Here is a 72,089-nt window from a genome sequence, read left to right on the forward strand (position 1 = left end):
ACAACACGGAAATCATTCTCCACTGCGCTTGAGTCAGGTGCATACCCCCTCCTTTGCCTATGTCATAGGTGGATGTATAGGCTTGTATAGCCTTTTGCTGCTCCTCCATCCTCTGAAGCATATAGAGGGTTGAGTTCCACCGCGTCACAACCTCTTGCTTCAGGTGATGGCGGGGCAGGTTCAAGAGTGTTTGCTGGCGCTCCAGTCTTCGGCACACAGTCGCTGAATGGCGAAAGTGGCCAGAAATTTTTCGGGCCACCCAAAGCGTCTCCTGCACGCCCCTGTCGCTTTTCAGAAAATTCTGCACCACCAAGTTTATTGTGTGAGCAAAACATGGGACGTGCTGGAATTTGCCCAGATGTAATGCCCGCACAATATTGGTGGCGTTGTCAGATATCACAAATCCCCAGGAGAGTCTAAGTGGGGTAAGCCATTGGGCGATGATTTCCCTCAGTTTCTCTAAGAGGTTGTCGGCGGTGTGCCTCTTACTGAAACCGGTGATGCACAGCGTAGCCTGCCTTGGAACGAGCTGGCGTTTCTGAGATGCTGCTACTGGTGACGCTGCTGTTGTTGCTGCGTAAGGTGATACATCTACCCAGTGGGCTGTCACAGTCATATAGTCCTTAGTCTGCCCTGTTCCACTTGTCCACATGTCCGTGGGTAAGTGGACATTGGGTACAACGGCATTTTTCAGGACACTGAGGACACTTTTTCTGACGTTTCTGTACAGTCTCGGTATCGCCTGCCTAGTGAAGTGGAATCTAGACGGGATTTGGAACCGGGGACACACTACCTCCATCAATTGTCTAAATCCCACTGCACTAATGGCGGATACCGGACGTACGTCTAACACCAACATAGCAGTCAAGGCCTCAGTTATACGTTTTGCTTCAGGATGACTGCTGTCGTACTTCATCCTCCTCGCTAAGGACTGTTGGAGGGTCAATTGTTAAAAGTAGTGGTGTTCCTACTTCCTCTCTGGGATGAACGACTCCCAGCAGCAGCAACAGCAGCAGCGGCAGCAGGAGGCGTAGCAATGCAGGATCCTCCGGAGGAATCCCTGATAGGAGAGTCAGTCATGCCAGTGACATGGCCTGCAGGACTACTTCCGATCCTGACTAAGGAGGATATTGACGAGGAGGGAGTTGACGGTGTGGTTTGCAGGCGCTTGGATACCACAGGACAACGGGATTTAGGTGTCCCTGGACTGCTTACGGTCTTAGCCAAAGTTTCTGAACTTGACAGTAACTTATTATGAACACGCTGCAGGTGCCGTATAAGGGAGGATGTTCCTAGGTGGTTAACGTCCCTACCCCTACTTATTCCACCTTTACATATGGTACATATGGCAAGACAGTTGTTGTCCGGATTTGGATAGAAATATTGCCAGACCAAAGAGGTGGAATGTTTGGTCTTCTGCCCAGGCATGACCGTGATGGGCTTTTTCATCCCACGGACAACAACTGTCTCCCCCGGAGCCTGATTTAAACAAACCACATCACCATCAGAATCCTCCTCGCCAACTTCCTCCTCAGCGCCAGCTACACCAGTATCCTCATCCTGTTGTACTTCAACAGTGACATCTTCAATTTGCATATCAGCAAGTGGACTGTGGGTGCTCCTTTCAGCACTTGCAGGGGGTGTGCAAATGGTGGAAAGAGCCACCTCTTCCCGTCCAGTGCTGGGAAGGTCAGGCATCGCAACCACCACCACACTTGGACTCTCCTTGGGGATTTGTGATATCTTCTTAGAAAGCACAGTTCTTCGCTGTGCATTTGCCAGCTTAACTCTTTTGATTTTTTTAGTGGGAGGAGGGCTTCCATCGTCATGTGAAGCTGAACCACTAGTCATGAACATACTAGGGATCGACCTTAGCCGTTCCTTGCCACTCCGTGTCGTAAATGGCATATTGGCAAGTTTACGTTTCTCTTCAGATGATTTAAATGTTTTTTTCAAGGTCATTTTCCTGAACTTTGTCATTTGGGATTGTATGTGCCCTCTACTATGACATTGGGCATCGGCCTTGGCAGACGACGTTGATGGCATGTTATCGTCTATGTCATGACTAGTGGCAGCAGCTCAGCACTAGGAGGAAGTGGTTCTTGATCTTTCTCTATTTTATTTTTATCAGAGAAAGTTTGGTGCTCCATTTATGTTATATCGATTTGATATATACGTGCGGCTAAACACAGAAAATATTTTTTTATTTTTGCTGGAGAGTAGTGCACTTTGTGGGTTACACCACCCTTTAAGAAATGAGCCAGCCGGCTCTTCACTTATGGGACATAGGCGCACGCTTGGCGCTGCTCCTTTGTTGATGCACGTGTGGCTACTGCGCACACAATTCACAAACACAGAAAAAATATTTTGTTATTTGCTTTGGAGTGTACTTTGGGGGTTACAGCACCCTTTAACGGTCAAGCCAGCCAGCCCTTTACTTATGACACAGGCGCATGCTTGGCACTACTTTGTTGATGCACGTGCGGCTACTGCGCACACAATTCACAAACACAGAAAAAATATTTTGTTATTTGGTTTGGAGTGTACTTTGGGGGTTACAGCACACTTTAACGGTCAAGCCAGCCGGCCCTTTACTTATGACACAGGCGCACGTTTGGCTACTCCTTTGTTGATGCACGTGCGGCTACTGCGCACACAATTCACAAACACAGAAAATATTTTTTTTTTGGTTTGGACTGGAGTGTACTTTGGGGGTTACAGCACCCTTTAATGGTCAAGCCAGCCGGCCCTTTACTTATGACACAGGCGCACGCTTGGCACTACTTTGTTGATGCACATGCGGCTACTGCGCACACAATTCACAAACACAGAAAATATATATTTTTTTGGTTTGGACTGGAGTGTACTTTGGGGGTTACAGCACCCTTTAATGGTCAGGCCAGCCGGCCCTTTACTTATGACACAGGCGCACGCTTGGCACTACTTTGTTGATGCACGTGCGGCTACTGCGCACACAATTCACAAACACAGAAAATATTTTTTATTTTGGTTTGGACTGGAGTGTACTTTGGGGGTTACAGCACCCTTTAACAGTCAAGCCAGCCGGCCCTTTACTTATGATACAGGCGCATGCTTGGCACTACTTTGTTGATGCACGTGCGGCTACTGCGCACACAATTCACAAACACAGAAAAAATATTTTGTTATTTGGTTTGGAGTGTACTTTGGGGGTTACAGCACCCTTTAACGGTCAAGACAGCCGGCCCTTTACTTATGACACAGGCGCACGCTTGGCACTACTTTGTTGATGCTCGTGCGGCTACTGCGCACACAATTCACAAACACAGAAAATATATATTTTTTTGGTTTGGACTGGAGTGTACTTTGGGGGTTACAGCACCCTTTAACGGTCAAGCCAGCCGGCCCTTTACTTATGACACAGGCGCACGCTTGGCACTACTTTGTTGATGCACATGCGGCTACTGTGCACACAATTCACAAACACAGAAAATATTATTTTTTTTGGTTTGGACTGGAGTGTACTTTGGGGGTTACAGCATCCTTTAACGGTCAAGCCAGCTGGCCCTTTACTTATCACACAGGCGCACGCTTGGCACTACTTTGTTGATGCACGTGCGGCTACTGCGCACACAATTCACAAACACGGAAAATATTTTTTATTTTGGTTTGGACTGGAGTGTACTTTGGGGGTTACAGCACCCTTTAACGGTCAAGCCAGCCGGCCCTTTACTTATGACACAGGCGCACGCTTGGCACTACTTTGTTGATGCACGTGCGGCTACTGCGCACACAATTCACAAACACAGAAAATATTTTTTTTTTTGGTTTGGACTGGAGTGTACTTTGGGGGTTACAGCACCCTTTAACGGTCAAGCCAGCCGGCCCTTACTTATGACACAGGCGCACGCTTGGCACTACTTTGTTGATGCACGTGCGGCTACTGCGCACACAATTCACAAACACAGAAAAAATATTTTGTTATTTGGTTTGGAGTGTACTTTGGGGGTTACAGCACCCTTTAACAGTCAAGCCAGCCGGCCCTTTACTTATGACACAGGCGCACGCTTGGCACTACTTTGTTGATGCACGTGCGGCTACTGCGCACACAATTCATAAACACAGAAAAAATATTATTTTTTTAGCACTTGGGGGGAGCACCCCTGATGGACAGAGCACCCCCTGGACAACACTACAGCACCCCTTTAGGACTGGGACACTGCACAGGACTTTGGAGTGGACACAGCCCCTATGGAGAACTGACTGCACAACACAGTCCAGCCAGCCCCTATGGACTTTGAAGTAGTGGACACAGCCCCTATTAACAACAGCAGCACAGCACAACACAGCCAGCCCCTATGGACTTTGAAGTAGTGGACAACAACAGCGCAGCACAGCACAGCACAACACTACTCTGCACTACACTACACAGCCCTCCAGCCCTAACTCCCACCCTCCCTCTTCACTGTCCACAGCCGAGTGAGAAAATGGCGCCGACGCGGGTACCTTATATAGGATCCAAAACCCGCGAGACCCGGAAGGCGGGATGATGACGTTTTGCCTCGATTTCAGATCCGAGTCAGGCGGGAAAAGTCGAGCCTGACTCGGATCTGACTCTGAACGGGGGGGCTCGGGGGGGTTCGGATTTCAGAAATCCGAACCCGCTCACCCCTAAATATAAGAATGGGATTCCACTATAAATTGTACATACAGTATGCAGGCTGGTGTGGCGTTATTTTAATCTTGTCTTCAATTGTTTCATTCCCCTTGTCACACCCACCACATATTTTCGCCAGGTTAGGTATAGGATGCCAGCAGTCGGGATGCCAGCAGTCGGGATCCCAGCGGTCAGAATCCCAACGCCAGCATCCCACAGGGTTAGCATACCGACACCTGTTGGTCGGTATGCTTACATTACCCTCCCTAGTGCCTGCACCTAACCTCCCCCTCCCCGCACCCTTTTCTTACCATCCCCCCTTAGTGCCTAACCCTAACCCTCCCCCCAACCCTGCTACTTACCTTCGATATCCTGGTGGTCGGGATGCCGGCGCTGGGATGCCGAATGTATCCCATTTCCGCCTTTACACTTTGTCTAGTATTTTTGTATTTTAATTGCCTATAAATATACTGGACTCCTGATCCACAGGCTTAATTACATTCAGCCCAGATATTTCATTATGCCTATATTTGTTATATATATGTTCATTGAGGTTAGTCCAAACATAAAATTAATTGTTTTTAGCAATACTACATTTAGGCTCCCATTTATTAATGATCGCAATTGCAATGCGATCTGGGCATGACAGTACCACCTATGATTGCACTGCAAAATGTGATTATAGTGCCTGTACGTATCATCCGGCACATGCAGGGACAGGGGCTCTGAAAGGAGCCTGTCCCTGCTATGTGCCCAGAGAGCTGCAGGGGCTGCTGTGAATGCGCAGTCCCACTAGCTGCACATGCACGGCTGCCAGTGCCAGAGAGGGATCTGGAGGAACCCACTGCCTACTGATTATGCGCAGTGTAGCCCATAGGCTACATCAGGCAACACCGTCTTCAGATGGCGTTAGCTGTGGGGGCCAATCTCCAGAATGCATCGTACTTCGGATGTTGGTAAATTTAGCAGCATCGCATCCCCCATAGAAACCTGTCGGGGATACGGCTGCCAGCGGGAATGGAGGGATAACTGCTGCAGTCCCTCCTTCATGCAGCGGAAACTTAATATTTGCAGTTAACCCCCGATGATGTTTTTGGGGATGTAGCCGCAAATATAGAATGATAAATGGGCCCCTAATTCTTCTTAGTATGCCTCATAGAGACGTACTCCTCCTCTTTTTCGTTTTCACTGTACCATTTACTTCTGGGTGCACCTATCCATATGCATATTGATTGATAGGAATTTCACTTACATAAACAATTATAACCCCCATTCTAGTACTGGGACCAGTCCTTCTCTCTTTTCTTCTATCCATCTCAGTCAATGGTGGGAAAGAACTAAGTTGTGTGACTTTATAAGGGGCATTACAGTGTGTGGCATAATGTATTATAAGGGGCATCTCTGTGTGTGGCATAATGTCTTATAATTATTATTATTATTATCCTTTATTGATATGGCGCCACAAGTGTTCCGCAGCGCCTTACATAGCACATAGAACTAATAGGTGAACAAGAAACAAGTAACTTACAGTACATTACAGTGCAGGACAAGGACACAACTTATATACATTGCAGAAATAGTGATTAAAGCACTCACAATAAGCTGCTGGGAGTTGGCAGTCCCGTGTTAGGTGCCCTAATGGGGAGTAGAGAGTTGAAGAAAATGTAAAGAGAAGCACATGAGGGAAGAGGTCCCTGCTCATGAGAGCTTACATTCTAAGGGGAGGGGCAGACAGACAGGCGTGACACAGAAGGGGAAGATAGGAAGGAAAGAGCATGAGGTGGGTTAGGATGAGTGCTGAAAGGCCTTGATGAAGTAGTGGGTTTTGAGAGCCCGTTTGAAGATTTGTAGAGAGGTGGAGAGTCTGATAGGGAGAGGGAGAGCATTCCAAAGGTAGGGAGCAGCATGGGCAAAATCTCGGATGCAGGAGTGGGAGGAAGTAATCAGTTGGCAAGAGAGGCGGCATGCATTAGTTGAGCGAGTGGATGGGCGGGAGTGTGAAGGGAGAGAAGGTCAGAAATGTATTCGGGAGAGAATTTGGTGAGGGCTTTGTAGGCGAATGTAAGAACCTTGAATTGGCATCTGAAGGGGAAGGGGAGCCAGTCTAGGGCTTGAAGGAGAGGGGAAGCAGATGTAGAACGTCTGGATAGGAAGATGAGCCGAGCAGCAGCATTGAGAACCGATTGTAGTGGAGAGGTGAGAGACTGGGAGGCCAGCTAGGAGAAGGTTACAGTAGTCCAGTCTGGATATGACCAGTGAGTGGATGAGGGTTTTTAGTGGCATCCTGGGTGAGGAAGGGTCTAATCCTGGAGATATTTTTTAGGTGAAAATGGCAGGTCTGCGAGAGTTGCTGAATGTGCGGTTTAAAGGAGAGGGAGAAGTCTAGGATAACTCCAAGACAGCGCACTTTGGGGCTAGAGGAGATAGTTGTGCCATGAATAGATAATGAAATTGTGGGAAGTGATGTAGTGGAAGAGGGTGGGAAGATGATCAGCTCAGTCTTAGACATGTTAAGTCTAAGAAAGCGCTGGGACATCCACGAAGAGACAGTTGGAGATTCGGGTAAGGAGCGAGGGGGAGAGCTCAGGGGTGGAAAGGTAAATTTGAGTATCATCTGCATAGAGATGATATTGGAGGTCAAAGGAGTTAATGAGTTCACCTAAAGAGAATGTATATAGGGAGAAAAGGAGAGGTCCAAGAACAGAACCTTGGGGAACTCCTACTGTTAGTGGAAGTGGGGGAGATGAGGAGTCATGAGAGAACACAGCGAAGGAACGATCAGAGAGGTAGGAGGAAAGCCAGGAGAGGGCAGTGCCACGTAACCGAGAGAGTAAATGATTTACAGGAGGAGAGGGAGGTCTACAGTTTCAAATGCAGTAGAGAGGTCAAGGAGAATGAGCAGAGAGTAGTGGCCCTTGGATTTAGCAGCATAGAGGTCATTGCTGACTTACGTGACGGCAGTTTCAGTGGAGTCGAGAGATCGGAAGCCAGATTGAAATGAGTCAAGGAGGGAGTGGGAGGAAAGAAAGGTGGTAAGGCTGTTGTAGACAATACGCTCAAGGAGTTTGGAAGCAAAAGGGAGAAGAGAGATGGGTCTATAGTTGGAAAGTATGTTAGGATCAAGGGTAGGTTTTTTAAGAATGGGGGAGACAAGAGCATGTTTGAATGCAGAAGGGACAGTGCCAGATGATAGGGAGAGATTAAGGAGGTGAGCCAGATGGGAACAGGCAGAAGGAGACAGGTGGGAGAGGAGACGGGAAGGGATAGAGTCAAGAGGGGAGGTGGAAGGAGGGGAGGACCGGATGAGGGCCATGACTTCCTCTCCAGAATCAGGGGAGAAGGATGTCAGAGTTGGTGAGACAGAAGGGGAGGGGTGGTAAGGGCAAGGAGGGGGAGGAGTGCTAAGGGTCTGATGGGATATGATATCCTCATGTATGGAGTCAATTTTAGATGTAAAGTAGGTGGCAAAGTCGAGGGCAGAGAGCGAGGAGGGGAGGCGAGGAGGGGAAGGGCAGAGTAGGGAGTTGAAAGTGGCAAAGAGACACCGGGGGTTTGAGGACTGGGAGGAGATGAGGTTCTTGAAATATGTTTGTTTGGAGAGTGACAGGGCAGCACTGTAGGAAGAGAGAATACATTTGAAATGGAGGAAGTCAGCCTTAGAGCATGACTTTCTCCACTGACACTCTGCAATTCTTGAACACTTTTGTAGGTATCTGGTGCATTTGCAATGCCAGGGTTGTGGTGTGGATCTGGAGGGTGAGTAGTTATTGCTGGAGCAACAGAATCAAGAGCAGAAGGGAGGAATTGTACAGGGAAGTAGCTTGTTGAAGACAGGAGAGAGAAATGATAGGGGAGAGAAGAGAGTCCAGCAGGGAGGAAAAAGCAACAGTGTCAATAGCCTCAATATTACGCTTAGTAATGGTAGCCTTAGGAGTTAAAGGAGGGGAAGGAGAAAGGGATAGGTTAAAAGAGAGAAAGTGATGGTCAGAGAGGGGGAATGGGCAATTGGAGTAATCAGAAATATCACAACGGTGAGTAGAGACCAGGTCAAGTGAGTGCCCACTCACATGGGAGGGTGATTAGGTCCATTGGGCGAGATCAAATGAAGAGGTGAGGGTAAGGAGTTTAGCTGCAGAGGATTCTGTGGGAATGTCAATAGGAATATTAAAATCACCTAGGATAATGGAGGGAAGATCTGAGGAGAGAAAGTGAGGGAGCCTGAAGCGAAGTTGTCAAGGAATTTGGAGGGGCATTATTACTGTGTAAAATAATTTGTTATAAGAGACACTACTACTGTGTGGCATAACGTGAATGGGGGAACTACTACTGTGTAGTATACTATGAATGGGGAGCAATAATGTGTGGCATATTATGAATGGGGGCCCTACTGTTTGTCTTACTATGAATTGGGGGCCCTGCTATGTGCCATGCTTTGAATCGGGGGTCCTGCTGTGTAGTATAGGCCTGTTTGGTGAGGGGGTGGGCAGTGATATCACTGCAGGCTTCGGCATCAGGCCTGCTGTCTCTGTGTGAATCCCGACTCAGTGTCACACTCTGCAGCGCCTCTCACATGAGTGCAGTCAGGTCTGCTGCCCGGTGAGGAGTGTGAGTGCGGCTCTTTCCCACATGTTGCTGAGCAGGTAATACAGTAGTAAATGTGAGGTTAATTTTGTATTTTATTATTTTCTATCCCAATGTCTGTTTCCTGTGTTCTCCTTGTGTAAGTCACACTGGGCACACATTATGCTGTGGATTGGGTGTTTATGATTGAATGTTTATACTCATTCAACCATCAGCTGTCTCCTTTTCTCTTGTATGAGTAAAGGAAAGGGGGGGTTGGCGTGCCATGAGATTACACCCCTTTTCTGGTGTGCACGCAGGTGTGCCATCCATCTGTGATCACTAATGCCCTTATACAATCCTAAAGTGAACATAAAACAAGACACCAAAATGTGTAGTTATGGTTCTGCTTTAGTGCACAGATGTGTCCTCCTCTGTGTTCAGCACCCCTGCCCTAAAAAATTCCTACAGTGAACACTATCTAATCCTCTACAACTGCTAAGCTAGTGCTTATTGGGCAATTGGGTAATGCCTTCCCTTTTCTCTGTGTGTGTGACCTCCACCAATGAAGTCCCAGCTTTACTTAACATTACAGAACCAACCAAATATCTGACTATGGCACATGTTTGAATCTGCTGCAGGAAGAGCTCTATAGTGTGCGTAAATTTTAATACGGAGAATGATGTATAACTTGTATGATGTTCTAATATTAATTATATTTGTAAGAGCATAGACTAAGAAGTGGGAGGAGTCATGAATACTAAAGGGAGGAGTCGATGCAAGGAGCTGACATGAAGTGGGCCTGTATGCTTTAAATGCCAGGGCCTATTTTTAGTCCGAGTCCGGCCCTGCTCGGAGACAACCATTGTTCAGGCAACTTCCTGTAGCCTGTGAGATAAATATATGCCCAGGGGAACCCTTTGATAGGTGCACAGCAACAGCTGACAACTCACCTATCCTGGAACGGAGATACTGTCACGTGGGCAAACTGTCATGGCGGCGCCCATGTCAGCAACTCCAATCCCCGACACCGGACTGCCTGCAGTCTTCTGCATGCGGGGAGAATACTCAGCTTCTCACCCGCTGCCGCGCCAGCCGCTCGACTGCCCGGGATGTCAGAGGAAGCCGGTGGGACGGTAAGGGAGTGACAATGCCCGGCTGAACCCTGACAGCCCCTCATCATTATCCTCCTCACATGTCCCCCTTGTCATTACCCTCATCATTACCCACCTCACACACACCCCTCATCATTATCCTCCTCACATTACCTCCTCTTCATTACCCTCTTCACATCACCCCTCATTATAACCCTATTCACAGCACCTGCCCCATCATTACTCATCTCAGACCTTCCCCTTGACATTACCCTCCTCACACCACCCCCTCGTGATTACCCAGCTCACATCAACTCTATCATCATTACCTTCCTCACATCACACCATCATCATTACCCTCCTCACACTACTCCCCTCATCATTACCCTCTTCACACCACACACTCATCATTGCCCTCCTTACATCACCCCCATAGCATTACCCTGCTCACATCATCTCCTTATCAGTACCCTTCTCAAACCACCCGTCATCATTACCCTCCTCACATCACCCCCTCCTCATTACCCCCCTCACTCCCCCTCATCATTACCCTCCACACTACACCCCCTCATCATTTCCCTCCTCACACAATCCCCCTTATCATTACCCTCCTCACACTACCCCCTTATCATTACCCTCCTCACACCACCCCTTCATTATTACCCTCGCCACATCACCCCCTCTTCATTACTCTCCTCACATCACCCCTCAACATTACTCTTCTCACACCACCTTCTATCCAGCTCACATCTCTCATCATTATTCTCCCCACTTTATCTTCTCATCATTAACCTCCTCAATCCACCCCTATCATCATTACCGTCCTCACCCCACCCCTCTCATCATTACCCTCTACACACCACCCCATCATCATTACTCAGCTCACATCAACCCTCTCACCATTACTCCCTCACATCACCCCACTCATAATTACCCTCCTTAAGATCACCCCCTCATCATTACCCTCTTCGCATCACCCCCTCATCTTTACCCTCCCCACATCACCCCCTCATTATTATCCTCCTCACATCACCCCTTCATCATTACCCTCCTCACACCACACCTCAGTATTACCTGCTCACACCACCCCCTCCTCATTACCCAGCTTGCATCAACCCCTCATCATTACCCTCCTCACATCACCCCTCATCATTACCCTCCTCACATCAACCCCTCATCATTACCCTCCTCACATCACCCCTCATATCAACCCTTTCATAATTACCCTCCTCACACCACCTATTCATTATTATCCAGCTCACATAAACCCTCTCATCATTAGCCTCCTCACACGATCCCTCTTATCATTACCCTCCTTACACTACCCCCTCATCATTACCATCCTTACACCACCCTCTTCATTATTACCCTCCCCACATCACCCCTCTTCATTACTCACCTTACATCACCTTACATGTGAGGAGCATTACTCTCCTCACACCACTCCCTCATCATTACCCAGCTCACATCAACTCCCTTCACCATTATGCTCCCCACATCACCCCTCATCAATACCCTACTCACATCAACCCCCTCATAAATACCCTCCTCGCACCACCTCCTCATTATTATCCAGCTCACATCAACCCTCTCCTCATCCTTACACCACCCTCTTCATTATTACCCTCCCCACATCATCACCCCTCTTCATTACTCTCCTTACATCACCCTCAGAATTACTCTCCTCACACCACTCCCTCGTCATTCAACATTATGCTCCCCACATCACCCCTCATCAATACCCTACTCACATCTACCCCCTCATAAATAACCTCCTTGCACCACCTCCTCATTATTATCTAGCTCACATCAACCCTCTCCTCATCCTTACACCACCCTCTTCATTATTACCCTCCCCACATCATCACCCCTCTTCATTACTCTCCTTACATCACCCTCAGCATTACTCTCCTCACACCACTCCCTCGTCATTCAACATTATGCTCCCCACATCACCCCTCATCAATACCCTACTCACATCTACCCCCTCATAAATAACCTCCTTGCACCACCTCCTCATTATTTTCCAGCTCACATCAACCCTCTCCTCATTACCCTCCTCACATCACCACCTCATCATTACCCCCCTCACCCTCATCATTACCCTCCTCACACCACCCCACTCATCGTTACCCTCCTCATATCACCAACTCATCATTAACCTCCTCACACCCCCTCATCAAAACCCTCCTCATAATCACCCTCTTCACAACCCCTGCCTCATCATTTCCCTCCTCACCCCACCTCCTTGTTATTACCCTCCTCACACCACCCCCTTTATCATTACCCTCTCACACCACCCCCTCATCATTATCTTCCCCACATCCCCTCCTCATTATTACCCTCCTTACATCACCCCTCATCATTACCCATAAAGGGGTTGTCCAGTGGGCCTAAAATTTAATTCTGAAAGCCTAACACCAGTGATTTTCCCACATACCTTTTCCAATCCATCCAAAGCGGGTTACCCCACCATTGGTAAGCACCAGCAGATGAGTCCATGTGAGAATGCCAATGTATGATATTCACATGAAAACAGTAACTGAGTAATCCACGCCCCAAGTCATCTCCCCGACATAATATCCTCAAGGAGTCCATTCAATACTCCTGACTCCACCACACTTTGGGTACTGGGATGTCTCTTGCTTGTTCACCTGCCAAAGTAATATGTATCTGAACACCTGGGACCTAGGAAGCTATGGAACAAGTCAGGGCGCATTATTGTTATATATGCACCTTAGTCACCCCAGCACCGTCTTGTTTCTTACCCATACAGGCACATCAGGGTTGCATTCCCCTCACCCCACTTTTGGGTATTTCTGCCCAGATGAAGCAAAGCCAGAGGGTGTAAAATGAACTGCAGGTATGGCAGATTTAAAAAGTGCACAGATTTAGGTTAATGTATCAAGCAGTGAAAAGACTTGAGAAGTGTAGCAGTGGAGAAGTGGACCAGTGGAGAAGTGTAGCAGTGGAGAAGTGGACCAGTGGAGAAGTTGCCCATAGCAACCAATTAGCTTCCAGGTAGCATTTATCAAGTACATTCTATAAAATTATAGGTACTGTAGAAGCTCATTGGTTGCTATTGGCAACTTTTCCATTGGTCCACTGGGTGCAGTTTCATAGTATATAATGGGGGAGATGCATCAAGCCCTGAAGAGAGATGAAGTGGAAAAGTTGTGCAAAGCCACCAATCAGCTTCTAACTGCCATTTCATAGACTGTGCTGGAAAAATGACAGTTAAAAGCTGGTTGGTTGCTTTGGGCAACTTCTCCACTTTATCTCTTTCCAAGACTTAATACATATCTTCCAATGTGTCTCTACATTAATAAATTTTGTTGATATTACCTCTCCAAATGTTTGAATGTTCATTTATTGACAATATATAGGAATCTAAACGCAGACTTGAGCTTATAAAATACACTTTATTTGTCATACAACAGGTTTTATGCAGAGGCGACACAAGGTTACAATAATCACAGAGATTTAGTAATATCCGTGGCTCAGAGCAGCCACCAAGACTGCTACAAACTTCTCCCAGGCAGCCTGGACTTGAGGAGTGAATGCAGATCCCAACTTACTCGCCAAGACAATCACCAGCACTTCACCGAAACGCTGTGAATAGAGAGCAACATTATAAGTTTATCACAGATAGAATAATAAATCAGTTAAGGCGGGAATATAACAGGGAAGTGCAGGTTATACATACACATTTATGTCACACATCATTGCTTTTTCACTGCTATTATGCTGCTTAAAGCATCACATAGATGACAGAGATCCAACACTTTGCACTTCTCAGTTACATGTTTAGTATGTTTTGAACATTTCCCTTTCCTTTCATTGTGACACATTTCTGATTTATGGAAGTATATAGGCAATATGTCATAATATATTACTATTTCATAACCATAGCTATTTCTTTACAGGACAATTTAGGTACTGATCAGACTACTACATACTGGATTTCTCTCTTACTTTGTAACTTACCATAACTAACATAGCATAAACTCAGAATAATATGAATGAAAATGGAATGACAGGAAAAGAGTCTATTATCATGCAGCTAGATTACCGTACCTTGAAGTTCTCGGGATCCACATAGAGCACCTGGGCGTGGGTCTTGCTGAGGTCACTCAGGTGATGTTTCACATCATCCAGATGTTTGATGGCATTGCCAATGGCTGTGAGAACCTTCTTGCCATGCTCTCGGACCTTGGCATTACCAGTGATGGCTGTGACATTGGACAAATTTCCAAAGCTGCTGAAATACCTCTGGGTCCAGGGGTAGACATGGAGCAGCCTGACGTGCACATATATATTGGAGAGGAAGGAAGATTAATAGCATGTTCTGTCTGGACTCTGTATTTCTATGTCTGTACTATGCTATTTAAATAACTCATATATTTCTACATTTTCTACATACTTAAGAAAATAATTATAAGTGATACAATGATCACCATCTATTTTTTAAAATGTATTTCCCTTGCACTGTATAGTTTACACAATATACAATATGAATGTGTTTCCTGCTCTGTACAATATACTATCTAAGCTATGCATTACCTGCTCAGAGCCTCAAGACCTTCCCGTTCAATATTGACTTTGGCCCATGTGGAAGTGATGGCGGTTCTCTCTTCAGCTGTCCAGTGGACCATGGTGGCTTTCTGATTAGAGGTTGTAAGTACAACTATAGTACACACAAGGGGACAGTGGGTACATGACAGGCCCCTTCCTATTTATAAGAGTCCACCCATGTTACACTATTGCTGTGTCATTCTTATCCCCTTATCCACTAAAATCTGATAGGTCTGCAAAAGGAAATACCACTGTTAGCATTTTAAAACTGCATTACATACAGTACAGGATACTCATTTATCTAAAAATAAATTTGTTTTACAATAAATTGCTGTTTTTCTTTGTGCAGTTTTATGTTGTGTCTTAAAAAAAAGTTGATTAAAACCAGACATAGAGAAAGGTCTACCAGAAAATTAAATTCATTTTTAAAGATTTAGGCTACAGTAAAAGTATATAATGGTAACGGTTAAAGTGCTGCCTCTAATAATGCCTCTAATAATGATTATATTGTTTTACCAAAAGTAAGGCCTAAGCTAACTGGTATCAAGCTGTTATGGAACCACAAATCCCATCATGTTTTGTAGACTGAAGGGGCTTGTAGTTTCACAGTAGCCAAAGTGGCTCAGGATGTTTATGCAGGCACACAGCAGGCGGCACTCGGAGTCATGTGAAAAAATGTAGTGATATTTAATCAATCATCGACGTTTCGGGGTAACACACCCCTTCATCAGGATGCAGAAAACAAGTGAATCACACAAAACAAGTATGCTTAAATAACTCACCCCACCGGAAACTGTTTCTGGCTCCAGTTGCGCGCCGACACTGGACAAACCTTGATCCCGGAAGTCACATCATCAGTCCCCGCCCGGCGCACACAGTGGGCACAGAGAGATGCTTCCATAGTGGTTACCATGGTACCCACTGAAAAAAATACATGAAAAAATAACGTCACAACATCTCTATAGTGAAAAAACATATGATGCATAAAACATAAAAAAATAATGTCCATATATGCAATAACAAATGAGTGTTTAAAATTACATGTGTTAAAAAATACTTAAAAATGTATAATGAGACATCTCAAAACAGTGCACATCCTTACAGTAAATAATAGTATGAAACGCTAAAATTTAGCTAAACATATAAAATTATTCCAATAAATATATAATCAAAAACTGTGTAATAAAAGTGATACATTTTTTTTATGTGTATGTGAAAATACGAGACACAAAGAAGATGTGTTATGATCCCAAAAAAGTTACATACATCTCATAAAATTTTTTTAAAGCGCTAGTTGATATATTTTAAGGATCTGAAAGACTTCCATCAGGCATACCTAGATTGTTAAATATAAATACTTACAACTAAAGAATTATTGCTTAAAAAAAAAACAGTACAAGTTATGTATAATCCTTCTCCTACTGTATAATTCAGATTCATTGAGCCCTCTTGGATGCATTGTATCCAAACAAAATATCCATGAAGCCTCAAGCTGCAGGAGTTTATTTTATCTATTACCTCCCTGGAGTGACTGGGGAACATGTTCAATAACTTTGTATCGCAGTGTAGCAATTCCATGCTTTACTATAGCAAAATGCTGTGCCACTGGCTGTTCGCTACTTCCTGAGGCCAGCGCAACCCGGATGGCCGAACAGTGATGTGCCATGCTTTCCTTGAATAACCGCTCTGTCTTGCCCACGTAGAACAAGCCACATGGGCAGGACAGCACGTAAACAACAAATTTGGTGCTGCAGGAAAGGGGCCAATTAATTGAAAATTTCTTGCCTGAATACGGATGTGATACAAAGTTTCCCACCTGCATATAGCTGCAGGTAGTACATCCAACACACTTAAAGCACCCATTTTTACAACCAAAAAAGCTTTTAACCAGGGCATTAAATTACGTAATGTCCATCTTCATAACGATATCTTTGATATTACGGCTCCTAGTATAACAGGGCATCACTCTCGTATTATGAAGGAATTTAAAGGCCTGGGTCGGAAGACACCATTGGCCACATTTTCTTCACACCTTTTGTGGTCTGCTGGCTTTTCACATTGTATTCATTAACCCAAGGAACCACTTGATTGGGACAGTTATTATAGTTGGACTTCAACAGCTCTTATGTTGTAATCTTTGCCCATTTGAGGGTGTTTGAATTGATCATGTTTGTAGAAACCCACAACTGACGCAATTCGGGCATCTGTGGCAACCTGTTTTTTTTAAATTGAAATAGTCTGGACGGTTCCTGAGCATAATTGGTAAAATCCGTGCGTACTAGCTGGTCCCGGAGGTTTCTTCCCCATCTATAGCAGGCAATAGGTCTGAGCTGTTTAAAGTTAGGTAAGTCATGATCAGTTGTGACTATAGGCCAGAGTGCTTTTGTGGCCCGAGGTATAACTGGAGATCAATTCACACCTTCATACGGGCAACATTTACAACTTAAGACAGGTACTTAATTGCTCTTCAAAGGACATGATTTACATTATTATCGGTTCCTGTGGCAAATATTACGTGGGTATGACCTCCTGTAAATTTAAGGAAAGAAAGGCCTTACATACAGTAGGTCTTCAATAAGAATGACACTTGCTGGTAAGGACATAGACCAGCCTGTAGCAAGACACTTCAAACAAATGAACCATACTTTGACATCATTAAGATATATGATCATTGATCAAGCGTCTCCTAGACCCAGAGGTGGGGATGCAAGTAAGGACTTAGCAAGACTGGAGGCCTGCTGGATTGTTCCACTGGATACATTACAACCGAAGGGGTTAAATGAAAAAAATAATTTGAATGTTATGTAACTTGTCATTCACTCATTTGGCATCATTCCTTCCTTGTTCAGTATTTAGTACAATTTATTACTATTGTTATTATGTCTGCTTTTCTAGTAATTTATTATATGTCTGTTTATGTCTTATTCCTTGCACTACATTTTTTACAGTGTCACTGGGTGTCTTTTCAATAGCTTTTTTTTATGCAGAGCAGGAGGCAGCATCCGGCGTTACCATGGTGACAGCCGGGCGCCTACAGCTGACATCATCACTGAGGGCACTCAGGTAGGTGGGCATGCACCACCTAGCTCTGACGCTGCCGTTAGCTGCAGGGGGATATAAGGTAAGCTCTTTCATTCACACTTGTACCCACTATCATCCTAACGACAGGGCTCTCTGTAGCCCAGAAATGTTGATGGAGATTCATTGCATATAAAGCATCTTTTTACAAGTCCTGGAGTGTCAAGTTTTGGTTTGTACGGCAAGTACTTCCATGTGGGACTGTATATATATATATATATATATATATACACACACGCATACAATGCAGTAGTTCGGCACTCCCATATACCACAGAATAGCGTGCTCAGGTGCCTCCTTAATGGAACAGGTAAAGTAGCAAACAACAGAAGTGGCACTCCGAGTCTCAAAGCGTCAGATAGATAAATGTGTTTTCCATGTAAAGGAAAAACAGACCGATGTTTCGAGGCATCAGCGCCCCTTTGTCAAGGTGAGTGCTACTTTATATATATATATATATATATATATATATATATATATATATATATATATGAAATCCCAGTATATTACATGTTAATGCAAATGCAATAAACTGGAATTTCAAGTGCAAATATTTATATATATATATATATATATATATATATATACACAGATTTTTACTTATATATACACACACAGGCTCACTGCTCTTCTGCTTCACAGCCTGGGGAAATACTGGGCATCTGAGTCAGCTGCTCTGCGACTGCCTCACACCTAAACACACTGCAGGCAGTCTGGGCTCTGGTCTGCCAAATCTCAGTCTTGCGAGATTTGGCATCATAATCTCACGAGATTGTAACTGCAGTGAAGCTCATCGGCGGCCGCTGTAAGGGAACAGCTGAGCTGCGACAGCTAAATAATGTACTCTGGGCCTGATTCAGAGCTGAACGCTCTGACAAGAGCGCTCGCTCTGAATCAGGGCCCTCCTACCTAAAATTGGAGCGGCCTCCTGGCCGCTCGCATAGCTGTGGGTGACCACCCACAGCTTATGTGAGCGCCAAAAATATGGTCGCGATGGTCAAGACCATCGCGACCATCGGGCTTGCGATGAGACCCTGCGGTAGGGTCTCACTGCCGCAAGCCCAGGAGTGCTTTTGGCTCTATCAGAGCCAAAAGCAGTCCCACTGACATCACTAGTGATGTCAGTGGGGCCGGCCCCAGACGGTAGGCGTTCCCATGGGAACGCCTCCGTCTGGGCAGCAACGCCCCCGGCACGCCCACCAAAGGGGGCGTGCTGTCACTCACCATCGACAGCATGCCCCCTTTGGTGCGAGACCCATAGCGACGGCTTGGCCGTTGCTATGCGGGTTGTGCCGATGCGCACTAGGGCACCATCGACCCGCTTGCGAGCGCTCGCGAGCGGGTCTGAATCAGACCCCCTGTTTTTTTGTTAGTAGTAGTGGCTGGGAGCTAAGGACAGTGTGTGGGGGCCCCTGTCGCCCTGTCTATAATCCGGCCCTGTTCTTGTGGGGCATATCCAATGAAACCTGTGACTAATTGTCAGCGCTGCCCGATTCATTTAGCTGTGGGAATCCCATGCACTAATTCCCAGAGGTAGGATTATCCCTAATAGCCTCAGGAGCTGCAAGGAAAAATCTGTGTGAAAATGCAGACTCTGTATTGTAACGCACAGAGAACTCTATAGAGCACTCTGATTAGCACACATTTACCCATGGTTTACCGCGTGGGGAAAATGCCAATTAATTGAATAGGTACAGATGTGAATTCCCCCCCTAAATGTTTTAAATTCATAATAATTTAATTCTAATATTGAGAATATCATTGTGTATTGCATACTGTACATAACTAGAATAAAAGCGAAACTTACCCATTGGAAGCCTGGAAATGTAATGCTCCTGTTTAAAGAAAGAAACATTACATAATGTGATTTCTCAGCAAGAAGATATGCCTGAAATAACATAGAACATGCAGCATATGGCTCCCAAAGTTGAGGGAGCCATATGCCATTTACCTGCTAAACATTGTCCACCAAACACATCATGCGCTACTGTATAAGTGACCATAGTGCACTGCAATTCCGTTCATAATATCTTTACTGAGCTTTGTTATACTGTCATTATTTTCTATGTTTGATATCCCTTAATAACTAGTAAGGAACCTCCAGTGCATTTTAAACCCTCCTGGGTTTGCTTCATCTGGGCAGAAGCACCCAAAGGTGGGTGGGGTGGGCAAGAAATGCCCAGATCTCTCTGGATTCCAGGGATTGTCTGGAAGACATAACCCCCCCCCCCCTCAAAGAGTGCATGACCTTGCCCCATCTGCACTTGATGCCACATTATGGTAGTGCAAAACGTTCCGCATTGAACTCCTAGCCACCCCCTAACCCCCCACTCCCCTCTTTATTCGAGGTGTAAGCTTTTGTCTACTCTGCACTCGGGTTGGCCCTATCCCAGTCATGATGTGAATAACTAAATAAATAAATGCATCTCCAACAGAATAAAGGAAGATTGTGATAGTAATGTTAGTGAGACAGCTGGCAATATTTATGAATAAATAAAATATTTTATAATACTGTATATACCACAAAACATTGGCACAGCAGTGATTATAGAACATACATTACTACACAAGCTCCTCATTATTACCCTCCTTACATCACCCCTCATCATTACCCATAAAGGGGGTATCCAGTGGGCCTAAAATTTAATTCTGAAGGCCTAACACCAGTAATCTTCCCACATTCCTTTTTAAATCCATCCAGAGCGGGTTACCCCACCATTGGTAAGCCCCAGCAGATGAGGTCATGTGGAAATTCCAAAGTATGCTATGTTTAGACTCTAATCTGCAACAATTCACATAAAACAGTAATTGAGCAATCCACATCCCATGTAGTTTTCCCAACATAACATTTTAAGGGAGTCCAGTCAATACTCCCACCTTCACCATACACCTAGGTACTGGGATGGCTCTTGTATGTCCACCTGCCAAAGTAATTTGCAATCTACAGCTCAAAACCTGGGACCTAGAGAGCTATGGATCAAGTCTGAGTGCATTATTGTAATACATGCACCACAGTCTCTAAGCCCCAGCAACTTCCTGTTTCCTACCCATACAGGCACATCAGGTTTGCATGCCCCTTCCCCCACCTTTGGGTGCTCTTGCCCAGATGAAGCAAAGCCAGGAGTGTGTTAAATGCAGTGTACCAGTGGAGAAGAGCACCAGTGGAGAAGTTGCCCATAGCAACCAATGATCTTCCAGGTAGCATTCATCAAGTACATTCTACAAAATTATAGGTATAAGCTGATTGGTTGCTATGGGAAAATTCTCCACTAGTCCACTGGGTGTGAGTGCATAGTATATTATGGGTGGAGACGTTGTCCAAAGCTACCAATCTGATTCTAACTACCATTTCATAGACTGTGCTGGATAAATGACATAAGCTGATTGGTTGCTTTGGGTAACTTCTCCACTTTATCTCTCTCCAAGACTTGATACATATCTCCCAATGTGTGGCTACATTAATAAACTTTGTTGATATTACCTCTCCAAATTTAGAGTTTTCATTAATCGACAATATATAGGAATGTAAACGCAGACTTGAGCTTATAAAATACACTTTATTTGTCATATAACAGGTTTTATGCAGAGGCGACACAAGGTTACAATAATCACAGAGATTTAGTAATATCCGTGGCTCAGAGCAGCCACCAAGACTGCTACAAACTTCTCCCAGGCAGCCTGGACTTGAGGAGTGAATGCAGATCCCAACTTAGAGGCCAAGACGATCACCAGCACTTCACCGAAACGCTGTAATTAGAGAGACAAATGATTAAATCCTCTGCAACTAACATTTTCATTGTTAAGATTTAATTAATTGTGTTATATTTCTGTTTCGTGGTATGTAGGCAATTGGCTAGATAATATCACACTCTATAGCTACAGTATTTCATAGTAATGGCAACTTGAAGACATAGATAAGTTAATATCATATAATAAAAATAATAATAATAATAATGATAATAATAATAATATAATATTATATATACTGGTAGTATTACTAAGTTATCTTTGTTGTGTTTAACTTAATAGCATAGCTTGAATGCAGAAGTATTTGAATGAGAAATAAAATAGTCTATTATCATGCAGCTACATTACCGTACCTTGAAGTTCTCAGGATCCACATAGAGCACCTGGGCGTGGGTCTTGCTGAGGTCACTCAGGTGATGTTTCACATCATCCAGATGTTTGATGGCATTGCCAATGGCTGTGAGAACCTTCTTGCCATGCTCACGGACCTTGGCATTACCAGTGATGGCTGTGACATTGGACAAATTTCCAAAGCTGCTGAAATACCTCTGGGTCCAGGGGTAGACATGGAGCAGCCTGACGTGCACATATAGATTGGAGAGGAAGGAAGATTAATAGCATGTTCTGTCTGGACTCTGTATTTCTATGTCTGTGCTATGCTATTTAAATAATTCATATATTTCTGCACTTTCTACATACTTTAGAAAATGATTATAAGTGATACAATGATCACCATCTATTTTTTAAAATGTATTTCCCTTGCACTGTATGCCATATGAATGTGTGTCCTGCTCTGTACAATATACTATCTAAGTTATGCATTACCTGCTCAGAGCCTCCAGACCTTCCCGTTCAATGTTGACTTTGGCCCATGTGGAAGTGATGGCGGTTCTCTCTTCAGCTGTCCAGTGGACCATGGTGGCTTTCTGATTAGAGGTTGTAAGTACAGCTATAGTACACACAAGGGGACAGTGGGTACATGACAGGCCCCTTCCTATTTATAAGAGTCCACCCATGTTACACTATTGCTGTGTCATTCTTATCCCCTTATCTACTAAAATCTGATAGGTCTGCAAAAGGAAATACCACTGTTAGCATTTTAAAACTGCATTACATACAGTACAGGATACTCATTTATCTAAAAATAAATTTGTTTTACAATAAATTGCTGTTTTTCTTTGTGCAGTTTTATGTTGTGTTTTTAAAAAAGGTTGATTAAAACCAGACATAGAGAAAGTCCTACCAGAAAATGAAATTCCTTTTTAAAGATTTAGGCTACAGTAAAAGTATATAATGGTAAAGGTTAAAGTTCTGCCTCTAATAATGCCTCTAATAATGATTATATTGTTTTACCAAAAGTAAGGCTTAAGCTAACTGGTATCAAGCTGTTATGGAACCACAAATCTCATAATTTTTTGTAGACTGAAGGGGCTTGTAGTTCCACAGTAGCCAAAGTAGCGCAGGATGCTTATACAGGGCCGGATTAAGGTCTGTGGGGGCCCCTGAGCAACAAACTTGTGGGGGCCCCTATCAATAAAATTATCAAAGTGATATATAATCGAAGTTATAAAAAAAAGCATTCTAAAGCTGCATTACATACAGTACAGGATACTCATTGCTATAAAAATACATTTGATTTACAATAAAGTGCTGTTTTTCTTTGTGCAGTTTTCTGTTACATTTTAAACAGTTGCTAAAAACCAGACATAGAGAAATGCCTACCAGAAAATTAAATTCCTTTTTAAGCACTTAGGTCCAAATTCAATTAGCCGCGATAACCCATTTATGCGTGTAAATGTGACTTTTTATGTGCAATGCAAATTTCAAGCTATTCAATTAGCTGCTTAAGTTAACCTGCATTAATTCTCCATAGGAGTTTTCATGACCCCCCACCCTGAGCAGTAGAAAAGTTGGGGAAATCCCTATTTTTATGTACAAATGTGGGGACTTGGTTCAGAACCACTGGGACACCCTCCCTAATGATTAATTAGGCACTTAGAAGTTTTTACTTAGTTTAATTTGGGCAATAATGAAATGTCATGTTTGGGGTAAAATTCGGCAAAATGCGGAGTAATGGGTTACAAGATGTAGGACAGATATAAGGGGGTGCTGTATGAATGGGACAGGTGTTTTTATGCTAGTTGGTGCGAGTCAGGGTTGGACTGGCCCACAGGGGTACACGGGAAATCCTTGGTGGGCCCCACTGCCTGAGGGCCCCACCACTTTGTCTAATGCCAGGTTTAAGACTGTGCACTTGAATTGTACATTGTTACTCTATTAAAGGGTCATTTATATGGTATCTAATGTTTGTCCAAGCCTCTTTGTCCAAGCCTCTATGAGGGCTAGCCTAATCCCCTGTGGTAACTGACCACACCCCAAAGCATGGGCCCCTATCACTGCATTCCCCTGGTAGGCCCTTCATGCTCCAGTCTGTGGCATCATAAGGGGGGTGCAGGGGGAGCAGGCTGCAGCTCGGTGTCACCCGCCGAGGGGTGACACTAAGGTGCAGACTGCCCCTCAGTGTCAGGAGCCAGGTGCTGCACTGTAGTATTAAGTGTAGCACTCGGCTTCTGACACTGTGAGGGAGCCGGCACTGCTCACAGGACAGGGCAGTCCGCACCGCCTGCACCCCCCCTCCCAGTAAAAAGCATGGGACAACGGGTTTCTGGCCGCGAGGTCATGCTCGTACCTCGAGGTCACGCCTCCTTTCCATGAGACCACGCCCCTTTTAATGGCGCACGGCTCCACCTCGTGCACAGCATCCCTCTCCACGCCAGGTGACAACGCGGGGAGGGACGCCACTGGGTCCAGTCCGACACTGGTGGGAGTTACAGGTGTTTTAACACATTTTTAAAAGTGGCTAAACATTACACAAATATCTACTAGTAGGCATTTTTATGCACTCTAAATTTATCTAGAGCATTTATTTTGCAGAAAAACACTTGCTTTCTATATTTTTTTTAATATATAACAGTCATTTGACTCATTTTGAGAACCCCAAATACTTTGCTTTTGGCCATTAACAGACTGCTATACTGTTATCCAATATTAATTAGCATTATTTGGGGGTACAGGGTGATTTCCCCATTTTTGGCCACACTTAGCGCGTGTATTACCAGCAAGAATTACTGCGTGAACGCCTTTTCTAATTGAATTAAGCGGGAATGAGCATACATGTGTTAAGTGAAATTACCGATAGGCGATATGTGCGTTAATTTAACACACATTAACAACATTATTTATCAGGGCTAACTGAATTCGGCACTTAGGCCACAGTAAAAATACATAATGGTAAAAGTTAAAGTGCTGCCTCTAATAATGCCTCTAATAATGATTGTATTGTTTTACCAAAAGAAAAGCCTAAGCTAACTGGTTCTCAAGCTCCCAAATTGGCACATGATGCTTAAGTGGTCTAAAATCATAATGATGCCAATCTTTGCCACTCTACAACTTCCTTGCTGCCAATCCTCACTGCCCTGCGACCAGTTCACCCAGAGTAGTTACTCCATGTTGGCAAAGACCAGGTTACCTCCAGTGCATTTTAAACCCTGGGATTGCTTCTTCTGGGCAGAAGCACCCAAAGGTGGTTGGGGTGGGTAAAAAAAATGGTCTGATCTCTCTGGATTCATGAGATTGCTTGGAAGGCATAACCACGGCCACAATGAGTGCATGGCCATGCCCCCTCTGCGCTCTGCTGATGCTGCTTCATGGTAGCGCATAACTTTTCCACATATAGCTGCATGCAAAAAGTAAGGCACAGCGTTTTATATAACTACTAACAATAGTTTTTCTTGCCATGTCCAAACCGTACTTTTACCATATCTGGTGAGTATTGTTTAAGGAAACTAAATGAGAGAGATTCCGCACAGACTGTGACCCAAAGCACAGATGATAATTGGTAATTATAAATTGATAAGTAGACCAATCATAATACATATTCTGGAGTAATTCTCCTTAATTTATACTATTGGTGGTGCTCCCAAAGCCTAGTATATACATATATGGACACAAAGAAAGAGAAGAAAGGCTCTTTGTTGGGGCACTCTTATGAAATAACAAGTTTCAAATTTCACATAAAAATTAACTTTTATTGAACTTGCATAAAATAAGAGAGGTACACTTACAAGATACAAATACAAACATACATGAATCAAAAGCTCGGATATAAAAACTATCATCCAAGTTAGTAGGCGAAAATAATAGAACAAATCCAATCTGCTTTTCACAAAATGAGATGCATATGATCTTTTCTTCAATCCATAGATTGGTGGTACATATACAAAAAATTCATGCAATGTCTGTGCCAAGTGTTTATCCTATTTTTCCAAATGGAGATTAACCTACGGCACCTGGTATTCCTAGGAGGTCTCCCTTCCAAGTACTAGCCAGGCCTATTACTGTATCGCTTCCAAGATCAGACGAGATTGGGCAGGTTAAGATAAGTATGGCTGTAGGTGTGTTTCATTCGGCAAGGGTAGATGTCCCCTTACACATGGTTTCCACAGATTGACATGAAAGAATGTAGGACTGTCACTCACTGGAGAGTCCGATTAGTAGTACAAAAATATGTTGAGTAAAGTAATGCATGTGCATACCTTATTCATGAGATAGAAGAATGTCATAAATCATCATGCATTAGAAACAACATCAATATGTGATCCCCAATAATCCTAATAATTCACGGGAACAGAATCATCCCTGTATGTAATGATTATTTATTTGGGGATCATAAACTAAATCAGATATGTTGCATATTAATGATCAACGCTGGTAAGAGGAAATAATACATCAAATATCACCACTTGATCACAGTTAGAATTAGCAGAATAATCATATGACTCAAAAATGGCCATATGCATTGTACTGTGCAATTGTATCAATTCATAGAGTCATCGCCGGTCGTAATATGGTTTAAGGGTTAAACGTATCGCATTTGCATATTGCATAATTGCAAGCAGTAACAACCATGAATAGTGTTACTATGAATACCAAAGAGAGGCATTTCCTAACAAAATAGAGGAACATTGACCCATAACATTAAATCCTTTTTTCCAACCATATCCTGTATAGGGTCAAAATAACTCTTTATGCATAAAGATGCATCACTAAAATAATTGTACCAACATACATACACATAACCTGTTTCTTGTTATGCTTCAAGATGATTAAAAAGTTAGCAATAATCACTTTTAAACATCAGAGAAAGCCTCTAACAATCTAATACATGTATGATACAAACATAGGGGAGAAGAAAAAGGGGAAGTCAGCTGACCAAGAATCCATTAAATTCAATGTGCGTGTTCAACTACATCATGCACAAAGTATAAAGAACGCTGTAATCAGCAGTAAGTCTAGCAATGAAATGATAAAATAACAGCTGTTTTATGAATCCCCATATGCGATCTCCCACATGAGCCCTTAGCGGTATGTAATCAATCCAAATAAGTGACTCATCGGTGATAAGAAGAAAAATAGCTGAAACATGCATTGTGTCAGCAGAAGCATATATACGATACCAGCAGGTTCCAGTTTCCAAATCAACTGAACCTCCACATGTCGTGTGGCAGATGGAATGAGCAAGGACGCGCGTTTCGCCTGGGTACAGGCTTGTTCACCTCACCATGACCACATAGTAGAAAATCCAGTTTTTTATACCTAGTTCGGCGCACTCGTAGCAAATCGCAGGGAGGGTTGTAGTTACGTCACCCACTATGGTGGTTCAAGTCTCACACCCGCCCTCCATTGCGTGTTGTCGTCCTTTTGGACCCGATGAATTAATATGATAATCAGTTAGCCAGTCAGATCATATGACCATCGCAATGCCTGATGGTCATTGTAGTTCAAAGTGACTACATAAATAAAAACGAAAATTGCAGCAAATATAAGGAATCAATTGATGAAAGGAGATGGGGGCAGATATTATCAAGATAAATAAACATAACTGACAGCAATGTATGGAAAAATACCAAAAATACACTGTAATATCTATAATTACACCACTTAGCAATTACAGATCATCATCACATAGGACCCTGATAATAATCAATGAATCACCCTATGTAGATAGTATGTAGCTATATTATGCTGCACATATTCTCTGTATAGAACACAGAGTGTTACATATGTGTATATCACTGCATATAATTAGCCCATATATATATTGGAGTATATTCCAATCTAAAGTCCGGATCAGTTACCTAAATTAAATATTAATCTATAACATTATATATAATAAATAAATGAAAATAAAAATATCTATTTCTGATACAAAATATATAAATAATTATGTGTATAAATATATAAACCTCTTTATTCAGCACCAATAAATAAATATAACCCAATATGGGCATAGAATGTGAACAAAACTAAAATTACATAGTGATAGTAAAAACAATTTGTGCAAATGTGTATACTAAATATATATACTAATATGTGAATGTAACTACACATCCCTATCGTTCAATACCAATAAGTAGGTGTGTAACATATAACCCAATATGGGCGGGAAATGTGAAAAAAATAATAAAATGTGTAGTGATGACAACATAAAATAAGTGATAATTGGTGATACCAATAAGTAAATGTGTAACATATATTCCAATATGGGCGGAAATGTGAAAAAAATGTAATGTGTAGTGATGACAACATCAAATAAGTGATAATTGGTGATACCAATATCATATTATAGGATACCAAAAGAGGTAAAAAAATTAGAATTAAAATACTAGTGAGATGTACTAAGAGAAATCTCAGTGAAATAATTGTGATATAAGGAAAATAGAATAAAACCCAACACTAAAAAGATAATTGTGAGAACACAATTAATGTGAGACAATTTGTGAATACATTTTGATACAAAAGTTGTAATATATCAATTGATTCCTTATATTTGCTGCAATTTTCGTTTTTATTTATGTAGTCACTTTGAACAACAATGATCATCAGACATTGCGATGGTCATATGATCTGACTGGCTAACTGATTATCATATGAATTAATCGGGTCCAATAGGATGACAACACGCAATGGAGGGCGGGTGTGAGACTTGAACCATGAAAGTGGGTGACGTAACTACAACCCTCCCTGTGATTTGCTACGAGTGCGCCGAACTAGGTATAAAAAACTGGATTTTCTACTATGTGGTCACGGTGAGGTGAACAAGCCTGTACCCAGGCGAAACGCGCGTCCTTGCTCATTCCATCTGCCACACGACATGTGGAGGTTCAGTTGATTTGGAAACTGGAACCTGCTGGTATCGTATATATGCTTCTGCTGACACAGTGCATGTTTCAGCTATTTTTCTTCTTATCACCAATGAGTCACTTATTTGGATTGATTACATACCGCTAAGGGCTCATGTGGGAGATCGCATATGGGGATTCATAAAACAGCTGTTATTTTATCATTTCATTGCTAGACTTACTGCTGATTACAGCGTTCTTTATACTTTGTGCATGATGTAGTTGAACACGCACATTGAATTTAATGGATTCTTGGTCAGCTGACTTCCCCTTTTTCTTCTCCCCTATGTTTGTATCATACATGTATTAGATTGTTGGAGGCTTTCTCTGATGTTTAAAAGTGATTATTGCTAACTCTTTAATCATCTTGAAGCATAACAAGAAACAGGTTATGTTTATGTATGTTGGTGCAATTATTTTAGTGATGCATCTTTATGCATAAAGAGTTATTTTGACCCTATACAGGATATGGTTGGAAAAAAGGATTTAATCATATGGGTCAATGTTCCTCTATTTTGTTAGGAAATGCCTCTCTTTGGTATTCATAGTAACACTATTCATGGTTGTTACTGCTTGCAATTATGCAATATGCAAATGCGATACGTTTAACCCTTAAACCATATTACGACCGGCGGTGACACTATGAATTGATACAATTGCACAGTACAATGCATATGGCCATTTTTGAGTCATATGATTATTCTGCTAATTCTAACTGTGATCAAGTGGTGATATTTGATGTATTATTTCCTCTTACCAGCGTTGATCATTAATATGCAACATATCTGATTTAGTTTATGATCCCCAAATAAATAATCATCACATACAGGGATGATTCTGTTCCCGTGAATTATTAGGATTATTGGGGATCACATATTGATGTTGTTTCTAATGCATGATGATTTATGACATTCTTCTATCTCATGAATAAGGTATGCACATGCATTACTTTACTCAACATATTTTTGTACTACTAATTGGACTCTCCAGTGAGTGACAGTCCTACATTCTTTCATGTCAACATTGTCAATCTGTGGAAACCATGTGTAAGGGGACAGCTACCCTTGCCGAATGAAACACACCTACAGCCATACTTATCTTAACCTGCCCAATCTCGTCTGATCTTGGAAGCGATACAGTAATAGGCCTGGCTTGTACTTGGAAGGGAGACCTCCTAGGAATACCAGGTGCCGTAGGTTAATCTCCATTTGGAAAAATAGGATAAACACTTGGCACAGACATTGCATGAATTTTTTGTATATGTACCACCAATCTATGGATTGAAGAAAAGATCAAATGCATCTCATTTTGTGAAAAGCAGATTGGATTTGTTCTATTATTTTCGCCTACTAACTTGGATGATAGTTTTTATATCCGAGCTTTTGATTCATGTATGTTTGTATTTGTATCTATGTAAGTGTACCTCTCTTATTTTATGCAAGTTCAATAAAAGTTAATTTTTATGTGAAATTTGAAACATGTTATTTCATAAGAGAACAAAGAGCCTTTCTTCTCTTTCTTTGTGTCCATATGAGTATTGTTTAAGGGCAAGATGACCAATTTTGTCATTATACTGATATTTTTTGTTTGCTGAGAGTGTATGGCTTATTATGACTGGCATATCTTAACTCAGTTGTTCCCAAACTTGGTGTCATGCCTCAGGACACTTGCAGGGGTGCCTCAGGACACTTGCAGGGGTGCCTCAGGACACTTGCAGGGGTGCCTCAGGACACTTGCAGGGGTGCCTCAGGACACTTTCAGGGGTGCCTCAGGACACTTGCAGGGGTGCCTCAGGACACTTGCAGGGGTGCCTCTGGACACTTGCAGGGGTGCCTCAGGACACTTGCAGGGGTGCCTCAAGACACTTGCAGGGGTGCCTCAGGACACTTGCAGGGGTGCCTCAAGACACTTGCAGGGGTGCCTCAGGACACTTGCAGGGGTGCCTCAGGACACTTGCAGGGGTGCCTCAAGACACTTGCAGGGGTGCCTCAGGACACTTGCAGGGGTGCCTCAGGACACTTGCAGGGGTGCCTGAGGTTGGTGGTTCAGCAACAAATTAAATTATTTATGTTCAATGTAACAGGCAAATATATAAAATATGTGGTCAACCAGAAGCACATTCCTGTCCACCATCACATAACTGAAGCTTAGGATGATGGGTAAGTGCAGTTTACTTAATCATTATTTTCTGAATTTCTCAATAACCAACTTGTGGCTTAGGTGTGCCGTGAAAACAATGCTGCTACTCTAGGGCACAGTAATTCAAGAAAGTTTGGGAACTACTGTCTTAACTGATACAGCAATAACACAGATGGTAAATGTAATTAATTGTTGATAACTGAACAGTTTCTATATCAAATGTCATTTGCATATCATGCAAGACAAAACATTATGCTGCTATTCTTTAGCATTACAGTAGGTGTTGTGCGCACTAATGAGTTGAGGCTGTAAGTTTTCTTACCCTCATTCTACCTCTACTATTCTGTCTCATGTGTTCCTCTAGATGCTGACTGGCAAATCATGTTATGTTTATCTGTTTGTTTGGGGGGTTTTAAGCTCCAGCCCTGTGCAAGCTCACTAACATGTATTTTTGTCCATGGACTCAGCATTTTAAGATGCACCACTTTTGCATTTGGAGACTAGTTTTTCTGTAATCTAACCACATCGGTAGGGCTGGAGAGCTATGGGCTTCCTGTCTGATTATGCCTTTTACAAAGCTGTCCATGCAATAGTTACATATGATGAACTGGAGCCCTTATGCAAATACAAAATGAAGTCCCGTACAGCCATGACTAAGAAATGTAGAACATTATGGACCTGATTCAGACCTGCTCGCCGCCAGAGGCAGCTCGCAGGTCTGATGGGCGTGGGTTTTTTAATTTTTTTTTTTCACCAGCCCGCTCGCAAAGCTGTAGCGAGCCCCAGAGCGACTCAACTTCAGTTGCTTGCTGGAGGCGGCGCATCCGCAGTGGGGGACCATCGACCCGCTTGCGAGCGATATGCTCTTGCGAGCGGGTCTGAATCAGGCTCTATGTCTGCTGGTACTTGAGAAGTATAAAACTGTTTACACACAAGTATGAATTTATTAACAAATCATTACAAAACTGGAGCTGAATAATGCTCTTATTTCTGGTAGCTGTGGATCAGATGTGGGCACCAATTGGTGTGTGTGAGCGCTGAGTCACATTCTATACTGTGCACTGATTTCAAAGGCAAACTATAGAGGGGAAAAAATATTCAACCTTCTAAAGAGGACCAGTGGAGATATTGGACCTCATTCAGACCCGGTCGCAAGAGCTGAGCGCTCGCAACCGGATTGATGCTTTGGTCCTGTGCACGCGCAGCGGCCGCACTGCTGCGTGCTCATACCCTCGGAGCGAGAGAGAAACTCTCTCGCTCCGGAGCTCTCTACAAAAGTGCCTGCTGTCGATGTTGATCGACAGCTTGGCCCGTTTTGTAGGCGGCGCGGTGGCTACACAAACAGAGGCGTTAGGAACGCTTGCTGTTTTGTGGGCGGCCGCACTGACATCGGCAGTGATGTCAGTGGGGAGCTTCCTGCTCGATCAGAGCAGGAAGCTCCCTGGGGCTTGCGGTTGCCTAGACCCAACCTTAGGGTCTCGTCGCAAGCCCCGATGGTCGCGATGGTCTTGACCATCGCGACCATCACCCTGGTCTGTCGCTAAGCTGTGGGTGGTAACCCACAGCTTAGCTAGCGACCAGGAGGCCGCACTAAGAAAAAGAAGCGTCCGCCCTCATTCAGAGAGAGCTATCGCTTCTTGCGACCGCCTCTGAATGAGGGTCATTGTCCATAGCAACCAATTATATTAGATTCTATAAAATAATAGCTATAATCTGTTTGGTTGTTATGGGAAACATCTACACTTGTCCTCTTTAGAAGGTTTGATATATATCCTTATCCATGATAAAGCAACAACCATATTGTATTTGTATTTGTAGAATTGATTTGGATACTTATTACACTGGTGTTTTATTGGTTGCATTTCTCTGAATATCCCTTCATTTATGTGTCACTCGGACTCTTTTAGCAATCAAATGAATTGCTGACCCTACCTTTCTATAGTTTTCCATATCAGATTGCAGGACAGATGCAGAGTTGAATGTTTGCCCATTTGTGGAGTGTATCTTGCATCCTTTCATGCTGCAAATGCTCTGTAACCGAGAATATACAATTGCAACAATGCAGAATCTTACACAGTTCAGTCGCATTGCTACTGAAGGGGTATAATTGGGCTATAATGGGATGTACTCACACAGGCAAAATTCAAAGCAGGCAGGTCGATTACAGGCAGAGCCGGATTAAGGGGTGTTGAGGGGGCTTGTGCCCCAGATTTCCCTCTCTCAGAGCTCACCCTGATCACAGGGATGGATCATCACCCCCACACCCACTCCCCACATGTGCTCTTCTACCCACCATAGTCCAATGAATCCCTTAAAACCCCTGCACCGATATTACTGTGAGGGTAAGAGAACTACAACTCCCAGCAACCCTTGCCATGGGAGCTGGAGGCTAGTTACTACAGAGTGGCTGTCACTAGAAGAGGAGAGCAGGTCAGCTGCCTGTTAGCACGTGGAGTCTGAGGAGCGAGAGAGGGGTGGGAAAGAACACTAGGGGAGAGAGCAGCTCTCTGAGGGGTTTATGTATCAAGCAGTGAAAAGCATGGAAAAGTGGACCAGTGGAGAAGTTGCCCATAGCAGCCAATTAGCTTTGAAGTAGCATTTATAAAGTACACTCTATACAATAATAGGTAGGAGCTGATTGGTTGCTATGAGCAACTTATCCACTGGTCCATTTCTACACGCTTTTCACTGCTTGATACATAGACCCCTGAGTGATCGAGCGACAAAGCAGTGAGGAGGTGAAAGCGGAAGAAAGATTAAGGGCCGTATTCAATTAGAAGTGAAAAGTCAGAGTGGACTTTTCATCGTAATCGGATGTTTTGGGTGCGATAAAGTATCGCGCGCGACCCACTTATCCACGTGTTCAATTCCAAATCGGCGAAAACGGGACCTGGCGAGAATGAAATGATGTCATTTTTGGGGAAATCAGCCTGACACCCCCCAAAAGATACTCTGACATGGGGGTTCACTATGGGTACCCCCGATTAGCCCTACTGAAGGTATTTGGGGTCTTTGAATGGTCTCAGTTGGTGCTATTTAGCAAGCACCTGCAATCCAAAAAATATTTCCCCCATATTTCCAGACCCCCCAAAGGCTATTTCGCTAGTTTTTGATTTTGTACCCCCACTTTGATTTTTTTCGCCTATTTTTTCAAAGTGCTTTTTTGGGGTGTCCTTTGTGTTTTTTTTTCCTTTTTTGAAGCAGTTAGCATCAAGGGGGGTGTAAAAAGGGTTTAGGGGTTGCCGCAATTTTGCACCCCAAAACCCTAATTTTGCATATTTTTTTCCACCGGGTAAACATAGGCAAACCTTTTCCGCTGGTTACAAGGCGCAAACTTGTTGCATCGGCAAAAAGTCAGACAAATTGAATATGGGGATAAAAGGAATCAGGGAAAATTACATCATCGGTGAAAAAGTATCGCGGAAACAGACTTTTCGCTTCTAATTGAATATGGCCCTGAAGCTGGGAAGGAGAGGAATAAGATGAACTGAAGAGAAGAGTGTAGCTCTCACAGTGCAGTCTAGTGTTTCTTGTAGACACATGAAGTTTCTTTGTTTCCCAACTCTGACTATTTTGTTGGAATAATAAACATTTTGTAGATGGAATGTAGTCGGAATTCCGGCAGCCAGAATACCACCGCAAGAACACCGTCAGCAGTTGGAATCCCAGCTCCAGAATCCCAACTGCTGATATCCCGAAAGTAAGTATTAGGGTTAAGAGGAGGTTTAAGGTTAGGGGTTAGGGTTAAGCACTAATGGGATGGTTAGGGTTAGACTGTGGGGGGGGGGTTAGGCTGCGGGAGGAGAGAGTTAGGGTTAGGCTGCGGGAAAGGTGGGTTTTGGTTAGGCTGCAGGAAAGGTGGGTTATGGTTAGGCTGCGGGAAAGGTGGGTTAGGGTTAGGGGTTAGGGCCAGGATCCAGTACCCAACCCTTGTAGATAAGCATCTGTTTCCATCTTTTGGATGAAATAGTGTGGCTCTCCCTAAAATGCTTTTTTTAGTCACTAGGATGCTCTCTGTATATTATTGTATTGTACAAGTGGTTTGCTTACAAGTTGCACCTCCAAGGCATGATGGTGCTGCATTGGCAGCCATAGGTATTCTGGCATTTGTAAACTACAAGTGCCAGCAAACCAGTGACGGTTTATAATGGGTGCTGGTTGTGCGGTGCACACAAGTTCCTGGGTCCAGGGGGGCCCACACCACACACCATGCACCCATTTCTTCAATACTGAAATTGAGCCCCGCATCGGTGGCAGTAGTGCTGCAAAAATCATGGGTGCTGCAACATTTTCCCGGCGTTTTAGGCATGCACAGTAGGAAAATTGCTGTAAAAATGGCTGCAGCGCCATTTACCCCAGAGACCTATCCATGCGTTTTAGACTCTGGCACACCGTGCTCAGGGCCATTTCAGACCCACTCGCTAGGCTGCGTTTGCACGCAACCAGCTGATATTTGCAATCTTTGCAAGCATAGGCATTGCAGTGCGCGTGTGCGAACTATTCCATTTGATCGAGAAGCGTTCGCTCGCTGCGCATAGACAGTTCGCTAGAATGAGTGACAGGACATGCCATTTGTGGGTGGTGACAGGGGTTGGTCGATGGAAATAGGGGAGTGGTTATGCAAACCTAGGCGTGCATGAGCGTCTTAACACAGTTTAAGAGGCATGCATAATTAAGACACAGCGTCACATGGTTGAAAATCACACTGAAGCACTCGTAGTGCTTGCGGTAGGGTATGGTCAGCCACAAGTGCTGCGATCGTTTCCGATGGTACTCAATGTTAACGATGGTTGCATACACATCCTGGAGATGACGAGCATAAGTGGGTGTCTTAAGACAGGCTGGTGGGTATCTGCATACACACCGCAATCGCACGCTAAGATTTAGTGGGCGCGCTAATGCTTGCCGCGCGATCGCGGATTTTCATACTTTCGCTGCGTCTGAATGCATGTAGTGAGCGGGTCTGAATCGAGTCCTCAGTGCGCTGCTTGGAGGAGAGGAGGGGACTCTGGATGGAGACTGCACATGGTACCCCTCCTCTCTTAAAATGCCTCTGCCGCAAGCCCAAACACATTAAGGTTGCCAGGTTATGCTGGAATGTTCAGCATGGAAAAGTCTACAGTATCAATTTTATTCCAGTTTTAATTTAATATTGCACAGTGTCCCCCACTTTACAGAGCCATAAATTGCATCATCATGTCCCTGAAAGTGAGCAGCTTGGGTTGGTATGTATGGATAAATTAATTCTGACCCCCCCAAACTTAAACAAGCAAATAGCATTTTGTTTTACTTCTTAAAATAAGGGGCCTGATTCAGACCCACTCGCGAGCGGCTGTCCGCTCGCAAGTGGGTCGATGTTGTGCACTGCGCATGCGCACGACGGCGGGAGCTCCGTCGTGCGCATGCGCCAGACGCGACGAGCGAAGGACTTTCCTTCGCTCGTTGTGTCTGATCAAAGGGGGCGTGCTGTCGATGTTGATTGACAGCACGCCCCCTTTGGTGGGCGTGCCAGGGGCGTGCCTCCCTGACGGGGGCGTTCCCAAGGGAACGCCTACTGTCAGAAGCCGGCCCACTGACATCACTAGTGATGTCAGTGGGAGTGATTTTGGCTCTGATAGAGCCAAAATCACTCCAGGCCTTGCGGTTGAAAACCTCAACCACAGGCTCCAGCTCGCAGTGGCGATGGTCGCGATGGTCAAGACCATCGCGGCCATCAAACTGCACGCTCGTATAGGCTGTGGGTGGTGACCCACAGCTATACGAGCGTCCAGGAGGACGCTCCATAATTATGGAGGGCGGCCCTCATTCAGAGCGTGCGCTCTGCTCAGAGCGTACGGCTCTGAATGAGGGCCAAGATCAGCATTTTTGACAAACTGCCCTATATGGGCAATAGGGAGGCAGAGAAACTGTAAAGTGCCAACCAGTGGAGGACTGCCATACCTGTTTTTGAAAAAAAAATCTGGGACTCACCTAAAAAGTTTTTGAAATTGCATTACTGATGTTAGCTTACTCCTTATAAATTGTCCAAACTGTACCCTGCTTAATACTACTGCTGAACACCATGGGGTTGAGGCAGGGCTGAATGTATGCCCAATCGTGGAACCTATCTTGTGTAAATTTGCACTGCACATGCTCTGGCAATGAGTGAGTGCAAGTATGGGTGATGCCGAGTCATAGGCATTTTGATAACATCTACGCTAACAGCAGAAGAGGCAGAACTACTGGGGTGTGACAGTGCATTCACATGTGGGCAAAGTGCAGTGCAGGCATATTCATGTAACTGCTGCTAGGAAAATCTGGACATAAGCAAGAATATGCCTTTTTGGAGGCGTATGTTTTGCACATAGTATAAGGTTAGTCAGGAGTGTAACTAGGTATTTGAAGGCCCCATAGCAAAAGTTATGTACCACCCAATGGTGAAAAACGTATATAACTTATGTTACTCTGATAAGGAAGATGCCCCCCCCCCCCACAGCTCTGGGCCCCATAGCAGCTGCACCCCTTGCACCTATGGTAGTTACACCCATGAGGTTAGTGCATGTACTAATGAATGACAATGATTGCTAGGAACCAAATGCATATACTACACACTCAAATGTGGTCACATATCAAGATGCGTACAATTCTGCATATGGTGAATATACACTTTTTTCTGTGCACTTTTCTTTTGACCTAGAAAGCAGGGTCATATTTATAATGGGTGCAGGGTATGCAGTGCACACGGGCCCCTGGGTCCAAAGGGGTCCACACCGCAAACCCTGCATCCATATTAAACTTACCACTCCAGAGTCCCACGTCAGTGCCAGTTCTGTAAAAAAAAATGCCTAAAAAATGGCCGCTGCAGTATTTTCTTGGCGTTTTGCGCGTGTGCAGTATGGAAAACACTGGGAAAATGGCTGCCGTGCCATTTTCCCGGTGACCTGAGCTGTAAACTCTGGGCACAGAGTAGTGTCCAGAGTCTATTGTTGTGGTGCTGTGCTCAGCAGGGCTGTAACTAGGGTAGTGCGAGCAGTGCCATAGCACAGGGCACCGCATTGCAGGTGGCGCTGTTTGGGCCTGTCAATTTTCCTGTTTATTATCATTCTCACTTGTAGCTACCTCTTCTTTTATCCCCAGCACCCCATGGCCCTTTTTCAGGTTCTTATGTCCCTATTTAAAATATGGGGGGATTGGGCGCCATTGCTCTCTCTGGCACAGGGCACCAAAAAGTTTAGTTAAGGCTCTGGCGCTCAGTGCGCTGCTGGCCGCCGGAGAGAGAGGAAGGGGCTCCGGATGGAGACTGCACAGGGGCCCCCTATTCTCTTGAAATGCTCCTGCCAGAAAAGATGGATATTCTGCAAATGATTTGAAATTAAACTTTAACTTAAAGCATACCTCATAAACTTCTGATTGTATACATGACATACTCATTCTATTATAATTAACATTGAGGCCCAATCTCCTGGAATATTCTTGTTTTTTCTTTTCACATTCTATTGAGCAATTTACTTCCAGTTTACCATCAACCCCTAATCAACAGCAAAGCTTTCCTCTGGCATGTTTGATGGTCATAGCCCCATAGTGAAAGCGGGATGTAGTCATAATCCCAGCGAGCGTGACGCTGGCCCCCAGAATGCCGGCACCAGAATCCTGACACCAGTCAGAATCCCTGTGCCGGCATCCCGACCGCCAGCATCCAGATGGTAAGTAGTGGGGATAGGAGGATGGTTAGGGCTAGGTTTAGGCACTAGGGGGGGAGGGTCAGGCCTAGGGAGGGTGGGGGAGGGAAGGTTAGGGGTAGGGCTAGGATACCTACTGACAGGTGTCGGTATCCTGACCCTGTCGGGATGCCGGCAGCAGGATTCTGACCACCAGGATCCCGAGCGCAGGCATCCCGTACCAAATCAACTGAAAGCTACAGTATTAGTGAACAGTTTTCAGATTATATTATATGTGTGCAGATGCCACACTTGCTTTATTTAACCTTGACTTTGAGGAAATTATCCCAGACGTGACTGACAGAAATGCAGTGGTTCTTCTAGAGACTTGGGGGGCACCTTATGCACTAATACCACTTTCAGACATACGACCCAAGAATTTCCCTGCTCAGACCTGGGAATGTCTCCTGTGCAAAATCCTGGATTTTTGGTCGAGACCCCCTTTCACACTACAACTAAGACCCAGGAAATTCTCGGGTTGGCCCCATTCAGACAAAAGCATGTTTTTTTAGTGTCCATGTGTGATTCACTCCACGCTGCAACCCAAGGGCACCCTGCACCGGGCACTCCACAGACACCGACTCCAAACAGCTCATGGGCACTCTGCACAGGGCACCATGCACCAGACACCCCACGATCACTCTGCATCAGCTATAAGTCTGGTCTCACCGCTAACACCCGGTAACTGTACAGCAGAGGAGGAATGCGGATCACCCCAAGCACCCTCAGATTGTTCTGCGATAATTACACAGTGCGGGTCACCCTACAATGTCCGCTGGTATCTCTGCACCCTGTGCCAGCACACACACTCCGCTCCGGCACACACTCTCTCTCTCTCTGCATCATCACGCAGCAGGCAGCCGTAGCCGGCCAATCAGAAGCTGTTAGGTGCAGCCTGGGAGTAAAATCCCGGGTTGCACCATTCAGACTAGAGCAGGGTTGTCTTCCCAGGACTTAAGTCCCGGGAAGTACCCTGGTCAATTGCAGGGGCAGCTACATACTCCCTGGTAGGTACCTTTCAGACATACGAGAGACCCGGGAATTTTGGCCAAAGACTCGGGAATCTCAGTATGTCTAAAAGAGGTATAAGTCACCTGATAAATGAACAAAGGAAAAAAAAGAAGGTACCAAAGAACAAAATTAATGTAAACATGTATTGCATGAGTCAGAACATGGACAAGCTTGTCAGTGACCTAAGCATGGATTGATTATGTGATTTGTCTCTATAGGTCCTTGAAAGTTTGTGTTTACTTCAGACTTAAGCTCTATTTACAGCCTGATACAAACTAGATACGTTTTCCCTATACAGGTTCCAAATAACTTTATTATCTAGACTCCTTGAGCATAAACTTTTAAATAATCCAATAATAAAGAACATATAATTGGTGATAATAACATTATACACCCAAGCAATTTCTGAAAGCATGTGTGTATGTACTGTATTTACATTCTTGTCTTATTGCCAAATATGGCTAAGGCAATATAATGTGATTGGATTATGCTTATTAACCTCTATTTAAATGTGGAGTTTTAGGCTTCAGGGTTCAGCTGGTGTTTTCAGGAATGATTCAGAAAAGTGTTTTTTATTGGTGGTTAGAGTTGGTGGGGCTTAGGAGTGAAGACACACCCCTCCTGCTTATTTCGGCATAGAAGTGATATAATATGCACAACAGATAATTACTAAATTTTAGTTTAAAATAGATTTTATTTTCCACACTACAAGTTTGACATCAATGAACATTGTCTGTTATTTAGTAATATCCGTGGCTCAGAGCAGCCACCAAGACTGCTACAAACTTCTCCCAAGCAGCCTGGACTTGAGGGGTGAACGCAGATCCCAACTTAGAGGCCAAGACGACCACCAGCACTTCACCGAAACGCTGTAATTAGAGAGACAAATGCTTAAATCCTCTGCAACTAACATTTTCATTGTTAAGATTTAATTAATTGTGTTATATTTCTGATTCGCGGTATGCAGGCAATTGGCTAGATTATATCACACTTTATAGCTACGGTATTTCATAGTAATGGCAACTTAATAATAATAATAATAATAATAATAATATTAATATTATAATATTATATATACTGGTAGTATTACTAAGTTATCTTTGTTGTGTTTAACTTAATAGCATAGCTTGAATGCAGAAGTAATTGAATGAGAAATAAAATAGTCTATTATCATGCAGCTAGATTACCGTACCTTGAAGTTCTCAGGATCCACATAGAGCACCTGGGCGTGGGTCTTGCTGAGGTCACTCAGGTGATGTTTCACATCATCCAGATGTTTGATGGCATTGCCAATGGCTGTGAGAACCTTCTTGCCATGCTCATGGACCTTGGCATTACCAGTGATGGCTGTGACATTGGACAAGTTTCCAAAGCTGCTGAAATACCTCTGGGTCCAAGGGTAGACATGGAGCAGCCTGATGAATACAAATAGATTAGTGAAGAAAAATTATTAATATGAATAATATCACATACGGCTTTGAACACATCCTTTCCATTAAGGTGTATACTATAACAGAGCAAAAAACTGTAAAATAAACAGCTACATATAGCATCAGCATTGTTCATCATGGGGAACGTTGACACCTCGGGGACACCAACATTGCCAATTCTCCATCGTACCCCATAGAGGTCCGCAGGAAAATGAACAACGCTAAGTTGTCATAGTTCTCAGCAATGTGTGAGAACTGAAATCCCTCAATATAACTATAATACATGGGTGAAGTGTAAACGACACATGATTGATGACTGTAGTACAAAAATAAATCACATATAAGTAACCCATAGGTAGCGGCCTATAGTTATTTAAGTAAGCAATTATTTCATATAACTTGTTTAAATTATAACTTGTTTATAAATCTACAATTTAATTTCTAAAATATATAAATATATTTATATATATAAAATATATATTTCATATAACTTGTTTAAAATATAACTTGTTTATAAATCTACAATTTAATTTCTGAAATATATGTTGAAATTTTACATAATAAAATCCTATGTTTAAATAGAAGCTGTGCTTATCTTTTTACCTCATCAGGGCTTCAGGACCGTCCTTTTCAACATTGACATTGGCCCAGACGGAGGTAATGAAGGCTCTCTCTTCAGCTGTCCAGTGAACCATTGTTATTGTTAGGCTGGTGGTTATTTGAGATGAAGCTCTTGCTGTATGCAGTGTGTTCTGACTTGGACAATGGATGTCCTTTTATAGTGTCCTTCCTAAGGCCAGCCATGCAGGATTTCTGCAGAGTCATCCCTACCGGCCAGTGATATCTGCTTACATTCCAAAACGTGATTAAGATAATGTCTACTGTACCATATGACTCAAAGCAACATTGTCAATAGAATTCAAGTTGATATAACCTGGACATAAATATATTTAAAAATAAAAATACAACATACTATTAATGTCTTAACATGTTTAAGTACAAATACATACATATAAATGAATGCACATTTCAACCTTGGTTTAGATATTGTTTTCAACATCTAGTTCAATATATGTACATGTTTTAAATACAGTGTACAGGACTAGATTTTGCAGTTTATCTAATCCATATATTTTAGTTAACACTACTTGTCATGGGACTTGGGCTTATCATGTAGTAATAAAACAAATAATAATGTAATCTATACATTTATATATAACCATATTTTTCAAAACTGCTGTGTAGAATATTTGCCTAGAGCTGCATTTGGACATGAAATGCTGTATGTTTTGCCGGCAAAATTCAGCCATAAGTGCTGCCTGCCCTGCTCCAATCACACTATGCAAAAATAATTAAAATAAATTGTCCCAGTTCTAGTCATATTGGGCAATCCAATTAGTTGTGAGTTTGCAGGTGTGAGTTTGTTTCATGTAACTCGCACACTTCACACAAATACTCGCTCCCGAGATATGCTCAATCCAATTAGAAATGCCAACTCGTGCTACTCGCGGAGAGGGTGTGCAAAGTTTCTTTAGCAAGCGACTTGGGAGAAGTGCATGAAAAAAGTGGGAAACCAGCCTGGACCCCAAGAAATGACAATTTAATTAGCAGAATCATACAGAAGGCTGTTAGTGGGCATACGGAAAGTTCTGGAGGTTTTTACATTTTGTCAAATGGCTGATTTATGCTTTTTAAATTAATTTCAAATAATAATAAAAAGCAAACTTTTTTGTTTAATCTCGAACGAATTAAACGAAAAATGTTGGAAAAAGTAGATAAAAAGGTAAATTTTGTGGTAATTTGAGGCCACTTTAAAGCTTTTCAACAAAATTTAAATTAATGATAAAGAGCAATTATTTTCATTTTAAAAAAAAACTTTAAATTTGGGGTGTCTAAACTAACAAAAAAAGTTGATTTGGGGGTAATTTGAAAACTCTTTTTAACACCCAAAAATGACATGTAATGATTGGGTCAATTAAGCTAATTAGACCTGAGGTGACTGTCCAAGGGGTTCTTTATTGTGTCCCAACATCAGGGAGGTGCGCACAAAAAAAATGAGTTTCCTCTGAAAAAAATGTTAGCTTGGAATTGGATAGGCGCTGCACTTCGCAGTGCGAGTTTGCTGTGAAAACGTCTCGCATAAGCCAACTCGTGCCTAATTCGATTAACCCCAAAGAGCAGGGGTGGGGAACCTATATTCTGCTGAGGGCCATTTTGATATATATAACATTATTCGTGGGCCGGGTGCAGGCCATGCCCCCCCCCATGGAGCAGGACCGCAAACGCTGGTGATTACAGCAATGCCTGGAGCATCATGAGGATGCTCTGGGGAGCTGTAAGGGAAGTAGTGTGACCGTCTGAAGCATCCAGGCGGCACTGCTGCATAGATTCTTTCTGCAGGGTGCCATTCTAGGCACCCTGCTAGCCAGATGAGGCTAGCAGAAAAAAGCTCAGAGGGCCAGACCAAATGATTCCGGGGGCCTTATACCATACATGCCTACCCTCCCGGTTTTCGCGGGAGGCTCCCGATTTTTCGGGTAACCCCCCGCACCCCCGGAAGGGTAGGCATTTCTCCCGCATTCTGCCCACTTCCTAGTGAAGTGGGCAGAATTAGGAGAATACCCGCGGCAATCGCGGGTCTCCGTGAAGGGGGCGGGGCTTAAGCTGTGATTCTGCATGAATCACAGCATTTGGCCCCGCCCCCTATGCAAATTGTGCCCAATCGCGGCAATTTTACAGCGAGGGGGCGGGGCTTAATGACGCGAATCGTCAAGCCCCGCCCCTGTCGGCCCCCTGCTGCTTCTCTTACCCGGGCTTCTCCCGGGAAGAGAATATTAAAGGTAGGCAACCCTGTCTTATACGGCCCCCGGGCCAGAGGTTCCCCATTGCTGCCATAGAGTATAAATGCAAATTTACAATATAGGGGCTGATGCAGAGTTAAACACAAGTTGTCAGCAATTGTTCTGCAGTATATAAACAGTATGTATGAGTTATACACCAGTCCTTTTCTATCCCTACACTTTTGTTCATGCCCATCATCCTCATCATTGCACACTTACACAAACTCTGTTCTTGGTGCAAAACATATGTTAGTAAACAGGAGTATTTCTACTTCCAAATAACTATGGAGAGTCCGCAGTTCCATGGGGATGCCCTGACTGAACATTTCTTTTGTGAAAACATCCCTACAGACACAAGTGGAAAGATGACTGAAATGCGTACAGCTCTGCATTGACATTGACAGTATGCTTGGCAGAGCCATAACTAGACTTTTTGGTGCCCTGTGTCAGAGAGAGCTTTGGCACCCCCCCCCCCCCCCATTTTTTAAATAGGGATAGAAGATAGTGCACCTGAAAAAGTGCCATGGCTTCATGGGCAAGGGCCAGGGAAGAGATAGGGGAGGCCTGGAGATGCTGTGGATAAAAGTAGAGGAAGCTACAAGTGATAAATTAAATAAACAGGAAAATTGACAGGCTCAAACAGGGCCCCCTGCCCTGCGGTGCCCTGTGCCATGGTACAGGTCGCGCCACCGTAGTTATGGCCCTGATGCTTTGATCCAGAGCATTCACAGAAAGAGAAAACTCAAATTATGCTGTACAAAGTGGTATAATTGCAGCTCTGCATCGCTAAGCAGAGGAGGAACTCAGACTTTATATCACTGTGTATTTCCACTTCTGCAAAATGGCCCGACTGCCTCATGCCTCGCTGCACACACAATGTTATAGTGATCTCACCACAGTAAGAAAAGGAGAGAGTTTTCAGTAGTTGCAAATTGCAATAGCTTTATACAGCGGCCGAACTCCCAGAGACAATGGAGTCATTTGCCGCCGGGCGTCAGCCCTGAAGGGGGCACCTGGCTCCATTGCCCCCGGGAGCTGCATGGAGAAGGAGCGCCGCTGATCGGCGCTCCACCTCCATTGGTGTAACTACGGAGGGTGCAAGGGGTGCACCCTCCATTTGCCGGGCGCCCGCTGAGTGTGTTACCAGCGGGCGCCCGGCTCCTATTCAAACCCCCGGCGGCAGCCGGAGGACGGAGCTCCCTCCGTCTTCCGGGTCCTGCAGTGTACTATGGGAGTGACGTCATAACGTCACACCCATAGTGCCGAGGAGCGGATGCCGGGGACGGAGCTCAGGAGTGAGCTCCGTCTCCAGGGTCCCGCAGTGCACTATGGGAGTGACGTAATGACGTCACTCCCATAGTGCCGAGGAGCAGACACCGGGGATGGACGGCAGCAGCACTGGAGCGGGGATAAAGGTAAGTGGTTTTTTTTGTGTGCGCGCGCGGTGGGGGCCATTACTACTGGGGGCAACTACAGGGGCTCACTACTGGGGGCAACTACAGGGCTCACTACTGGGGGCAACTACAGGGGCCTCACTACTGGGGGTAACTACAGGGGCCTCACTACTGGGGGCAACTACAGGGGCCTCACTACTGGGGGCAACTACAGGGGCTCACTACTGGGGGCAACTATAGGGGCTCACTACTGGGGGCAACTACAGGGTGCTCACTACTGGGGTAACTACAGGGGCCTCACTACTGGGGGTAACTACAGGGGCCTCACTACTGGGGGTAACTACAGGGGCTTCTCTACTGGGGGTAACTACAGGGGCCTCACTACTGGGGGCAACTACAGGGGCCTCACTACTGGGGGCAACTACAGGGGCCTCACTACTGGGGGCAACTACAGGGTGCTCACTACTGGGGAAACTACAGGGGCCTCACTACTGGGGGCAACTACAGGGGCCTCACTACTGGGGGCAACTACAGGGGCCTCACTACTGGGGGCAACTACAGGAGCCTCACTACTGGGGGCAACTACAGGGGGCTCACTACTGGGGCAACTACAAGGGGCCTCACTACTGGGGGCAACTACCGGGGGCTCACTACTGGATGTACTGCATAGGGGGACCGTTACAGTGGAGCACTACATAGGCGGACTACTACTGGGGGCATTATATAAAAGGAACTGCATAAGGGGGGCGGCGGCAGCAGCTGGGGCTGGCATAGGTGCTGAGAGGTGGTACATTTTTGTTTGGGGGGGGCACCAACATTTATCTTGCCTCCGGGCACCTGGGATGAAGTTACGCCACTGGCTTTATATGATTATTCCATTGCTTACCCATGGGGATTACTTATACTCCTGCTCAGTCTGTCACATTTGTACATTAACATTGCATAGGCTTCCCAGTGACACTTATTGTTATGGAAACTGAATTGAAAAAGGACTTTTACTCTTGTTCTCCCAATTCTCACACATATTTTCTGTAACAGTACACTATGGAAGAGCAACAGCATTGTTACTAGAGATAGTTACAGTATATTAAAACTGTCCAAGACCATTTGTGTAGGTTTATTATCCTGATTTCTGTGACCAACAAATCACCTTTATATTATTGCAAATTTGTATAGACCAAATGAAGGGCAAGTACTATAAAATAAAGGATGATGATGATTATTATTATTATTATTATTGATAATAATAGTAATAGCAATAAAATAATGATAATACTAAAAATAATACGCTTTACTCTCAAGCGGAGTGTTTAAGAAAGTACAAACTGAGAAACAATTTTATATATATATATATATATTGAGACAAAGCATCAAGTAATGCATGCTCTGATTGCAGCAATAAAGAGGATGACCTTGGTGTCTCAGGGATTAACCTGTTGTCAGACCTGGCCCTGATCTATTTGGTGCCCTTAAATTGAATCCAAACCCACCACCAGGCATCTTGTTGCCTGCTGGGTGCTCCGAGGAGCATAAGTGCCCTAGGCTTTCTCCAAAATTTATTGTTTGAGGTTAGCGAGGGAGGGCATTTAGAAGTGAGCTCACACCTGTTCTGGTTACTATCGGTGTAGAGGTGGTCTCATAAGTTTTACGTGTTGTCTTCTACCAACTGATGGTTATTGTAGTTAACTGCTGGTGTACAGTATTTATGTCTTCTTTTTTCCTTAGTGTTATGTATTCAACAATAGTATAGTGGCTCATTTATAATACTAGCAGGGGCGCCGAGAGGGGGGGTGGTGGGTACTAAGTACCCAGGCCCAACTTGCTGGAGGGGCCCAGGTCTGACCCCTCACTCCTACCTGTTATCAGCCCAGCACACAGTGCCGTGTGCTGGGCTGCAGTGGGAGACTGCTTACTGTTGCTGAGCAGCAGCAGCAGTCTCCTTTGTCTGTGAGTGGGAGCAATCACACTCATTGTGACCCCCCCTCAATTTGCGATGAGCTGAGGTTTATTCTGACACGTCTCTCGTGAATAGGCCACACCCCCTTCGCCTGTGCCGTCTTTCTACGGCCCTGAATACTGGCATATTATACAATGAATGTTACAGTGTGTGCATACTGAAAGCAGGATTTATGTAGCATACTTTATGATACATGTAAAAATCTAACTACTTTTTCCCTTATTTGGAAAACGTCAATAAATTTGAGTTTGAATTGTGTTATTAATCGTTAAAATATGTTATCTACATTCCAGATAACAACACATTTTTGGTTTAAAATTAGATTTTATTTTCTACATTACTAGATTAATTGATCACAGTAAACATGTTACTGTTTTCTAGCAATACCCAGGGCTCACACCAACTTCCAGGACGCCAATAAACTTCTACCAGGCATCTCGGACTTGAAGACAGAATGAGCAGATCCCAAAGTAGACATCAAATTGATCATTTGCAATGGAAATAGAGAGCAAAGATATTATATTTTTTCAGCTCATTGAATTTCTAGTGTGGTACACAGTTGCGTCCTCTTACATCGTTTGCTGATCGTGCTACAAACGTGCATGCGCATCGCGCCATGTGGCTGCATACGCTACCGTTCGCTATGGCACGCACTGCGATTCCACCATGCAATCCTAGGGGAACGCGGGTGCACATAACCGTCCACAGGCGCGTGACTCGCTCCATACGTGGCACGATTTACAACGCAAGCTGCAACAACGTAACTGGGGATATCTGTAGCATTCTGTTGATAGACTATAAATTCTGCAAAATGCAAATTTGGCAATATACTGCAAAATGGCACAGCAAAGCTAAACTCACATTGTATCACAGGAAGCTTGCTCCTATGCAGAATGGCTAGCCCTGCCTCTAAAATCACCATGCATGACACTTTGAAATTATTTTACTCATTGTTGTTCACATTAAATAAATAAATAAATGCAAACAAGTATAGCCACACACCTAAGATGTTAGGCCTAAACATAATTTTAGTTAAAGACGAGCGGAATCTCAGCATATGTGTTTAATAGTCTATGAATAGAGAGGGGATAACCAAGGTTAAATATGTGTCATGTGATTGGGGTTGGATTGGAAACATTTACAGCTCTGCCAGCGAAGTGTGAAAAGTTTGTAGTCAAATGCGGAATGAGTTCAATATTTTATGGAACAGTTTTGAAAATGTCTCTCATCTCTCATACTAAAAATGTTCATTGCTTTTAGTTTTGGTGTAATGAGAAGAATGAAGCATTTTACTTCTACATTTTACTATTTGTAATCTGTTTATCACAGCCATAAGTCTTTCAGCTTTCATGGGAGAAAAGCCTGAAAAATGCCCATAGATATAATAACTGGGTGTGTATCCTTAGTTGTACATGACAAGAATCTGCATCTTCAGCATCACAAAGAGGCCTAGATACTGTTTATGACACTTGTACACAGTGCAATACCTTTATCTTCTACATTCACTGATACGCCCACCACATCAAAACTTTCACTTGTATCTGGAATTACCCCCATGTAATAACCCATAATCAGTCTTTTACACAGAATTAGAAAAAAAACACTAGTGCTAAAACAACCTGTGACATCCTCACTCCCAAGAGGCCAGGGATTATACAGTATATGACAAACACTCACACTCTTCCCTTTCCCTTAACATTCTCCCCTTATCCTGCCCACCCAGTTCCACCTACCTGCTGTGGTTTCTGGTGGAGCAGGACTTTGGTTTTCACAACAGACACAACCTATATAAATGCACACTTGTATATACAAGTAAACTTACATATAGTACTTATATACAATGTTTTAACTTTTTAAATACATTTTATATAAATACATTGGAAAAACAATAAAGCCATAAATTACTTTAAACAACAACAATAATAATAATTGTTATATTATAATCAGAATTTCCAATGATGAGGCACAATAAACACAGCTCCACTTGCAATATAGCACAATTAGCTTCAGTACTTAAAGGGGGGGCATTTATTAAAGCTTGGTTAGAAATAAAGTGGTGAGACACTGGGCGCTGCTATGGTGGGCCCAGTCAGTTGACTGCTAGTCTCCAGTGACAGCCAGGCCGGTGTCCACCTGACTGCATCAGCCAATCCCCGGGGTATAAGTATCCTGACCTGACAGCATTCTGTGTCTGAGCTTCGTCGCTGATACATGTCCTAGCCTACTCCTGGCTGGTTGTCTTAGGCTCTCTCTTTGCTACAGTCTATACACCAAGTCCGGTTGTATGCCGGCTCTAGTGTCTACTCCAAGTCTGGTCCCTCTCCGGCTCCAGTCTGTACTCCAAGTCCAGTCCCACTCCGGCTCCAGTGTATACACCAAATCCGGTCCCACTCTGGCTCCAGTCTGTGCTCCAAGTCTGGTCCCACTCCGGCTCCAGTATATACTCCATGTCCAGTCCCACTCCAGCTCCAGTGACTACTACAAGTCCGGTCCCACTCTGGCTCCAGTCTGTGCTCCAAGTCCGGTCCCACTTCGGCTCCAGTTTATACTCCATGTCCAGTCCTACTCCAGCTCCAGTGACTACTCCAAGTCCGGTCCCACTCTGGCTCCAGTCTGTGCTCCAAGTCCGGTCCCACTCCGGCTCCAGTTTATACTCCATGTCCAGTCCCACTCCAGCTCCAGTGACTACTCCAAGTCCAGTCCCACTTTGGCTCCAGTATACTTCAAGTCTGGTCCCAATCCGGCTTCAGTGCCTGTTCTGTCTAGAGATGAGTGGCTCGGATTCTGTGGAATCCGAACAGCGAGTCTTTGCTCGGGTGTTCCCGCCTGACTCGGATCCCACTGCGTGGCCGTATGTCATCCTCCTGACATCGGATTCTTGCGAGAGTTCACCTCTACATACGGTGCTGAGACCGGGACTCGGCGCCATTTCACTACCATGCTCTGCACGCTGCGCACTGCTCTGCTGATTAAGTGGCTGTGTCCAGAGACTCACAAGTGGCTGTGCTGGCAAAGAGACTGTGCATAAGGGGCACACTGCATGCTGATGTATGCTGCGCTATACTCTGCTGATTAAAGTGACTTTGTCCGGACTTACAAGTGGCTGTGTGTACAAAAAAAAAAAATTTAAAAGTAAAAAGACTTTCAAGAAAGTTAAAAATTTAAAAAGTAATATAAAAAAAAAAACTGATTTTTTGGTACTGTACCCCAATGTGTATACAGGCACCGTGACTCCATGGGCCTTAATCCTCTGCGTATACAAGCACCGTGACTCCTTGAGCCTTAGCCCTCTGTGTATACAAGCACCATAACTCCTTGGGCCTTAGCCCTCTGTGTATACAAGCACCGTAACTCCTTAGGATATAGCCCTCTGTGTATACAAGCACCATGTATATAAATTAAAAGCACCGTGACTCTTTGGGCCTTAGCCCTCTGTGTATACAAGCACTGTGACTCCTTGGGCAATAGCCCTCTGTGTATAAAAGCACTGTGACTCCTTGGCCCTTAGCCCTCTATGTGTCCATAACATAGAAGTACTGTGGCTCCACAGTGAGTGGCAATGTTTCATAGAAGTACTTTAAACTGCGGTGTCTACGCTGCTGTTTGGTTGCTTAGTAACCAGCCAGCTCACTGCAGCCTTTGGCCAATAATAGTGAAAACAATATTGTGAGCTGGTCTAAATTGACTGTAAATTACTGGAAATTAATGTTATTGAGGTTAATAATATGCTAGGAACAAAAAAGACCAAATTATGTGATTTTAGCTTTTTTGGCAATTTTTGTAAAAAATCCAAATCCAAAACCAGTCATGGTAGGTTTGGCAAATCCAAATCCAAAGCCGGACGACGAATCAGAGCCAAATCTAAATCCAGCAAAAATGGTCTGCTGCACATACCTAGTTCTTACATGCCTACCCTTACGGTTTTTGCGGGAGGCTCACGATTTTTCGGGTAACCCCTCTGCACCCCCGGAAAGGTAGCATTTCTCCCACATTCTGCCCACTTCCTAGTGAAGTAGGCAGAATGGGGAGAATATCCGCTGTGATCGCGGGTCCCTGTGTAGGGGGTGGGGCTTAATGATGTGATTCTCAGTGAATTGCACCATTTAGCCCCACGCCCTATTTAAATTTAAGCCAATTGCGGCAATTTGCCACTAAGGGGGCGGGCGATGCTTAATGATGTGAACCGTCAGGCCCGGCCCGTCACAGCCCTCCTGCTTCTCCTACCACGGCTTTTCCCGGTGGAGGAGAAGCCAAAGGTGGGCAACTATGGCCTAGTTCTATCTAGTCCCAGTTCGACTCCAGTATCTACTACAGTACTATCCCAGTGTTTGCTCAATGCACCTTCTTAGTAATACTGTCTTGCTGTATATGTATAATTATTATTACATCTATGAAGAGTAGTTATATATAACCATTTCTACTCCAAACCTCAAGTACCACTTGTGATCAGGTATCTGGCTCTCTCCCGGACAATACAGAATCCCGTGCCCTGACAGTAATTTATCTCTCTCCTCTTTATCCATTCTCCAAGCTTTGATAAATCTCCCCCATGATGTGAAGTCCCCTTTAAATGAAAATAAATAAACCTCTATATAAGTGTTTCTTTTGTTACGGTAGCCTCTCGGCCATCCAGCACTTCCTGAGTTGTACAGTGGGGCGGGCAGTAAATTCCCAGTTACCTTCTCAGTGACTCCATCTGAGTCATGTTCTCTCTTCAGGGTTGAAGTTGGCACAGTATACCAGGGATAACCTTTGGGACTTGACTCAAACACACACATATAAGGGAAAAGATACACATATAAGGGAAAAGATACTTAAATGGCCAGGTAACTGAAAGACCATTTAGTAAGTAAGGAGAAAGAACTAGGTCCTTGACAAATATAAAGTGGCTGAGATGACTGTGATCACAGTGCAGGAGTGCTCCATCATGAAGCTCCTCCTCTCCCACCAGGTGCTCGGTTACTATGGATGACTCTCTGCAGCCTGACATTTAGTGCAGTTCGATCATGTAGGCTCCAGGACCGAGGCCAGGCAGTAGCAAGGGAAGCAGCTCTGCCTCTGAGGTAATAGAAGGCTCCCCGTTTATTACCTCTCTATCCTGCTAGAGTTCCGAGCGTCCCCTCATTCTCCTCCTGCCACTCTGCCCCCCTGGTATTTGTGCCGTACACTGTAGGAGCAGCCAGTGTCTGTAGCCCTGGGGAGGGTTTGACGAATGACTGTGTGTGTCACTCTGTGATGTGCATGCTGGCACCAACAACTGAGGAGCTGTGGGGGTGTTTGTATATATATATATATATATATATATACAGTGTTTGTATATATATATATATATATATATATATATATATACAGGCCCACCAAGAGCCGTGTCGGGCCCTGGTAATAGGGGGCGTGGCCTAATCGTGGGAGGCGTGGCCACGCCCCCTTGCCGAGAAAAAGAAAAAGATTTGCAGTGCCGCAGTGTGGCGATGAGCGCTGGGGAGGGGGGGCGCTCTGAGCCCCTCAGCCCGGCGCAAAGCCAGGGGGGCGCGATCAGTGTGATCGCTCCCCCGCACAGGTATAGGAGAAGCCCGGGCCCGGGTAATCTGTACCCGCTCCCCCCCCTCTCGGCGCCCCTGTATATATATATATATATATAACATATATGTGTGTGTATATATATATATATATATATATATATATACATGTGTGTGTGTGTATATATATATATATATATATATATATATCAGTATATATATATATATATATAAATAGGTGCTTTCCATGGGGAGTGGATCCAGGCACTCAGAATCCTGACGTCTGGGTCCCGACCGGGTTAACATACCGACACTTGCTGGTCGGTATGCTAACCTTCTTTCTACCCTAACCCTCCCTCCCTGGTGCCTAAACCTAACCTCCCCATAGTGCCTAAACCTAACATTCCCCTCCCTGCACCCTAAACCCAACCCTCCCCCCTTAGTGCCTAAGCCTCCGCCTAGTGCCTAACCGTCCCCCCCAACCCGCTACTTACCTTAGGCATCACGGCGGACCGGATGCTGGCGCTGCTCTTGTGAACTGCCCTCCCTAAGCCCATGTCTATCAGCACTCCTCTCCCAGCTTCATTGTGACTGGCTTCCTTCTGTGCTGGGACAGTGGCACTGCAAATGCATATTATAGTAAACTAACCAATAATAAGCCAATAAATTAATTGATTTGAGGTCTGCATTTGCCCCAATCCCACCCCGCAATGTACTTTAATTAGCCTAAAACCTTCACTGCCCAATCCTCCAATGGTTCCTATCACGTTTGTCTCATCACCTCCTGTTTCTCTCCATCCAATTTATATTTGTTCCTTTGTCTCTAATTTTTTTGTGTACTTCACTTTACCTGTCTCAACTCTCCCCCACTCCTTCTCCTGTGCAGTCATCAACAATTTACTTACATTTGCTGAAATTATTGCCCACCCCTGATGTAGTGGGACTCTTACTTTCTGTTGTGGTTCACTAACTTTTTTCAGAATGCTGCCTGCCTTAACCTTTGCATTGGTCTATGCTCCGGAAGCCATTACCTGATCTGTTGCCTTGATATGATATTATCCATTCCAGAATACACACTTGCCCTGAATTCGGTGGTGACATACTGTAGGACGGAATCGGTATGTAATGCCGGCTGTCAAAATACAGACAGTGGCATCCCGATGGTTCTGTATCCCGACAGGGGTCAAGTAACTTTACTTACCCTCCCCCATTCCCCCCCTAAACCTCTCCTCTTGTAGCCTAACCCTAACCCTCCCCACCAGTCACCCTAACCCTCCCTGTTAGTACCTAAACCTAACCCTTTCCCCTTAGTGCCTAACTCTAACACCCCAGTGGTGCCTGACCCTAACCTACCCCCCTAGGGTGCCTAACCCTAACCTCCCACCAAAACCTGACACTAATCCCACTATGCTTCCTAAACCTAACCCTCTCCCCATACGCTGCTAACGCTAAGGACACCACGGCTTACCTTCGTTCTGGCTGTCATCCTCCTGGATTCCGGCGTCGAGATTAAGAGAGGCGTCGGTATTTTGACACCTATCTTAAATCCAGTGGCGTCCCTCCCTGCTGTGTCACCCGGTGTGGGGAGGGACGCACTCCCCGAGAAAGGCGTGGCCTCTTGCAAATAGGCGTGGCCTCGTGGGAAGGGGCCTGGCCTCATGACCCGATCCCCGTGGTCCCTTTTTTAATATTACTGGGGGGGGGGCACTGCAACTCAAGCTGACTGCTTGAGTTGCAGTGCCGGCTCCCTCACAGCGTCAGGAGCCGGGTGCTGCACATAATACTACAGTGCAGCACCCGGCTCCTGCCACTGTGGGGGAGTGTCAGTCTTCACCTAGGTGTCACCCCTCAGCAGATGACACCCGGGTGCGGCCCAAACCCCCTTTGTGACGCCACTTCTTAAATCCCTTGTTGGGCTTCCAGCGTTGGATTGAGACAGCGGGCATCGTGGCCACTGGTCTCATAACTACAATCACTTAGGAACATTCCATCTTCTCTGGCCTATGTGAGTACTTGCGGTTGTAAGTGCGCTGGGCATCAGAATGGTAAAAACACTGTAGCACTATGCTCCTCTAATATAGTGGTGGTGATAAAGTGTACTTGTGGTACTCTGGGGGCTCTGCAGGGCTGATATATCTGCAGGAGTCTCAGGGGTGCGTCCATTAGCTAGGAATGCAAGGAAGGAAAGATGTGCTAACAAGGCACACATGCTAAGTAGCACATGAGGAGTCAGGCCTCCTGATCCTAGACTCTGCTGGCTCAGTTACCTGTTTGAACTAAAGATTATTATTATTTATTATTACATTTTATTTATAGGGCGCCACAAGTGGTCCACAGCGCCGTACATACAGTAAAGGGTACACAGAACATTACATTACAATACAGTAACCACAATATAAACAGAACACAAGTAACAATTAGCAACACAATTCTCCATACACAGTTCAGCTCTGAAGATGAAGGCTGTCATAGAAGTGCTAGAGAAGAAGGCTGTGAGACAGTGGGGAGGAGGAGCCTGCTCCTAGGAGTTTACAATCTAGGGGAGAGGGAAGACGGACAGATGACATGAGGCATGAGTGTGTAGAGGGGGACCTGAGTGCAGGAAGTAGATGGAGGCAGCGCAGGAACCTATGTGTGTGTCTAAATATATTAATACAATTAAAATAATTAAATTAGCTACATAGTTAAAAAGACCAGCACAGCACTGTAGAAAGTACAAAAAATATCCATATTTAATTAGAAGCAGCCATCATTATCCAAACAAACATTGTACTTATCTTAATAACATTCCATACTGATTGAAGAAGATCAAGTGGCCGAAGGCTGTTTCGGTGGGACATCATCCACTTTCATTAAGGACACTATGTATTAGAAATATGTGTGCAGGATTGGGAATATAGCAGAGTTTCTTTACACACCAGCCTTATAACTATGAACAGCCCAGTTACTTAACCAGTGAAGTGGTATATTTGTTATACACACAGTATGGTTATGGAGCAGAGCTGGATGTCATACAGCTTGCCAGCCGGTGAGTGTATGCAGAGCTGCCATCAGAAATTGTTGTGCCCGGGACTGACAAAATTGACAGGGCCCTCCTTCCCTTATGTGTTCAGCCAGCCCCCTTATCTGTCCAGCCAGGACCCCCTTATCTGTCCAGCCAGGACCCCCCTTATGTGTTCAGCCAGGTCCCCTTATCTGTCCAGCCAGGCCCCCTTCTGTGTGTGTCCAGCCAGCCCCCCTTATCTGTCCAGCCAGCCCCCCTTATGTGTGTGTCCAGCCAGGTCCTTATGTGTCCAGCCAGTCCCCCTTATCTGTCCAGTAAGCCCCCTCTTCTGTGTGTGTCCAGCCAGCCCCCTCCTCTGTGTGTGTCCAGCCAGCCCCCTCTTCTGTGTGTGTCAAGCCAGCACCCTCTTCTGTGTGTGTCAAGCCAGCCCCCTCTTCTGTGTGTGTCCAGCCAGCACCCTCTTCTGTGTGTGTCCAGCCAGCCCCCCTCTCCTCCGCTTTCACAAGCACAGCACTTTTAAACTTACCGTCTGCTGCTGTGTGCTGTCTCCTCTGCTGAGTCCTGGCCCCCGAACACTGATGTGCCTGCACGTGTTCCCGGGCTGTTAGAGCCGCGGCGGGTCCTAGTGCCCACCAGCTCAACTGAATCTGATGGTGATGCTGCTTTCCGTAAAAAAAATAATGCTAGAAACGACAGGGGGGGGGTCCAGGTAGACCCCCCTTATGGCGGCCATGAGTGTATGCAGCTTCCAGGTAACAGTGCAGGATGCTGGAAATGCTTTGGATGCAGGTAATCACAGGTGTCACTGGACAACTGTCTCCCACTGCAGCACTCTAACACTCTAACACAGTGACAAGATGGTGCCGCCCATGCGCAGTGCTTAGGACAGTGGCCATCTTGGAAAAGGGAATGAAGCCTCCCTGGAAAAACATGGAGTCTGTGCAGTAGCACAGACTCCAACACTATGGACATATTACTTTCAACACTATGGACATATTATTGTGGAACCATGAAAAAATGAGATTTCATTGTGTGACGTGACATCACTGAAATAACAATATATAGGGGTTGAAAGGTCACAATGTTAGGAGCCTTGTCCTACACATAAATTTGGATGCATTATTAGCTCCTCAGCTGCATGTTCATGTAGAAGCACATTTCTAGGTGCACTTCCCAATGTATAGGTGGTGTACATTAAGGGTAATTTCTATCATACTGTAGGTAAATTTAAAATTAAAAATTAACCAAAATTGCCTTTTATAAATAATTTGTTTATCCCCCTAACTCTCTAAGCTATTTTAAAAAATGTGTTTTCAAAACTGGCAATTCAGAGCAATTTTACACCAATTAACCAAATCAATGTTTTTACTATTCAATTCCCATTTCCCATACAATCTTGACTGTCTAAAACATAGATGTACGCGTACCACTATGTTTTAGTTTTGCCCAAACCATTCTCAAATATTTTGGTTTTGCCAAAACCCCCCCCAAGTGTTTTGGTTTTGGATCTGGATTTATTTAAAAATTTGCTAAAAACAATTTAAAATCATGTAATTGGCCCCAGGGCCGGTGCAAGGTTTCTGGGCATCCTAGGCAACATTTCACCAACCGCCCCTGCTCCCTCCAATTCATAATATACCATGCAGGGGCGTATCTATAATAGGTGTAAGGTGTGCGGTTCACTAGGGCCCCTAGGTCCAGGGTGGGCCCACACCGTACACCCTGCACCCATATAGTTTCATACTTACCCGTCTGTAGTCTCCAGCATGCTGCTCCGCAGTGCTGGGCCGGTGCTACAGAGCAGCAAAAATCAGAAAATGGTGGCGGACATTTTCCCGGTGACTCTGCACATGCGCAGTGCTGCAATCCCCGGGAACATGGCACAGATGCCATTTTCCTGGAGACCCTTGCATGGTTAGTAGATTCTGGCACTAAGACAGAATCTACTGCCACACCACCTGCCGCAGCACCGCACGAGAGAGGAGGGGACCCACATTGAGTCTGCACAGGGGCCTCCTCCTCTCTTAAAACACACCTGATGCCACGCATCAGTCTCCCCAGTTAAATAACATGCAATCACAAATTCATTACATACTATATAGGATATTACACACAGCAGAGCACCAAAATCACAATATACCTCATAACACTGCCGCAAATTCATAATATGCCACACAGCTGTGACACAAATTCATTATATGCCACTCAGCCATGAATTATGCCATTCATTTTTTTTTTGTGGACTCAGTGGTGCCTTCTGGTGGCTGGCACCTTTAAGTGGCCTAAGGCTGCCTAATGGTAGCTCCGGCCCTGTTTGGCCCTGTTTTTTGTTCCTACAGTATTATTAACCTCAATAACAGTAATTTCCACATATTTCCAGTCAATTTTGACCACCTTACAACTCACAATATTGTTTTCAGCAATATTGGCCAAAGGAGCACCGGCACAAACACATGAAAGTTTTAAAAAGAATAAAGCACATATCGGAAACATAGGCCTGGATTCAATTGCCGGCAAAAAGTCCTGGACTTTTCACATGGTGTACTTTCCGCCATCATCGCTAGTTTTGCCTCCGGAAAAGTATCGTGCTCGTCACCGCTACTCAATTCCAAAGGACACGAAAACGCGTCCCAGCGAAACTCAAACAGACGAGAGCAGCTTTTCGCCGGCAATTGAATACGGCCCAAAGTGGCTGACAGGGTGGCAGTTTATTATAAACTATACAATGCTATAGAATGTTTTCATTAATCAAGAACTAGTTCAGAGGCCTGAGGAAAGCACAGATAAATGTAGGTGGAGTACTATTTAGTGGAAGCCAGATAAAGCATTGATTTGTTGTTTGGTTGATTGATTGATTGACTGATTGATTAATTTATTGATTGATTGCAGAATATAACTATAAATAAAAATGATAAATGGAACAAACCATTAAAAACAAGAATCCAAATGAGATTGATTGATTGATAATTTAATTGATTAGTATTAATAATTTAACTATATAAATAAACGTAAATCTGAGAAATGGAAAAGGCTACTAAAGAACTGGCATCCACAATCCAGATAAGATTGATTCATCTGGATTCACGGCAGAGTAACAGCCTAGTTAAATTGAATAATTATTATTATATGAGTGTATGATATGATGGTACTGGTCTGTATCTGCTAAGAAGTTGCAGGAAATGGGTCCTGTATGCCTGGATGAGAAGCTGGTTATGGATGGCATTGGAAGATACAAAATAACATGAATGCCCCAATAAAGTACAGTAATATGCACTGCCTGTCAAACACACACAATCTTGGCAAAGCCCATTATGAAAAGTGGTGCACAATGGAATTGTCCTTTGCTCAACCCCACTGTAATGTACCATTACAGAAGTATCTGTACTTTGTTGTAATTGGTGGCAAAGGACTTCCTCACAGAATTTGTAGTTCAATTTTATGAACATCAATTTTACCAGAGTTTTAGGAAGTAGCCTCCTACGCCAATCGCTCACAAGGCTCATGGCTGTGCTAAACACTCTTTCCGAGTACACACTGGAGGGTGGGCAGCTTAAGTAAACCTAGTATGAAAAGGACCTGTATGACATGTATGTATTGATGCATATTGTATCAGATCCAGGGGCCTATTCATTAAACCTAAAACTTCTCTGGAGATAATTAGCTTTAGAACTCTCATGGAGTTCTAGCTAATTATAGGTGGAATTCATCATTCCACCTCTCCATAAGTATCTATTCCGAAAAGCTGTCATTTTTGCGATGACAGCTTTTCGGGAAATAAATACTTTCCCCTGCCTACACTACCTTATCGCATCTGGAAACAGTGCTGCGCATGCGCTGTTACATCTGTAAAACCAGCGCATGCGCAGCACTGCCTACAGATGCGTTAAGTTTGTGTAAGGGGAACTTAGCAAGGAGATATCTGTGATATCTCCTGTGCTAAGTGGCTACATGAATACCAAAATAACGTTATTTAAGGAAAATGTCCTTAAAAACGTTATTTTAGTGTTGATGAATAGGCCCCCGAGTCACGGTAGAGGTGTCGATAATTTCAGGCAATTCTTTTAACCCTGACCAGATGTCATAATGGTGTTTCACTCAGTTGCACTGAGTTGACTCATCCCTCATCACCTGTGAGTCTCTTGGGAAAGGTAAGTTTTTTCCTGGCAGCAGCATTTGCAGGAAAATCTAAAGCATGAGACGTCATTGTGTCATGTGCCATTTGAGCTGACAACTTGCTCACAAGTAGCTCAGATCTGTGTCAGTTGGAAAGAAAGACATTGGACCCCATTCACAGTCTCTCACTAGCTCTGTGCGCTCGCAAGCGGCCCGATGGTTTGTATACGCGCATGCGCACGCTTTGTTCTGCGCGTGTGCAAACTACTCTGTGCGATTGCAGGCCGCTCGCTCGCCCAGCAAAGGCAGCCCAGTGAAATGAGTGACAGGAGAGGCCGTTTGTGGGTGGTAACAGGAGCAGGACACTAATAACGGGGGCGTGGAGGTGCGAACTGAGTGTTTCAATGCCGTTTTAGAGGCGTGCATAATTAACACGCAGCGTCATAGTACACGTCACATGCCTGTTTTTTACACTGAAGTCCTCGCAGTGCTTGCGGTAGGGTAAGGCAACCACAAGCGCTGCAATCGCTTCCGATTATCCTCGATGTACCAGTGTTTTAATGCACTTCCTGGAGATGACGTGTGCTGGTGGACGATTCTGCCTGTGCGATTGGGTGTACGCTGGCCGCTCGCTAAGACATGGTGGGCGTGCTTATGCCTTGGCGAGCGATCGCTTCCCATGGTGTCACTTTGACAAATTTGCATATGCTGTGGGCGAGCAATCGCATCTAGCGAGACACTCTGAATGAGGTCCATTATGCAAGACTTAAACCTAGGATCATGCAAGGTTGCCAAAATGCAATGATCCAATTGCAAGATGTTGCAAACCCTTTCATCCTGGTGACGGATTTAAAGAACTTGATCTACAATTCCAACATACTTAGCAGAATTGCGGAATTGCTTTGTCCCTCCTTCGTCTCCTCCTTCAGTTTCTTTAGCTGCCTTCCCAGTAGTTTACTCAGGCTGGCAGTCTCTGAACTTACTTCATTGGTTACTATTTCAAATGGTATCAGTATCTTGCATAAAACTTAGAATATTCTCCACTGTGCTGGAGTAAGGTACATTCCCCCTCCTCTTAATATGTCTTGGCTTGTTGTGGAGAAGGCACAGATGCAGGGTGGTGCGGCTGGGGAAAAACATTGGTGCGGATGAGGGAACACAGACTATCACAGTTGAGAGACCACACAGCAGTAGGGATTGGGGAATATATAGCAGCATGGAGGCATATAGAGGAAGAAAGTGTACATGCATAGACAGAGTATGATATTTTAAAAAATAAGGGAGCTGAACGTGTATTCTAAATAAGATAAATGTATGCAGTGAGAAGGATGTTGGAAGCCAGTGAGATTGTTTTGGTGATCAATGGGAAGATTGTGGGCACTGAGTGGGATGTGGGAGCCACATAACTGCTCAAACCTCAGTTGCGTAGACTGCATGTGTGTATTCCAATGAGCACACAATTCTGTGAATTAGCAGCTCCACCAGTTTGTGAGTGACAGCAATCTAATTCTGTGAGAGTGCTGAATCTGCCGTTAACCACAGGGTGTGATGGCATAACATATCTGTATTGCACAAGGAACACGTCCATTAAGGCGTCGGCCTTAGTGATCATAATTTCATTGCTTTTTGAAGTTTTAGTGTCAGAAAATCAATAGGTTTTGTGAATTCTCAGATCATGTCTAAACAGCCTTAATGGGACATGTGAAACCATAAGGTTTTTTGTCTATGGAATATATATATAACATATATATAATTTTGTCTATGGAATATATATATAATATATATATAATAATAATATATATAATACTATATATTATAGTATTCTGTAATGATAGTTTTCTTAGAGGTAAAAAGGTTCTCTTTAACAAAACAATCAACAGCACCACACACAGAAGCTGGTTTGTATGCACTGCAGTAAGTGGCATAACAAAAGGGGGTTGAGCAAGGCATGTGCCTGGGACCGGATTGAGGGCCACATGGGCTTGGAGCTGAAATGACCAAGGGCCTATTATGAGAAGCAGAGGAGGTGTGACCAGTGCTGTGTGGGTGTGGCCAGTTCCATGTGGGCATGTACACCTTTTTCAGCCCCAATGTCTCCCTAAATATGTAAAAGAAAAAAAATGCTTCATTTTGTGAGGTAAATAGAAATACAATTTTACCACTTATGATTTATGGCTAACCGTGTGGAGAGTCGATGGCCAGTCAACATCATGTTGTCATCGGCCTATTTTTATGTGGAGGCCTGGAGCTGGAGCTCCAACTGCCCCATTGTTAATCTGGCCCTGCATGTGCCTTGGGCGCCGTGGTGGGCCCAGCAAAGGGGGGCACCACCGTCCTGGGCAGCATATCCAGAAGTTGCTGTTATAGAAGAAACGCCCCTAGGCAATGTAGTTTCCTGCTCTGTGGGTCCTGGCATCTCCTCTTTGCGTCTGATCACATCTCTCCCATTCAGTCATATTCACAACACACAGAGTACAGTCATAGTTGGAAATCATGCATTGCAATCAGTCAGCTTACCAATTACCCATCTGATATTACAAGGGAAGTCTGTGAATTCTAACTATATCAAACTACTTAACATTCTCCTTATTTTAAAATACAGTCATAGGGCCGTATTCAATTAGAGTCGAAAAGTATCGTTTGGTCAAAAGTTTCTGCGGATTCGGACTTTCCGCCTGTTTTCAAAGTATCTCCATATTCAATTCTAGGACGATTTTGCCTAAGCGGAAACTCAATGCAATGTAATAGGGAAAAGAGATTCGCATATGAACAGCAGGTGAAAACAAGTGCAAAATCTTTATTTTGGGGTGCAAACGTGGGGAGACCACCCAGGACCCATGGGACAGCCCCACGAGGGACAAATCTGCAAAAAAAATTTAAAAAATTACCTCAGAACACCCCAAAAAAGTACTTTCGTTTTGGGGGCGAAAAAGTACAAAGTGTGGGGACAACTATAAAAACTAGCGCAATAAGGTTCTTGGGGTGCTGTAAGGAGGGGCCAAGTGTTTTTGGTATTGCAGGTGCATGTGTGAGGGTGGTTTTTCACGTTTTTTAAAACTTCACATTAGAGACAAAAAACTATGCTAGCACCCATTTTCAAGGGAATCGGTATGAAATACCACCGGCTGCACGGTTCGATTCCCGGCAGCGGCAGCCCGACACTAGAATAGATCCCGGCAGCGGCAGCCCGACAGCGCTGGAAATCCTGATCATCCCTAGGTAAGTATTAACTAACCTACCCCCCTAACCCTAACCCTCCCTTAGGGGTGCCTAACCCTAACCTCCCCCCCAAGTGCCTAACCCTTATCCTCCCTCTAAGTGCCTAAACCTAACCCCCCCCTTCCCTGCTGCCTAATCCTAAATCCCCCGGGGGGGTGCTTAACCCAAACCTCCCCCCGGGGGTGCCTAACCCTAACCCTCCCTCCCCCTAGCCTTACCCTAACCTCCTGGGGGTGTGCCTAACCCTAAGTCCCCCACGGGAGCCATAAACCTAACCCTCCCCCCCGCGGTTGTCCGCTCGCGGCGCCCGGCATACCTTCGATCGGGATGCCGGGCGCCGTTCTCCCGGCGTTAGGGAAATGAGCAGCGTGTACATCTAGACGCCGGGCTTTTCACCCTCGCCGGGATATGACAGTCGGGAAGCCAGCTGTTGGTATAATGTCAGCCGGCTTCCTGATTGCATCCCTTTTCAAGTACACCAAATTTGATTGGACTACTTATTTTCACCAAAAAATACTGCTTTATGCCATTCTGCACCACTTATGCAAAGACGCTAAGAAGAAGCAATTTAAACTACTTAAATAGCCCAAACACTTTTATTAAGGCTAGTGCATCTTTGTTGGGGTACAGACTGATTTCCCCACTCCTGACAGTACTTTCCGCCTGTTCCGCATTCGCCCCTTTTCGTTTTCGCGTGGTTTGGAATTGAAAAGGGCAAAAAGCGGGGACGTGCACAAAAAGTTTTCGCGTCTGAAACTGGTGATGTAGGCGGAAAGTCGGACAGGCAAAACCTTTCCGACTTTTCGGATCTAATTGAATACGGGGGAATCAAACCTGTCATTTCATGCTTTGCAGTCCACCAGTTTACCAATTAGCCATTTACTATTACAAGGGAAGTCTGTGAATTCTAATTATATCAAGCTACTTCACATTCTTATTGATCTAAAATACAGTCATATCTAGGAATTGAACATTCATGCTTTGCAGTCAGTCACCTTACAAATGGAGGCACCTGTTACTACAGTGAAAGCCTGTGAATTCTAACTATATCAAGCTACTTTACATTCTCCATAGCCTAAACTACAGTCATACCTGGGATTAAAACTGGAATGGAAAGGAATTAATTTCAGAGTGATGAGAAACGGTGGCATGCAGTGGCAAATTTTGCCTAGCCTTGCAGCCCCCCCATTAAAATCCTCTGTGTAGTCAGTGGCTACACTGTGTGACTAGCAGTGGCTTCCTATTGGAATCGCTACCTGCCAGTCACATACACCACAGGCAGCCCCAGCGGGAGGTGTCTCTTCCCCCTGGGACTGCCAGTCCGGGCTGCTATTAGCAGAGAGCAGCTTACAGGAGGAAGCCGCTACTCTGCCTTTTCTCTAGCCCTAACCGGCTCCTAGGGGCTGCAGACGATGCAGCCCTTTGGATGCCGGTGGTATGCACATGTGCATCTCCCCGCCTCTAGTGCGCATGCGCCATCCCGGCGCCTGACAGATCGACTGCGCAAGTGCCAGGACCTGGCCAGGAGGAGTGGCAGCGGGTGGAGTGATTGCACCCTCCCTGCTCCCTCTCGTTTTCAGTGGTGGCAGCCCCCCTCATCTAAGAGGGTAGGAGCCACCGCTGGTGGCATGTAATGTTAGAAAGGCCCCCATTCCCCAGTGGCCATGCCCCTCTGCGCAATGTGGCCACGCCCATTTTTGGTGTGCGTGCTACACAGTTGCGGGGCACCATTTTTTATCTTGCCCTGGGTGCCAAATACCCTAGTTACGCCACTGACTGCAGTGCGTGAGTGTGCAGTCAGTGTGTGACAAATAAAACAAACAATGAGGATGCCTGCAGTCACCCTTTCCACCTGTTGATTTTCAATTTTTATGTATTTATAGGTGTTTGTGTATATACTTTTTTCTTTAAGATTCATATATAATTTAGTGTCTAAACCTATGGTCATCCTAATTGATAAATTATGCAATGCTATTCAGGACTTACAAATCTGCCATTCATGGCTCGTAATTAAGGATTGATTGGTTCCATCATGTTCCCTATTTAAGAGAGAGACTCCATTATGGGCATTCAGCATGAAATAGTCCCAGGATAAGGACGAAACGCGTTGCAGCCCACTGTTCACTTCAATTGGATACTATAGACGGACACAAGTGTTACAGTACGGTGGATACACTGTTGCTATACACATTCATGAACCTGTGTCAAGTGTTAACAACTTCTGCACCTTAACTGCATACGAATCTATTGACTGTTACTTTATTAACCGGATTACAGCACAGCTATATTCTCCATTCAGCTATTAGCAACATTATCCCTATTTCTATCTGCCTATATCATTTACAAAATTGATATTCATATGGTTTTTATTTTATTTTCTATTTTTGCAATATTCATTTGTCTTGCTTCATTTGGTTATTTGTATTTTATGATTCATTTATATTAAATTTACATTTTCATATTTATCTTTGTTTACCAGCGCAGTATTTATTTGTATTTACCCTTTCCACCTGTCACCTACTCCAGCTAAAAAACTATTTGAACTCCTGCCTACTCCTAGTCCTAATGACACCCTAATGGTGCCCTGATGGTGTACTAATGGTGGATTTTTTTTACAACACAGTGCTCCAGACCACAATCTCACACCCTGTCCCTACACTTTCCAGTGTGAAATAGGAGGGACTTTTATATGTAATTTACAACACGTGAGATCCCAGGCTGGGAAGATGTTGTTTTGCCTCATTTTGGTATTTGAACTTGGCAGGAAGACGTGGCCAGGACTCGGAATCACTCGGATTCCCTATGTTGCTGTGTGTTCAGTTTCCAAGGAAACCGTCTCTAGTCTAAAAATGATTGAGTTTTTTGGGGGGAAACTGAACTGGTGTTTAGCAAATCTCTGGAGAGTGCGCTTGTGTGATCTATAGTTGGTTTTTTGGAGGTTTTAAAATTGGAGATTTATTTTAAATGGCAATAACTAACACCAATAGGAATGGTGTATATATAATATCTTCACTGTCTATCTAATACTCCTATTTTATCCCTAGACAATTATACCCTTTTAACCAGTTCCCCAGTACCTAGAACAATTGCAAAACTTGTGGCAAACTTAACAAATATTTAACTTTATTCGGAAATCGAAATCAGGTCCTTTATTAATAAATCCAAGCCCACAATCACCCCAACATTCAACCCTCACACTCACTCCCTAACAATTAATACTTAAGGCAGTTGAGGGCTGTATAAGCCTAATGCTACATAAATGTCTGGTTTTGGAGCTGATAATGGTTTCTAAGTTGCTTAAGTCATACTTACCTACTTTTGTAGCTTCGTTTCGGGGAGAAATCAGTAGAGAAGCTGCAGGTGGGCGGTGACGGTAATGGGACCGGATTTTTTCCAGGATTAGGCCCCAACCCCTTCTCACGGATTCCCGGTATTATTTTATCCATTCTGCCCACTACATTAGGAAATGGGCCGGATGCGGAGTACCACCCTTCCATGGGTGCAGGGGGCTACCCCAAAATTTGGGAGCCTCCCGCAGGTTTCAGGGAAGAGTAGGCATGTAGGTTCAAATGGTTCATTTACAGTTTTGGTTGGGGCAAGTTAGCCTATCGTAGTATAAAAAGGGAGAGTCTTGGTAGTTCATATAAAGGAGGGTCAGGTTCACTTATTTCCTCATTTCTTCAGGATTCCCCGTCCACCCTTCCCTATGGTGTTTTATTGTCTGTCATGCTGTGATTGGCATTTTATTCATCTTACGTCAATTTAATTTGGTATTATCAAGGCTCAGCATGTTGGGAAAGCATTGCTTATCAGCGGCCAATAGAGGATGCTTGTGGTGCTGCCGGGCACCCTTTCTTTCGCAGGGAGAATTTTCACTGCCCGAAGGGGGGACCTGGACTTCTCCATTAAGATTGGGCTGCAGTAATGCTAGGGCAATACAGAGGGGAAGCCTCTGTAGCTTAGTTTGCATCGGGTTGTACATCTGTTTACCTTTGTTAATGAGTACATCTTGGCTAGAGTTTAGTTTCCTGTTATACTGTCATACGTCAGAAAAAAAAAAAGGAAAGAAAAAAGATTCCCTCCAGCTCACTGCAGTGAGCTGGAGGGAATCTTTTTTTTCTGTGGTTCAGTGTATACCCCGCCCTTTACAAGCACCTGTGCTATGTCATTAAGCTGATATGAGCGACCACCATACTTTTTGTATACTGTCATACTTGCCTACTCTCCCGGAATGGATGGGAGGCTCCCAAAAAGTCGATGGCACTCCCAGCCTCTCCCAGACACACCACCACCTGCGCACCCTCCCCTCAAAACCTCCCGCACCTGTGCCCTTGGCGAATTAAAGTGGGCGGTCTGGGGGGGGGGCAATTACATGATTCATGCTGAATCGCGCCATCTTCTCCCCGCCCCCTGCTTTGCAATGCCGGTTATCTTGGCATTGCATAGGGGGGGGTGGGTCCACGATGACACTATTGCACTACCATGTCCCCTGTGGCGCCAGAATGTCGGCAAGTATGCATACAGTACTGTAGTTTTTGCATCAGTTGGTTCAATCACTTGTTTTCTGGTGTCTCATCTGGAATTCAGTAGACAATCAGCTTTGTTCTGGGGTTTCACAAAACGTGAAAAATTGGAGATTTCATCAAATCCAACCTTTGCAAAATGACTTTGTTATTTTGCAGATGTATGGTGCGCATCCTGTGCCCATCATACATACATAGGTGCCACGTATGAAGAATATCGACCATTGTCCAATATTGACTATACTGTAACATATTTTTTCAAGCATCTGCTGTTTTTACTAGCCCCATCATAAACATTCACTTAGCACATTTTATTACACACGTACTCTCTCCTTTAGGCTTTTTATGTATACTTGTATGTGATGGTGGTTTAGTGATGGTGGTGTAGGTGGCGGACTACTGTTGATAAATGCTTAATCTGAGTACTTTCCAGTGAAGGATGCATCTCTAAAGATTAATAATTTGGAAACAGGTACAGTATGTAAATTGGAGCACAGTTGCTCACTAGGTCATCCATCACATGAAGGGAGGTAAGTGTTTTTTGGGTTTTGTTTACTGTGATCAGCCTGTGGTCTATCAGACACACAGACTGATTACTGAAGCCTACTCCAGGCTCTGCTCAATCTGGGCCTAATTCAGACCCGCTCGCGAGCGCTGGGTGCTCGCAAGCGTGTTGATGTTGGCCCAGTGCGTATGCGCACGAGGGAGCCGGCTCCGTCGTGCACCTGCGCGAGACCCGGATAGCGACGGCCGAGCCGTCGCTATGGGTCTCACACCAAAGGGGGCGTGCTGTCGATGGTGAGTGACAGCACGCCCCCTTTGGTGGGCGTGCCGTGGGTGTGGCTGCCCAGATGGAGGCGTTCCCATGGGAACGCCTACCGTCTGGGGCCGGCCCCACTGACATCACAAGTAATGTCAGTGGGAGTGCTGTCGGCTCTGATAGAACCGAAAGCACTCCAGAGCTTGCGGCAATGAGACCCTATCACAAGGGTCTCGTCGCATGCCCGATGGTCTTGACCATCGCGCCCATCTTTTTGGCTGCTCGCTATAGCTGTGGGTGGTCACCCACAGCTATACGAGCGGCGAGGAGGCCGCTCTAAATACTAAGAGGGACGGCCCCGATTCAGAGCGAGCGCTCTGTCAGAGCGTCCGGCTCTGAATCAGGGCGTCTGTCAGCAGTCAGGGAAGGCTGAGATGGAGCAGGTTAAACGTGGAGAAAACCCTGCCTAACACCATCTCCAGATACCATTATTATCGCAGGGCTCTCTGCCAGTATTTTTAGCAATTTGTTTTCGCCAGTCTGAAATGTGAAATGCAATCTGCTTACTAAAAGATGCAAATTTAAGGGCTTTTTGATACATTTAAGTAATACTAAAATAATGTGAAAAGGGTGTGTTCCCTCATAATTAATTCCCTGCATTGTGAGGATGGGGCGGGGCAACCATGATGCAATCGTGCGGCCCGCCCCTGGCCCCCAACATGGACCCATTGCCCGGCCACGCCCCCCACTGTTGCAGACATTCAGGAGGGAACTAAATGTTGGCAAGTATGAAAGTAATACATACATATTTAATTTAGCTATTTTCCTTCTAGTGTACACTTTGTACTGATGGACACATTAACAACAACAGTATAGTGCAACATCACTGTGAGGAGCACTGCTAAACAATTTAATGAGGATGGGAAAGCTATGTGTAGTAGGAGAAAATTGTCGGTATAGTGTTCTAAATTACAAACACACACACAGGCACTTACACACGTACAGAAACATAAACACATACACACACAGGTATGTACACACGTACATACAGACACACTTAGATATACACACACATACACTTACACACATACACACACAGGTATGTACACACGTACGTACAGACACACTCAGATATACACACACATGCACTTACACACATACAGAAACATAAACACATACACACACAGGTATGTACACACGTACATACTAGGAGTGAGCAGGTTCGGATTTACTCGGTTCTTATCGCCACTTTACCGCAAGTTCGGATTAGTTCGGATTTATTTTATTGGCTATCCAAAACACGTGATAGCCGATAGCCAATAAAATGCCATGCTGAGAACCGAGTAAAACCGAGTACATCCGAACCCGCTCATCCCTAGTACATACAGAAACACTCAGATATACACACATATGCCCACATGCATGCAGGCACACAATTTTCACAGAAGCTAATTAACCTAACAGTATTTATTTTGAACTCTGCAGAGACACCAGGGCATTTGGAGGTGCTTGGGGCAAATAACACTAGGTATTTGGCCCTTATTCTCAAGGTAAATGATAGGTTGCGAATATTTCTGTATTTACATGTGAATGTCTGAAACACTTCATAATGTTTTGTAGGTAATTCAGTCTTTGCAAACCAGAAATGACATTACAAGATATTTTTATATTGCAAGTGCGTCTTTATTACAGGTGTTCCAATATGTGCACACAAGAATCTACTACCTCAGCTGAGGCTGCACAAACTGTTGTACAACAACCTAGCTGTAGTAACTGTGGCTCAGACCTTCTACCAGCACAGCAAAGAATTTCTCCCATGCATGTTGAACCTTAGGAGTGAATGCACTTCCTAGTTTGAGAGCCAGGACGATCACCACCACATCTGCGAAACGCTGTAAATGAAAGAATGCAATTATAATTATATTTGTTGACTTCCTGTACCTAAATGAAGTTTGATACATGACTGTGTGTGTTGAATATATGTAATTGCCATCACTACAAATTCTACACTGTATAACATGTTTTATAAAGTGAACTACAATTGTTCGATCTGATTTAAATAAATGAATGAGAGAAGACTCTAAAGGCCCCCATACATCAGAGATTGATTGCAGCAATCGTGCAATTTGCAATCGATTGTGTGTAAAAATCTTTCCCTTTTTCAATCGATTGTGGCATCTCTGCATTCTGCAATCGACTGAAAAAGGGAAAGATTTTTATACACAATCGATTGCAAATTGCACGATTGCTGCAATCAATCTCTGATGTATGGGGACCTTTTGGCAGAGGTTCCCAAATGCAGTCCTCAAGGCTCCCCAACAGTTCAGGTTTTAGAGATATCCATGATTGAGCACAGGTGACTTAGGTCCTGATTCAGACCCACTCGCGAGCGGCTGTCTGCTCACAAGTGGGTCGATGGTCTGCACTGTGCATGCGCACGACGGAGGGAGCTCTGTCGTGCGCATGCGCGAGACGCGACGAGCGAAGGACTTTCCTTCGCTCATAGTGTCTGATCAAAGGGGGCGTGCTGTTGATGTTGATTGACAGCACGCCCCCTTTGGTGGGCGTGCCGGGGGCGTGCCTCCCAGATGGAGGCGTTCCCAAGGGAACGCCTACCATCAGAAGCCGGCCCCACTGACATCACTAGTGATGTCAGTGGGAGTGATTTTGGCTCTGATAGAGCCAAAATCACTCCGGCCCTTGCGGTTGAGAAACGCAACCGCAGGCTTCGGCTCGCAGTGGCGATGGTCGCGATGGTCAAGACCATCGCGACCATCATCCTGCACGCTCGTATATGCTGTGGGTGGTGACCCACAGCTATACGAGCGTCCAGGAGGATGCTCCATATTTATGGAGGTGGGCCCTGATTCAGAGCGAGCGCTCTGGTTAGAGCGTCCGGCTCTGAATCAGGGCCTTAATTAGTACCTCAGTCAATTTGATTTAACCACCTGTGCTCAATCATGGATATCTCTAAAACCTAAACTGTTGGGGTGCCTTGAGGACCGTGTTTGGGAACCTCTGCTATAAGGGAAACAGCATACCTAAATTTTAACATATAAGTACAAAATAACAAGTTTACAAATGAAAAGCCTATTGGAAGCTACTTGAATTACTCAAATCAGTAACTCACTTGCCAATAGTAATAGATTTGGCTTGATGGAATATGATACAATAGCTATGAATGACCTTCAGGTTTTCTGTTTGGGGTTGCATCATTTTTCTGCATAGCAAATGCTTAGCATGCCTTGTCTACTGTAATTATTAATACTATACATTTTATGGAAATATCCTATATGTAACATAAATAGTAATCATGTTTAATACTGTATTGTAAATACTGAAACCTATGTGAAATCACTGCAAGACACTGTATCTTACTGAGCATTGCCAATAACCCTGCAATAACAGAATATGAAATAAATACCTTGAAGTTCTCCGGATCTACATGCAGCTTGGAGGCATGGAGGTCACTGAGATGGTGGAGAGAACCCTTCACATTGTCCAAATGGTTGACGGTGTCACCAATAGCTGAGAGAACCTTTATTCCATGGTCGT

General features: G+C 44.5%; 4 protein-coding genes and 1 pseudogene across 11 annotated transcripts in view; all 5 read right to left on the bottom strand.

The window, feature by feature from the left end:
• Positions 1 to 13,700: 13,700 nt before the first annotated feature.
• On the bottom strand, positions 13,701 to 27,424 carry LOC148534489 (hemoglobin subunit beta-2-like). 8 transcript variants are annotated; one of them, XM_088466705.1, is made up of 5 exons: positions 27,346 to 27,424; positions 19,751 to 19,778; positions 15,648 to 15,786; positions 14,368 to 14,590; positions 13,701 to 13,902 (listed from the first exon to the last, which is right to left on the bottom strand). In XM_088466705.1, the coding sequence occupies exons 2-5, from the start codon at positions 19,752 to 19,754 to the stop codon at positions 13,774 to 13,776; spliced, it is 495 nt and encodes a 164-aa protein (XP_088322831.1). In that variant the 5' UTR covers positions 19,755 to 19,778; positions 27,346 to 27,424; the 3' UTR covers positions 13,701 to 13,773. The 8 variants fall into 8 exon arrangements, with proteins under 8 accessions (XP_088322831.1, XP_088322830.1, XP_088322832.1 ...); XM_088466704.1 differs by having other exon boundaries at positions 27,207 to 27,408; XM_088466706.1 differs by lacking the exon at positions 19,751 to 19,778 and having other exon boundaries at positions 27,346 to 27,387.
• LOC148534490 (hemoglobin subunit beta-2-like) lies at positions 20,278 to 27,363 on the bottom strand. Its single transcript, XM_088466711.1, has 4 exons — positions 27,346 to 27,363; positions 22,516 to 22,639; positions 22,044 to 22,266; positions 20,278 to 21,690 (listed from the first exon to the last, which is right to left on the bottom strand). Exons 2-4 carry the CDS (start codon positions 22,605 to 22,607, stop codon positions 21,562 to 21,564), a joined length of 444 nt encoding a protein of 147 aa, XP_088322837.1. The 5' UTR covers positions 22,608 to 22,639; positions 27,346 to 27,363; the 3' UTR covers positions 20,278 to 21,561.
• On the bottom strand, positions 26,028 to 26,146 carry LOC148534491 (5S ribosomal RNA; annotated as a pseudogene).
• A 13,093-nt stretch (positions 27,425 to 40,517) lies between the features above and the next one.
• LOC148534492 (hemoglobin subunit beta-2-like) lies at positions 40,518 to 41,940 on the bottom strand. The gene is made up of 3 exons (XM_088466885.1): positions 41,812 to 41,940; positions 40,971 to 41,193; positions 40,518 to 40,647 (listed from the first exon to the last, which is right to left on the bottom strand). Exons 1-3 carry the CDS (start codon positions 41,901 to 41,903, stop codon positions 40,519 to 40,521), a joined length of 444 nt encoding a protein of 147 aa, XP_088323011.1. The 5' UTR covers positions 41,904 to 41,940; the 3' UTR covers position 40,518.
• A 28,255-nt stretch (positions 41,941 to 70,195) lies between these two features.
• The window catches only part of LOC148534493 (hemoglobin subunit beta-2-like), a 3,177-nt gene continuing 1,283 nt past the window's right edge, over positions 70,196 to 72,089 (bottom strand). Inside the window, exons 2-3 of the mRNA XM_088466886.1 lie at positions 71,959 to 72,089; positions 70,196 to 70,426 (exon numbers count right to left, since the gene is read on the bottom strand). The exon at positions 71,959 to 72,089 is cut by the window's right edge and continues 92 nt beyond it. Coding sequence (XP_088323012.1) covers positions 70,295 to 70,426; positions 71,959 to 72,089 — 263 coding nt within the window. The 3' untranslated portion in view covers positions 70,196 to 70,294. The remainder of the gene's footprint in view (positions 70,427 to 71,958) is intronic.

This window comes from Taudactylus pleione, unplaced genomic scaffold (genome assembly GCF_031769625.1).
Source record: "Taudactylus pleione unplaced genomic scaffold, aTauple2 ptg000066l, whole genome shotgun sequence".
Taxonomy (NCBI): Eukaryota; Metazoa; Chordata; class Amphibia; order Anura; family Myobatrachidae; genus Taudactylus; species Taudactylus pleione.

Bases quoted from the DNA above. Each gene is read 5' to 3' on its own strand.
- LOC148534489 (XM_088466702.1), bottom strand. From the start codon at position 15,874: ATGGACATTATTTTTTTATGTTTTATGCATCATATGTTTTTTCACTAT. The intron at 14,591-15,647 runs GTGAGTTATTTA...TGTGCACGTCAG, and splicing joins CAGAAACAGTTTCCGGTGGG to GCTGCTCCATGTCTACCCCT. The intron at 13,903-14,367 runs GTACGGTAATCT...CTCTATTCACAG, and splicing joins TGGATCCCGAGAACTTCAAG to CGTTTCGGTGAAGTGCTGGT.
- LOC148534490 (XM_088466711.1), bottom strand. From the start codon at position 22,607: ATGGTCCACTGGACAGCTGAAGAGAGAACCGCCATCACTTCCACATGG. The intron at 22,267-22,515 runs GTAATGCATAAC...TGTGCACGTCAG, and splicing joins GGTCTGGAGGCTCTGAGCAG to GCTGCTCCATGTCTACCCCT. The intron at 21,691-22,043 runs GTACGGTAATGT...CTCTAATTACAG, and splicing joins TGGATCCTGAGAACTTCAAG to CGTTTCGGTGAAGTGCTGGT.
- LOC148534492 (XM_088466885.1), bottom strand. From the start codon at position 41,903: ATGGTTCACTGGACAGCTGAAGAGAGAGCCTTCATTACCTCCGTCTGG. The intron at 41,194-41,811 runs GTAAAAAGATAA...TGTATTCATCAG, and splicing joins GGTCCTGAAGCCCTGATGAG to GCTGCTCCATGTCTACCCTT. The intron at 40,648-40,970 runs GTACGGTAATCT...CTCTAATTACAG, and splicing joins TGGATCCTGAGAACTTCAAG to CGTTTCGGTGAAGTGCTGGT.